Source organism: Mustelus asterias, chromosome 16 (assembly GCF_964213995.1).
Source record: "Mustelus asterias chromosome 16, sMusAst1.hap1.1, whole genome shotgun sequence".
NCBI classification, from domain to species: Eukaryota; Metazoa; Chordata; class Chondrichthyes; order Carcharhiniformes; family Triakidae; genus Mustelus; species Mustelus asterias.
The window spans coordinates 63680202-63752290 of record NC_135816.1 but is presented as its reverse complement, the minus strand read 5'-3'; the positions used below and the strand labels follow the sequence as shown (position 1 = coordinate 63752290).

The window sequence follows — 72089 nt, the reverse complement described above, 5'->3', positions numbered from 1 at the left end:
CTGATATGTGGTAATATGTCCTTATCAATGAGTACAGTTAGAAAGAACACTTTCCCTTAGAGTCATAGGCCGGAATTTTACTGCACCGCCTGCCACAGAATCGGAGTGGAAATGTCTGTTGACCTTGGGTGGGATTTTACGGTTTTGGGATGAGCAAAGCTGTAAAATCCCAATAGAGTCATAGAGTTTTGCAGCACAGAAAGAAGCCCTTTGGTCCATTACGTCTGCACCAGCCATCAAGAACCTATCTATTCTCATCCCATTTTCCAGCATTTGGTCTATAGCCTTGTATGCTATGGCATTTCAAGTGTTTATCTAAATGCTTCTTAAATGTTGTGAGGGTTCCTGCCTCTGCCACCCTTTTAGGCAGTGAGTTTCAGATTCTCACCATCTTCTGGGTGAAAATGTTTTTCCTCCAATCCCCTCTAAATGTCCTGCCCCTTACCTTAAATCTATGCCCCTGGTTATTGACTTCATTACTAAGGGGAAAAGTCTCTTTCCATCCACCCTATCTATATCCCTCATAATTTTGTACACCTTGAAATGGTCACCCTCGGCCTTCACTGCTCCAAGGAAACCAAACCCAGGCTAACCAGCCTCTCTTCATAGCTGAAATGCTCCAGCCCAGGCAACATCCTGGCTGAATCTTCTCTGCATCCTTTTTAGCGCAATCAATTCTTTCCTATAGTGTGGCTACCAGAACAGCACACAGTACTCCACCTGTGGCCTAATGAGCATTTTATACAGCTCCATCGTAACCTCCTTGCTGTTATATGCCTTGGCTAATAAAGGCAAGTATCCCATATGCTTTCTTTATCAGCTTATCTATCTGTCCTGCTGCCTTCAGGGGTCTTTGGACACATCAAGATCCCTCTGGTCCTCTGTACTTCCTAATGTTGTATTCCCTTGCCCTGTCAGTCCTCCCAAAATGCATCACCTGCCAATTTTCAGGGTTAAATTCCATTTCCCACTGTTCTGCCCATCTGACCAGCCCATCTATATCATCTTGTAATATAAGGCTTTCCTCCTCGCTATTTACCACATCACTAATTTTTGTGTCATCTGTGAACTTACTGATCATACCCATGACATCTGAATCATTAATATACACTATAAACAGCATGTGACCCAGTACTGATCCCTGTGGTACACCACAGGACACAGGCTTCCAGTCACAAAACTACAATTGACCATCATCACCCTCTGCCTCCTGCCACTAAGTCAATGTTAGATTCAATTTGCCAAATTGCCCTGGATCACATGGGCTCTCACCTTCTTGATTGGCCTCCCATGTGGGACCTTGTCAAAAGCCTTAGTGAAGTCCATGTAGACGACACCAATTGCACTGCCCTCATCCACACACCTTGTCACCTCTCCGAAAAATTCTAATTTATTAGACATGATTGCCCCTTGACAAAGCCAAGCTGACTATCCTGGATTAATCCTTGCCTCTCCAAATGGAGATTAATCCTGTCCCTCAGAAACTTTTCCAATCATTTCCCGACCACTGATGTTAGACTCACTGGCCTGTAGTTACCAGGTTTCTCCTTACTTCCCTTCTTGAATAATGATACCATGTTAACTGTCCTCCAGTCATCTGGCACCTCATCAGTGGCCAGAGAGGATTTGAAAATTAACGTCAGAGTCCCTGCAATCTCCTCTCTTGCCTCACACAGAAGCCTAGGATACATCTCATCTGGGCCTGGGGATTTATCCACTTTTAAGCCTGTTAAAACGGATTAAACCTCCTCCCAGTCAATACTAATTTGTTCAGTTATATCACAGTTCCCCAACCTGCTTTCCATACCTACATTGTTCTTCTCCGCATATGGGTCAACTGAGTCACTGTGGTCAGCTCAGTGTCTTCAGAGAGGACCAAGGTCTCCTGGTACAACCTCCATATTCTTTAGGCTGGTATGCAGCAGTAACTCTTTTCTGGTGTCAAGAAACATGTCAATGATTAGTTGCATTTCCTTATCACTGGATGGAGACTGCTTGTACTCCAAGATCTTTTGATGGATATCTTAGGTTCTCTGACACTGTCCGATTGTTGTTACTGGTTTAGCAGTTTTCCTTTCTGTAACTATTGCTTTCCTTTCTCACTTGAGTGACATACGTTGAGGTATGGTTCTGCAGGAAACCACCTGGTACCTTCTCCAAATGCCCATTCTCTGTCTGTAATCCCAGACAGGCGCAAGAAGGCTGATCCTGACCCAGGAACTTAGCCTTTTTATCAGGGATCACAGGGTAGTGATCAACACAGGGAATCCGGGCTGAAGGATGTTGCAAGGGGAGGTTTAGAAGTTTATTTATTAATGTCACAAGTAGGCTTACATTAACACCGCAATTAAGTTATTGTGAGAATCCCCTAGTTGCCACACTCCAGCGCCTGTTTGGGTACACTGAGGGAGTATTTAGCATGGCCATTGCACCTAACCAACATGTCTTTCGGCCTGTGGGAGGAAATTGGAGCACCCAGAGGAAACCCACGCAGACATGGGGAGAACGTGCAGACTCTGCACAGAGAGTGACCCAAGCCGGGAATTGAACCCGGGTCCCTGGCGCTGTGAGGCAGTAGTGATAACCACTGTGCCACCGTGCTGTCCACTAGTGAGCCAGATCGATTAGGAAAGTTCCAAGGTTTGACATCTAGTCTGTGTTGGGTTAGCTAATCTCAGCCAGACAACAGTGCCAGCTTTGGAATTAGCCTTACTTTCCCTGGGTCAGGGAATGGAAGAATCAACCATATTTCCAACTTCTGATCATAATCCGCTTGCGTCAACTGGACTAAGTTGGGTTCTTTGACTGGGCTTGTGTATATAGAATGACCAGTACAGCACAGCCCAAGAGAGCCACCAATGCCCACTGGAGCTGTGTCTTAGCCTTTCAAGAGAGGAGGTAAGAGAAGACAGACAAAGAACAAAAATGAATTGGAAAGCAGTTGAGCTATTTGAAATTGTGACATAAGTCACTAGTAGTTATGATAACCCCCAGCAGATGGCACTCTAGGTCTGTACCTCCGATTCAAAGTGTTTTTGGCCTTATACTGCAAGATGTTTGCTGAAGTTTTGGTATTTTTGTTTGTATTTACAGCAGTACATTTTCACTAGCTTTTTCTCTTTTTGCACCATTTTTTTCCACTGGTATATTTTGCAATTTTTTTAATGCTGCAGTAACATGGGAAGGAAACAAAAAAGAACACTAAAGACAAAATGGAACTAGAGCTGTCATTGGAATAATGCAGCCCCAACCTCCTACTGTACCTCATTCAATGACCATCCATCATCAGTGAGATAGATGATGAATGTTATTAGGTTTATTTGGCCAAAAGAAACATCACAGTTAAACCCGGTTTGTTTATTCAACTTTAGCTCAAGTCATTGGATATTAGCAAAGGCACTGAAGAGAGTGGAGTCACTATGGTTTGGTATCTGGTGGACTGAACTTGAGATTCCAGCAGACGTTTTAACACGAGCTATTTCATTCCTTCATGTTATTGGCACCGTAATTGAAGTGGAGGCAATACATTGGCTATTCTTCTCGCATTTAAACCCTCACAAGGTCTCACCCCTCCTTATCTCTGTCACCTCTAGAGCCGTACAATATTCTGAAATCTTTGTGTTCCTCCAACTCTGGCCTTTTGTACATCTCCACTTCCTTTGCCCACTATTGTCAGCTGGGCTTTCAACTGCCTCGCCAGAGTTCTGGGATTCCCTCCCCAATCTTCTTCACCTCTCTGCCTTTCAGTCCTTCTTAAGGTGCTACTTAAAAGCTACCTTGTTGACCAAGACATTAGTTATCTATCTTAACATCTCTGTCTTTGTCTTGTTGTCAATTTCTGTCTGCTTACATGCCTGTAAAAATGTTGTACTTAGGTAAAGGTGCTATATAAATGCAAGTTGCTGTTGATGTGTTTAGTGAAATGATGAATTTGGCTCAGTAATGCTTGACTGATGTGAACCTTTTTTGGAATCAACCATTTACCTTTAATTCAAAAGAAGCATAGAATCATAGAATTCCTACAGTGCAGAAAGAAGCCATTCGCCTCAGTGGGCCTGCATCGACCGCAATCCCACACGGGCCCTATTCCCATAATCCCATGTATTTACCCTTCTAATCCCCTTGAAATTAAGGGGCAATTTACCATGGCCAATCGACTTAACCCACACATCTTTGGAGTGTAGGAGGAACCCGGAGCACCTGGAGGAAACCCACGCAGGCACGAGGAGAATGTGCAACTCCACACAGACAATCACCCAAGGCTGGAATTGAACTTGGATCCCTGGCGCTGTGAGGCAGCAGCGCTAACCACTGTGCCACCGTGCCCCCCCCGTGCCACTGTGCCGAAAGTCTGTTTCCTTGTGAATGTTCTATGATGTGTTTTACCTCAGTTTTTTCCACTTTTTTTCTCTTCTTTCTTTGAAGGGACTGACTCTCTTTGCCGTGTCCTTCTATTAACCATTGCATACTTTCCATGGCCATTCTTCATGTGAGCCAAAATAGTGAGCGTTGACAGGTAATGTGACCTCAGGGACAGAGACTAAAAATTAGGACCAGACTGTTCAGGAGAGATGTTAGGAAGCACTTCTACATACAAAAGGCGATAGAGGTTTGGAACCCTTCCACAAACAGTCGTTGATGCCAGATGAGTTGCTAATTTAAAATCTAAGATAGGTAAATTTTTGTGAAGCAAAGGTATTAAGGGATATGGGCCAACGGCAGGTATATGGAGTTCGCCCACAGATCAACCATGATCTCATTAAATGGCGGAACAGGCTCGATGGGCTGAATGATCTATGTTCCTATGGAAGGCATCACAATTGAGCCCAATCCTGTCCCCTGCTGATCCCTGCATTGAAAACTCTTCCCACAAGTGATCGTTGGGTGCTGATCAGGAGTGGGAACCCTGGCTGACTTTTCCTGCTGCTTGCCCCAAAGGACACTGAGGTCAACGATACTGACCAGCTTCTGTTCAGGGTGAGACAGAATACTCAACAGGCCAGCTGATGAACCTGGGAATTTTTAAACCACCGTTTCCGACAAAGCCAGGGACATCTAGCACAATGTGTTGCACTGCTCGCCTTCAGAATTGTAGTTAGTGTAAATGCATCATTGGTTAAATCATGGATAGAATAGAATCATAGAACCCCTACAGTGCAGAAGGAGGCCGTCAAGCCTGCACTGACAACAATCCCACCCAGGCCCTATCCACGTGACCCCATGTATTGACCCTGATAATCCCCTTGACACTAAGGGGCAATTCAGCACGGCCAATTATCCTGACCCGCACACCTTTGGAGTGTGGGAGAAAACTGGAGCACCCGGGGGAAAGCCACACAGACACGGGGAGTTCTGGAGCTGAGGGCGAGGAGTGTTCCAGCCTTCGTCCTTGTTCTGTGCTCAATTACCTGATTGCAGTTATGATGGCAAATGGGGAGTTAAAATTAGTCTTGGGTAGGCTTGGGCAAGGGAGAGAAAAAGATCAGCCTGGGTTCCTGCCTCTGACTGACATCATGTGACTCCACCTGGAAAGTTTCACCACATGGATGTGGGGTGAGGCCAGGAAGAGACTTGGCACTTGTGGGCTATGTATTTGCACAAATATTTATGAAGCTCAGAAATGACGCAGGTCTACTGGAGGGTGACTGAGGGCTGGCGAGCTGGACCCCACCCTGTGTAAGTGCCTTTAGGGATATAGCGAGAAGATTGGAGAAAAACAGGTTGGTTTGCAGAGTGTGTCAAATCAATCTCATATTGAATGAGGAGCACTGGTTATTGGGAAATAAATCATTAAATAAGTCAGCATCAGGTTTACTCAATCCTGCCACAATTATGAGTGACTCAACTTAACATCATTAAGTGGTGTTGTCCAATAAATCAGCACTCCTTACTCAGGATGAATGACAAATTGGCAACTTAAACAAGAGGATTTTTTTTTAAGAGTCTGGTTACATAATAATTACTGGGCTACCAATCCAGTAGACTTGTACTAATGCGAGTTCATATCCCACCTTAGCCGTTTGAGAATTTATATTTGGTTTCTTTAAAACCTGAGGTTTATTTAAATAATGCTTCCGGTCTCTAATCCATGAAGCTGTCAGATTGTTAAAAACCCAACTGGTTTGCTTATGCCCTTTAGTGAAGGAAACTTGCCTCCTGCCCCAACTCCTAGCTCTCCTCCCTCTCCCTTCCCACCCTCCCTCCCCGAAATACCAGCCCTGACAGCGACACCCACATCACAAGAAAGGAATTTTCAACAGTCAGACCTCTTGACTATGATCAGGCCTCCAGTGTTCTAGGTGTGCTTGAGTGAACAGAAGTACGTTGTTGCTGGAAGGGGTTAATGCCAAAACCCATGGCAGTTGCCCTCATTTGTTTGCCAGTTACAGGCCCTGTAACTCCTGTAATCTCCTCCTTCATGGCTTCTTGCCACCAAGGGTCCCAGTAATAGCTGTCTAAGGTGTCCTCTTTGTACAGAGACTAAAAGACAGTTAGTTCTGTGAGGCTTTGCTCATACAAGGGGAAATAATTACTTTTAACTGAACCGCAGCCTCTGTTCGCCTTTACTTCCCTGCAAAGTCCAACCACTAAACCCTGCATAATGCTTTCTTTCAGCACACTACCAGTTCTTCGCTTATAATTAATTGCTGGAGGCAAAAGTAATGAATGTTAATTGATGATCGGGACAATGGCTGATATAAAGCCAGCATGTTAGGTATTAATTAAATACCTGGGAATTAAGGGGATGTGGACAGAGGGAGCCAGCTAGATTGTAATCCTACTTGGTCACCCGGACAATCCCTCTCCTGCCAGGTTCACATGGGATTGCTGAGCCGAAATAGTGAACAACAGCGGGGAGGCGCTTTTCAAGGGAATCATAGCATTTTGTTCATAAGAAGGGAGGGGTGGGGGGAGGTTGGGGGGGGGGGGGCGGGGAGAGGGGGGGAGAGAGAAAAAAAAACATTAAAGAAGCCAGATTTCAGAATGAGCCAAATTAAGGCTGGATCAACAGACACCAGTGTTTGCTGTGACTTGGAATAGTAAATTCTGGGATTGTAGCTAAGCTGCAGATTTCAGAGACTGTAGAAGTCAAATTTCAGCTGACTCTCTGAAACTGTTGATATCTTGTCTTGATCTGTGAGATTTGTAGATTTTGGACACATGCAAGTTCTGAAACTGTGTATCCTAGCCAGAAACTGGCATTTACACATACTTGATGGAAGAGGATTCTGGTGATTGTAACCATCTGATTCAAGGAGGCGCCTCCGGTTCATCTCCAGCTCATACGACAACTTAACCCAATGAAAAGTTGAGCCAGTCAGAATACTTTAGGAAGAGGTGGATTCTGCACCAACTCTTGATGTGGCAAATTGCTCTTGGTAAGGTGGGAGCGGGTGACCGTGATCTTGGACAACAATACCTGATCTGTGGACACTATCTCATCTCAAGGTGCTGCAACTGGACTCTGTATCACTGGATTAGAGAGGGAGATATTCAACTGCTGCTGATTTTACAGAGATCACGACTAGATGCCTCTGGACATTGAATAAGGCAAGCAGCAGGGTCCAGCTGCGAAGCCCCATGATGTCAAATAACCACATCAGCATTTGGCTATGAAATTTACTTGAGAATAATGCCCAGTTCAGCAATATATTAGAGCACTTTCGAAAGCAGAGAAGCTTTGCCCCACTATAGTGAACAAAGACCAAGAAGAACGAAAAGTACAGCACAGGAACAGGCCCTTCAGCCCTCCAAACCTGTGCTGATCATGATGCCCTAACTAAACTAAATAAACAAATCTTCTGCCTTTACTTGGTCCATATCCCTCTATTCCCTCCCGCACGTCTCCCTTAAAATTTCCCCCTCTCACCTTGAACCCGTGCCCCCTTGTAATTGACACTTCCACCCTGGGACAAAGCCTCTGACTATCCACCCTGTCTGTGCCTCTCATAATTTTGTAGCCCTCTATCAGGTCTCCCCTCAGCCTCCATCTTTCCAGTGAAAACAATTCTAGTTTATTCAACCTCTCCTCATAGCCAACACCCTCGAGACCAGGCAACATCCTGGTGAACCTTCTTTGCACTCTCTCCAAAGTTTCCATCTTGAAGGCAATGTCCTCAAGATAAGAACACACATAAGCATATATCACACACAAGGGAGTGGAGAAATACTGAGGGGTTTAACTGCTGAACCAAGAAGATTCCACTAATAGTCGATCATCAAATTGGAAGGTTCTGCTGATGTTTGGAACCGATGGATCCCAGCACGAGTTACTGGCTTCTGAGACCCCCAAGTTCTAACTATTGTTACCAGTTCCAACAGATTTTGGTGATTACTGATATCTGGCTCCACACTTCACCACCATGATTTTTTTCCTTTTCTGAGCTGATCTCCCCCCTCCCCGAACAGTTTTGCTGACAAATTAGCAATTTTAGGCGGCATGGTGGCACAGTGGTTAGCACTGCTGCATCACAGTGCCAGGGGCCTGGGTTCGATTCCCGGCTTGGGTCACTGTCTGTGCAGAGCCTGCACATTCTCCCCGTATCTGCGTGGGTTTTCTCCAGGTGCTCTGGTTTCCTCTCACAGTCCAAAGATGTGCGGGTTAGGTTCACTGGCAATACTTAATTGCCCCTTAGTGTCAGGGGGACTAGCTAGGTTTATGGGGATAGGACCTGGGTGGGATTGTGGTCAGTGCACACTTGATGGGCCGAATGGACTCATTCTGTACTGTAGGGTCCTATGACCTATGATCTATGATCTAATAACTGAACCCAGCAGATTCTGCTGATTATGGCCAGGTAGTGATTTATGGTCAACTTGGAATCTCGAAAGTCTGTAAGGTGTTGAGTTTGATCCCTGTAAAGGATTTGAAATGCATTTTTTTGGAACTTGGAGTGAGACACAGGGGGCACGCGATTTTCCCATCGCGACCCGCAAATTTTCTGGCGGGTTGGGTCGGGAGATGCGCGTGTTGGCCATTTCCAGGTCCCCTGCGAGCGTTCACGACCCATGCGCATCTCGCAACCAGAAAAAAATGGCGCCGTCAGGAACGCGCAGAAAACTGGCGGTCCGCTGATTTGCATTACTTTCCATATCTTAGCATGTCATTATCGGGATCGACACGGCAAGCTCCGCCCACGTCTGCGTCTCCCACCTCTTTGGCGTGACGTCACTTTGGCGCGAATCAGAGTAGGTTCATAAAGGTCTCAACCTGGCATGGCAGCCTTGAACTGGTGTGAGGAGGTAAGTGCAGCAAGCGGAGCGTGGGGGATGTCGCAGGCAGGCCCTGGAGATGCCTGGTGGGCTTCTTCCTGCTGTCTACATGTGCTGGCCCATGGACCAGTGATATCTGGGGTGGGGGGCTGGGGAGTTGGGGGGTGGGGAGGAGGAGGGCTTCTATTTTCACAACGCTCAGTGTGGGAGGCCCTATGAAGGAGTCCTGCTGACCTTTCCCCTCCAGGGCAGTGCTATAGCTCAGTGTGGGAGGCCCCATCAAGGAGTCCTGTTTACCTTTCCCCTCCAGGGCACTTTGCAGTGGCATTGTCTTGCCGCGGGGTGTGGTCAGGGACTCGGCTGAGTGCTGGTGTTCGGGGTGGGGGAGGCGTGTACCATGTGCTGACTGAGGCCTAACCAGATGAAGCAGCTGCTGCTCCAGGCCGGGGTGCAGAGGTTCAGACACGGACTGCGTGGAATCTGCTGTCACTGGGCACACATCTGGTGCTGATTTGCAGTCTGTCCCTGCCCTGTGACACGGACCAGCAACACATGTCTGTAACGGATGCTGTAGTTGCACACAGAGCAATGACTCAAGGGTGCGCATTGCCCACGGCTGCACACCGACCTGCATAACCTGTGCCAGCATTTGTCATGATGGGAATCTCACACAACCCTAATCGGGCCACGCATGGCACCATGGATTGTGTGGGGTTGCCAGCACCCACAAAGTGGGTTACTGGTCCAAGTGAGGGATTGGGGTGGTGCTGGGTCTATGCAGCCAATGATAATAATCCATCATTCTCTGCTCTTTCCAATGTGCAGATGGATCTCGGTTTGCTCGATCTGGAGCTGGCCATGATGGTGGCAGCAGGGTGGAGGAGGAGAAGGAAGTGGCTCAGGAGGTGGTGGGCGTGGAAAGACCACCGCAGGAGCAGCCACTACCAGACCCTCAGGAAGGAGAGCAGGGGCTGCTGCTGAGGGCCAGGAGGTGGGTGAGCAGCCTCCCATGAGGGTTCACAGAAGTGGAGGGTGCCGAAGCCAAGGAGGTACAGGCCCCGCAATTCATTTGAGGCCCTATCAGAGGAGATGTACCGTTGCCGGCTGTGCCTCTCCAACTCCACGGTGCGACACCTTCGTTAAGCTTCCTCTTAACGTGACGGTTACGGCTGCCCTGAAATGTTATGCCTCCGGCTCAATTCAGTCGCCCAGTGGCGAACTAGTTGGGATCTCTCAGGCCTCCGTGCACAAATGTGTGCGGCAGGTCACAGACTCCTGTATGCCCAGGCAGGGCACTACATAAATTTCAATGTAGGCCGTGCACAGCAGGAGGCCTGGGCTCTCAGCTTCGCCTCCATTGCCGGGATTCCCAATGTGCAGGGAGCAGTGGATGGGACACACATCGAACGCTGTGCCTCCTGGATTCCGGAAATACACTCGCCCGTGGCCCGTAGTGTCTCCAGGATGGCTGGACCCTGTCACCCATGAGGACAGATCCCTGAGCCAGACTTTCCATTGCGGTCGCCACCCTTGCAGTGTTGGCCTGGGTCTCACGCTGTGTCGGCACCACCTCCTGCAACAGCACTCTGTTTGACTCCCCTAAACAGCCTTGCAGTCGCAGCCTGGTTGCTGACAGCCCTTCCACAACTCCTCGGTTTTTTGATGCATCTCCACCAGCCTTGGGAGGAACAAACCCAGAGGCCCAGCAGCTGGCTTGGGGACAGCTGAATCCTGGCCTTCGGCAGACCTCCGTGCGCCCGAGCCCTCGGATGTGCCTCCACCCGATGTGCATTAGTGTCTGTGATGTGCCACCAGATCGTGATCCAGAAGCCTCAACACTAAAGGTAGCCACCGTGGTGATAATCTCTGTTCTGGTGAGTTGTGTGGTACATGCCGGTGCCGCTTCAGTGGTGCTGCCCTCGGAGGATTCCTCAGTGCCTCCCTCCGAGGTGTCATCCAGGGGCTCGTGGGCAGTTTGCTCCAGAGCAGCAGGGGCGGCGGCAACACCCGAAGGGCCGGGTTCCTCTGGGTCCAGAGCTGCAATAAAGAACACACATTAGGGAAAGGGAGGCAAAACATTCCATGCAGCATCGCACTTACTTAGAGGAGGACCTAGGTTGAGGGTGCGCTTCTGCTCATTTGCATGCTGGACGCTGACTTGGCTGTTGGTGACCAATCGGGAAGGCCCATCACCCCTGCCAGCTCCATGGTACACTCCTTGATGCTGGTCAGCTGCCCCAGGTCAGGCACAATACCAACAGTCTGCGTTGGAGGGCCGAAGGGCCTGTTCCTGTGCTGTATTGTTCTTTGTTCTTTGTTTCACGCACATTGTGAATGTTCTTTTCCTGTGGGAACATAAGGTGGATAGCAAGCATTAACATATTGCAGTGAATGGTGCGCAATGCATGCCCGTGTCTCGGGCGTTGTGCTGACAGTTTCAGGGAAAGCAGTCACCACTGAAGGGTGCTCGATGAGGGGTGAGAGGAAGGGGTTAGATTCTGTTCCTGGGGGAAGGGTCACTTGTTGCACGCCCCTCAGGTGTCTAAGCAGGGTTGGCGATCCATGTCAAGCATATACGGGGTTCCCAGTGGGAGGCTCACTCACCCTTGCTGCTCGCAGAAGGTCGTACATTTTTTGCGACACTGCTGGCCAGCGCGCGGTGTCAGGCTCCTGGCATTCACCGCTTCGGAAACCTCCTCCCACAATGCCGTGGCGGGTGCACCCCTTGGGTGAGGACCCTGGCCGGGGAAGATCCGCTCACGCCTCTCCTCCATGGCATCTAGCAGGTGCTCCTCGTCGGCCTCTGAAAATCTAGGAGCAGGTTTGCGCGCAGACATCTTTGTGGTGTGACTGGCTGTGTGTCCATTCCTGCAGCTTATACACAGCTCTGGCTTATTAGTGGGTGCCGGTGCAGTGAGTGCGGCCAGTCAAGGGCCCGTTGGCAACAAATACTCGTGAGAAAGTTTGAAGGCTGCATTCAGTTGAGTGTCATGCTGATTGGCTGCCATTCAATAGGCTGCTGTGTCCGGAGGGGTGGGGGTGGGGGTTGTGGCGGAGGGGGGGAGGGGTGCAATAATCAGGGCTCCCATTCTAGACAGGGAATGATCGCAAGCTGGGGTTGTGCATGTCAGCACAACACAAGATGAAGTATGTTCAAGGGATGGAGGGATTGGGCACCCACATCATCTGGAACCATGGGGGAATGGGGTGAGCGGGCAGCCATGCCTGTGTGTGGGTGGAGACGGGGATCAGCGATGTCTGTATGGGGAAGGAGTGGCAGCGATGTCTTTGGGGGGTTGTGGGGGCCAGCGATGAGGCCAGCGATGAGGCCAGCGATGAGGCCAGCGATGTCTGTGGGGTAGTTGTGGGAGCCAGCGATGAAACCAGCAATGAGGCCAGCAATGCCTGTGGGGTGGTTGTGAGAGCCAGCGCGATCCGTGGGTGGGTTGTGGGGGCCAGCGATAAGGCCAGCAATGTCTGTGGGGGGGTTGTGGGAGCCAACGATGAAGCCGATGAGGCCAGCGATGTCTGTGGGGGGGGGGGGGGGGGTTGTGGGGGCCAGTGATGAGGCCAATGATGTCTCTGTGAGGGGGTTGTGGGGGCCAGTGATGAGGGCAGCAATGTGTGTGGGGGCGTTGTGGGGGCCAGCGATGTCTCTGTGAGGGGGTTGTGGGGGCCAGCAATGAGGGCAGCGATGTCTGTGGGGATTGGATGGCAGTGATCTGGATTCTGGGAGATCTTTTCAGAAATCTCCCAGTGATGTGCGCATGCGTGGGTTCCTGCTCATCCTGCTGATTTCAGTCTCTTTGGCGTGAATAGGCCCCTCCCCGGGTTTTTAATGATATTCATGATTGCAACCGCTGCATTGCAGAGTGGGGAGATTCGGGTCTGAAATGGCACTGAACAAACAGTCAAGATCTAGAACAGTTTTCCCACCAATTCAGCACTTTTGGGAGAATCGCCCCCACAGTTTCTAAATGAGACAGGTTTAGATTCAATGAAAACTCAGTACACGGCTTGATCACAACCAGTCCACATAGCAACAGGTGCTACGCATGGGGCCCAGGACACCATTTCTTATTTGTTTTATGTTTATTATACCTAAGTGTCATAGTCTTAACAGTGTATTGACGCATTTAAATTATGGTCTAAATTTTTCGCATGGCGGCATTTCACTTCCCACTCAGAAACTCTGACTGCCCCATAGTCATTTCACACTCAAATGAGCATTAAGTGGCTGCCGACAGGACTTACACCTTTCACTCGGGAGGAAGTCCCATCTTTTTCAAAGCAAAAGGGTAGTATGGTGGCACAGTGGTTAGCATTGTTGCTTCACAGCGCCAGGGACCCAGGTTCATTCTGGCCTCGGGTGACTGTCTGTGTGGAGTTTGCACATTCACCCCGTGTCTGCGTGGGTTTCCTCCGGGTGCTCCGGTTTCCCCCCACAGTCCAAAGATGTACGGGTTACGTTGTTTGGCCATGGTAAATTGCCCCTCAGTGTCAGGGTGATGGGCAGGGTAAATACGTGGGGTTACAGGGATAGGGCCTGTGTGGGATTGCTGCCGGTGCAGGCTCGAAGGGCTGAATGGCCTCCTTCTGTATTGTAGGGATTCTATGATTCTTACAGAACTGCCACGACAATCCAGTCCCCGCAGTGACAGTAGCTTCAGTGGACAGAAGAGGAAGTGAAACAACATGCCTGAGCCTAAGCCCTGAAGCTGAAGGACAATGTAAGTTTAAGGGGTCACAGTGTGGGGAGGGTGGGGAAGGCCTTGGGGATGAGTAAAAGAGGTGACTAGGGTAAGGCCAGGGTGGGGAAGGTCCACTGGACATTAAATGGGACTTCCCGCAGTCAGAAAGGAGCCTCTGATGGAGGCATCACACCCCCATCCTGACCAAGATCAACGGGCATTGTTTTTTAGGGCGGCACAGTAGCACAGTTAGCACTGCTGCTTCACAGTGCCAGGGACTGGGTTCGATTTCCGGCTTGGGTCACTGTCTGTGTGGAGTTTGCACATTCTCCCCGTGTCTGCGTGGGTTTCCTCCAGGTGCTCCGGATTCCTCCCACAGTCTGAAAGTTGTGCTGGTTAGGTTCATTGACCCGAACAGGTGCCGGAACGTGGCGACTAGAGGAATTTCACAGGAACTTTATTGAAGTGTTAATGTAAGCCTTACTTGTGACTAATAAATAAACTTTACTTTTGGGCTTCCCCCATGCCAGGTAAATCCTCCTGCCAGCATAAAAATTGAGGCTGGGCAGGAAAGTGTCAATATTTGGCCACTTCCTATCTGAGATTTCACCCACCCCAGAGTAAAGATACTGTGTGGTTGGGATGGACAGGAACATGGAGGGAATCCCATCCCTTCAATTTCATACTCTCCTCCCTCCCCAACCCCACTTAAAATCCTGCCGCAGAAGAGTGTGAAATTCTGACCATGATGTCAGATTTACTTTGATAATTTTTAAAAATGTATTCCCCCTCCCCTACTAATTTCTTTCCTTGTTTCCCTCAGAACACCAACTCAAGCTTGGGTTTGATTCTACTGGTGCCAGCTGTTCTGAGTAATCTGTGCAAGTGGTCATCATTTTGCACATGAACTTCAATAATTCAGTGTTTATCACTGGGTTACCACAGCGGAATCTGTCCCAATGTTTACCCAAGTTCTACACTTTTGTATGTTCCAGTAGCATACATTGTGATTGTTGGGTGAGAACAGGATTGGTCTTGGCTTCAGGAGTGAAATAAAAGTGAAATGGATGGTAACAATGACCATTGCATCATTCAGCAGAGGGAGGGAGAAAGCTGAAGAAGATAAAATGTCTTAATGTGTATCTTTGTTTCAGAGTGTGTTAGTGTGTAGCTGTTTGCTTATATGTTTGTGCACTTATATGCAAATTCACTTATATGTCTTCCAGTATATGCAGGTTTGTGTGTGCAAATTATCTCTGCATAAGTTGAATTGTGTGCACAGGATGGCTTTGTGAATTTTGTGTTTATGATTTCTCTGAAAACATAGAAACTAGAAGCAGGAGTCGGCCATTCGGCCCTTTGAGCCTGCTCTGCCATTCATTTTGACCATGGCTGATTATCGAATTCAATATCCTGATTCCCCCAACTAACTAAGTTAGTTTCCTATTAATTAAAGCAAATAAATCAATGCAATTGGGAAAAAGAATGACTAAAAGTGGAGTGCAACAACAACAGTGACAGCGCCTTGGGTTTGTACAGCACTTTCAACATCCCAAGGAACTTCCCAGGAATGATATAAAACAATGGTGGCACGGTGGCACAGTGGTTAGCCCTCTGCCTCACAGCGCCAGGGACCTGGGTTCGATCCTGGCTTGGGTCGCTGTCTGTGTGGAGTTTGCACATTCTTTCCGTGTCTGCGTGGGTTTCCTCTGGGTGCTCCGGTTTCCTCCCACAGTCCAAAGATGTGCGGGTTGGGTGGATTGGCCATGCTAAGTTGCCCCTTGGAGTCAGGGGGACTAGCTAGGGTGAATGTATTGGGTTGTGGGGGTGGGGCCTGGGTGGGATTTTGGTCGGTGCAGACACAATGGGACAAATTGCCTCCTTCTGCACTGTGGGATTCTATGATTCTATAATGATAGAAAGTGGCATAAGGAGATATTAAGTTGAATAATTGAAAGTGTGTTCAAGGAGTTCGTCATTAAGGAACGTTTTCAAGGATAAAAGTGAGGTAAAGAGACAGAGAAGTGTAGTGAGGGTATTCCAGAGCTTAGGGCCGAGGCATGGTTAAGACATGGTTAAGTTACAGTTTATTTATTATTGTCACAAGTAGGCTTATGTTAACACTGCAATGAAGTTACTGTGAAAATCCCCGAGTCACCACACTCCGGCGCCTGTTCGAGTACACTGAGGGAGAATTTAGCATGGCCAATGCACCTAATCAACATGTCTTTCAGATTGTGGGAGGAAACCGGAACACCCGGAGGAAACCCATGCAGACACAGGGAGAATGTGCAAACTCCACACAGACAGTGACCCAAGCCGGGAATCGAATCTGTGTCCCTGGCACTCTGAGGCAGTAATGTTAACCACTGTGCCACCGTGCTGCCCCATGATTTGATATTGATTTGATTTATTATTGCCACATGTATTAGTATACAGTGAAAAGTTTGTTTCTTGCGCGTTATACAGACAAAGCATACTGTTCATAGAGAAGGAAACGAGAAAGTGCAGAATGTAGTGTTACAGTCATAGCTGGGGTGTAGAGAACGATCAACTTAATGTGAGATAAGTCCTTTCAAAAGTCTGATGGCAGCAGGGAAGAAGCTGTTCTTGAGTCAGTTGGTATGCGACCTTAGACCTTTGAATCTTTTTCTTGACGGAAGAAGGTGGAAGAGAGTATGTCCGGGGTGTGTGGGGTCCTTTATTATGCTGGCTGTTTTGCCGAGGCAGTGGGAAGTGTAGACAGAGTCAATGGATGGGAGGCTGGTTTATGTGATGGATTGGGCTATATTCATGACCTTTTGTGGTTTCTTGCAGTCTTGAAAACCAATAGTGAAGTGATTAAAATTGGTGATGCACAAGAAGTCAAATTAGAGAAGGGTAGATATTATCATGCAGGGTTGTGGGTCTGGAGAAGATTACAAATGGAGGGAGTGGTGAGGGATTTGAAAACGAGGATGAGAATTTTAAAATCTGGACATTGCTTGATTGGGGAGTCAGTCCATGTCAGCGAGCACAGGGTGTTAGGGGAATGGGACAAGTTCAGATATGGGCAGCAGAACTTTGGATGACCTTATGTTATTGGAGGGTAGAATGTGGGGGATCAGATGGCATAGTCTACCATCACGTTGACTATGTGATGGCATAGTCAAGTCTGGAGGAAATGGTGATATGAACAAGGGTTTCAACAGCAGATAACCTGACACAAGGAGGAAATTGAGCATTATTATGGAGATAGAAATAGATGGCCTTCGTTATAGAGATAATATGAAACTGATCTCAGGGAATAAATGTGACAACAAGATTGTGAACAGACTGCTTTAATCTCAGACTGTTACCATGGAGAAGGATGGAGCCAGTAGCTAGGGAACGAAGTTTGTGGCACGTCCAAAAACAATGGTTTCCATCTTTCCCATGTTTAATTGGAGGAAAGTTCTGATTGACACTAGATAAGCTGTCAGATAATTTAGAAACAGTACAGGAGTAGACAGAGAGATGGTAGTGAAGAAGAACTGGGTGTTGTCAGTATAAACGTGGAAACTAATGCTCAGCTTTTGGATGATGTCGCCAAGGGACAGTATGTAAATCAGAAATAACAGGTCGAGAAGATCGAGGCGGGAAAGATTATCCCGCTTTATGGATTGGCACAATGGCACAGTGGTTACCACTGCTGCCTCACTGCGCCAGGGACCCGGGTTCAATTCTAGCATCGGGTGACTGTGTGGAGTTTGCACATTCTCCCCGTGTCTGCGTGGATTTCCTTTGGATGCTCCAGTTTCCTCCCACAGTCCAAAGATGTGCAGGTTAGGATGATTGGTTATGCTAAATTGTCCCTTGGTGTCAGGGGTAAATATATGGGGTTACGGGGAAAAGACTTGGGTGGGATTGTCATCAGTGCAGGCTCAATGGATTGAGTGGCCTCCTTCTTCGCTGTAGGGATTCTGTGATCTGTCATCGGACTCACACAGTGACCCATTTGAGCCATTTGTGACTTTACTCTGGTAGGGACAGAAACCTGATTTGAGGGATTCAAACATAAAATTATGGGAACAGATTTTGGAGGCAACAAATTGTTCAAGGAGATTGGAGAAGACAGGAGGTTAAAGGTGGGACAGTAGTTTACAAGGGTGATGGGGGTTAAGCATTATCTTTTTAAGGAGAGGTGTGATGACAGCAGATTTGAAGGAGAGAGGGGCAACACCTGAAGGGAGGGACCCATATACAATATTGGCCAGCATGGGGGCCAGGAGGGGAAGTCACATTGTCAACAGTTCAGTGCGAATTGGATCATGAACAAGATGAACTTGGAGAGGGCAGAAGGGGAGATAGGAGGGAAGCAAAGATGTGAGTTCAGGGCTAGGGCAGTGGGGAGCAGGAAGAAGAAGTTTAGCCGGATGGGTTATTGGAAGGGCAGCATGTAGCAGACACAACTAATTGGATTGTCTCCGTCTTAGTGACAAAAAGCCCATGAGCTCCTTGCACTTATTATTGGACGACAGAGAAGGGTATTTCTGGCATAATCTGTGATACAAGCAATTTGAGAAAGAAGCAAACAAAATCCAAAATAGTAAATGAGAGCATGTTTAAAAAAAAAACAAGCAATCAAAATTAATTTCATCCATTAGAACCCGCCAGCCTTGTGGTCTGGTGTTACAGATAGCTCTATCCTTTATGATCCTGCATTTTGGGGGTGATTCTCCTGGTCTGCTGCGCTGTTTGAGTAGTGCAACGGGCCGGGAGACATCAGTGGGGACCTGTAAATGGACTTGCGACCGGCGTCTAGCTGATCGCAAGTCTCCCAGGCCTGTTTTTACGACATAATCAGCCTCATGCCAGAACTCAGCGTGAGGCTGATTATAACATTGAAATCTCCATTTCATTATTATTAGTGAGCCCCGGATGGCATTCTCCGCCTTTGCTAGTGTTCCCCCCCCGACCCCGCTGATCACCCCGCTGGTGGGGACAGGGGCCACTGAGACGCCCGCCGGGAGGTCGGGGCAGGGGGGTGTGCCTCTTGGGCAGTGCCTGCCTGGCACTGCCAGCCTGGCATCCTGCCACTGCACCAGGCAGTGCCAAGGGGGTGGGGTCAGAGGGGCAGGGCCAGAGGGGCGAGGGCCAATCGGTGATGGTGGGGGGGACCCACTGCGCACTCTGCAATGGAATCTTTGGGAGACGGAGGGTGATCGGGACTGCACTTTGGGCGGGGGGGGGGGAGATTGGGGCTGCACATGGCCGGTGGGGGGGTGGGGGCAGATCCGGGCTACACATGGTGGTGGGGCGAGCTCTGGGACTGCATATTGGGAGGGGGGGGGATCGGGACTGCACATGGGGGGCAGGGGTTGGGGCTGGCCAAAGGAGACTGGCGATTGGAATTGGCCCGGGGTGGTGGGAGTGGGGGGGAGTGTTGGGGAGGCCGGTGATCAGGATTGGGGAGGTGGTCAGGAGGCCAGCTATCAGCAGGGAGGCCTGGGATGCAATCAGAATGTTGGTGATTAGAAGGCCAGCAATGGTGGGGCCAGTGCGTGTGTGCAGATCTCCCCACTGACAGATTGGCACATGCGCAGTGGCCCGCTCAGTGTGCTGATTCAGGCCTCTACCCTCCACCCTCCCCAATTATTCTGTGGAGCGCAGAGTCCAAAGATTCGTGAAACTAAGTGTGCCCAAAGAAAAACGGGCTGGAATATCCCACCTGTTGGGCACTTTGTTTTTTTTTGGGAGAATTGCCCATTTTATCACCACTACAAAAACACAAATTAATCCTGAAGAAGGGGCTCAGAGCCTCGAAAGCTTGTGTGGCTTTTGCTACCAAATAAACCTGTTGGACTTTAACCTGGTGTTGTTAAACTTCTTACGGTATTAAATTCACAGCCATTGTCATTTGTGTGGGATACACGTGGGATGCAATTGCATAGCATATATTCAGGATACACTTGTATGGGACAGACTAGTATTGGGTATTGGTATGGGAATACCCTTAGTGTATCTCAATATGGAATGCGCTTGTAATCAGTACACTCAATCCAGTTAAAAATAAGGAAGATTCAAATTTAATTTTTAATCGCTGATTTGGGATTTATTTCATTCTTCATTTGCATTGGAAATTAGTGTCTGAAAAATCCCACAATTAATTCAGAAAAAGATATAAAGAATGTTTAGTTTTAAATATTAAAAATGCAGTATTAGCGTAGTGTAAATGTGCTCCAATGGAAAATAAATTTCCATGATATTAACTTTAGCAGAAAGGTATAATTAAAGTCTTGGTGAATGAATTGTATGCTGCAATGTGTTGACTGCTTAAAACACATGTTTCAAGTGGCACATAATCACCATAATATTGTGAAACACAAACTATTTTAAAGTCTAGCTGAAATCTGAAATATTTGATGTTAAAATTTGGATTCTGTGCACTGTTTCATGTTTTCAAATCATTGTATGCATTATAGTAATTTATTAATGAAATGGCTGTAGTCAATATCAAGACTGTACAGATATATTCCATTTTACTTCAGAATTAATTATTTCAGATTAAAAAAGCTATTTGTATTGTGATGCAGACTTTTATTCCTTTCTTATTCCATCTCCATTGCCACCCGTAATTGTTCATCCTTTCCTTAATTGAGTGTTTTACATGTTCAGTGGTGATTTACTTCAAACTAATGCTCAAATTGTCAGTTGCATTATATCACATAGCATAGATACCATTGAAAAAAGCCACACAACCCAATCAGTTCATATTATTGTTTATGCTTCACTTGATTCTCCTCTCATCTTTCCTTATTTAACTCCATCAACGCAATCTTCTACTCCATTTTCCATTCCATTCCACATTTGATGCTGAAAGTCCAATCCTTAGATGAAGCTGGCATGATGGTTAGCACTGCGGCCTCACAGCTCCATGGACCTGGGTTCAATTCTGGCCTTGGGTGACTGTCTGTGTGGAGTTTGCACATTCTCCCCGTGTCTGCGTGGTTTCCATCGGATGCTCCGGTTTCCTCCCGCAGTCCAAAGATGTGCAAGTTAGGTGGATTGGCCATGCTAAATTGCCCCGTAGTGTCAAAAGATGTTTAGATTAGAGGGATCAGCAGGGTAAATGTTTGAGGTTACAAGAATAGGGCGGGGATGGGCCTGGGTAAGATGCTTAGTTGGTGCAGACTTGATGGGCCGAATGACCTCTTTCTGTACTGTAGGAATTCTAAAAAGGAGAGTTGCCTTAGTGATGATGGTATGCATGTTACATACACATGGCATCAGAGGCGCATAGGAACATAGGAATTAGGAGCAGAAGAAGGCAAATTCAGCCCTTCAAGCCTGCTCCACCATTCAATCAGATCATGGCTGATATCTCCCTGGTCTGAAATCCACCTCCCCAACAGTTCCCCATATCCCTTTATCCCTTTTTAAAATTAGAAATATATATATCTCCTTCTTTCTCGTCCACCACGGGAATCGTAGCGGGCAGTGGGGTGGGTGGACCATGTAAATGTCCGTTGACTTCAGGCGGGATTTTCCGGTTTAGGGGCGAGCGCAGCCAGAAAATCCCGCCTTGTGTCTGGAGGCTTAAAAACCATCACCCTCATCAGGTCCTGTTTCTTACAGCTCTCAAAGGCCAATGTACTAGGTCAAAGAAAATGTTTCAAACACACTTTGAAGCTGTCCTTGAAGAACAGAAGCATTGACACTAATGATTGGGAGAAGATTGCTGCCAGTTATTCAGTATGGTGACAACTTGTCCATCATGCCTTAAGTCCCAAAGTCTTAATGATGAGGCAGAGTGACGGCAGAGAAGGAAAGAAACAGAAGAAATCCTGCACTCCAGATCACACTATGTCATTGGATGTGCAGATGTGTGGATTGAGATTTGGCCGGTTCAGTCACATGAAAAGCCACAGCAAAACCTAGTGGCCCTGAGTAGATGTCATTCTTGAATCAAGGGACAGCTGATGCTGAAGAAGTCAAGATACAGTAAATGAGGTGTGCTTGTATATAATACAGCTGAGATATGCCATATGAGTTATTTAAAAGGAATACACTTGGAATATAATTATTTTGGATACAACTGGGATAGACTTGCTTGAGTTAAAATGATACTCATCCATTGGTATGAGATACATTGCATGGAATATGTGTAAGTACAGATGCACATGATACTCTTGGTATACAGTGGTGTCGGATACATTTGGGAAGTAATTATATGGGATAGATTTTAATTATTTTGATATTGAATGCAACTCATATTTTTAATTTTATTTGATATACAGGTTGAGGCGGTAAAACTGTGTGCAATGGATCTCGATAAATGAAATAATAAAGATATGAACAGAAATTTAGAATATCAAGGAACAGAGAATGAAAGGAAACAAATTGTGGAGAAGGCAAGATGGCAAAATAAGAGAGAGAGAACACTCCAAACTCAAAGAGGGAAAAAAATAACGGCAGAGATGTAAATAGGACCGAGTGAAGTGAAAAATCTTTACTATAATAATTTTAAACTCAAGGTGTAAATTGCTTGTAAAGTTGTGTACTTTTATGAGATGCTCTGCTTTGATACCTGTTTAGTGGAATATTGTTGAATCTCTCATAATAAGTGACCTCATTAGTTAAAAGCTGAATTTCAGTACAGCATGTCCTCCTATCCACCAAGTGATTAAAGAAACTTCAAACAGCAGCCAGCTTTCACACCTTTAATCTGAGGCTTGAGAAATGTGATAATTTTGCTGTAATGAGAATGGATTGTATCTGAATGTGTCATTGACTCACACAGAGACACCACTGCAATGTTCCCAATTGTAGCACTGCTGTGATTTCACCTCCCGGTAACATTTAAAGCTAATCTGGAAAATGAAGCAACTCAGTTATGAATCTAAATGAAACGGCAGCTCAAGTACATATCACAGAGTGGACTGCCAGAAATTTGATGTTGCTGCTGTAATTGGGGGCTTAACAGTGAGTTGCTAGTTGTTCTGGAGAAATTCTTGTCTCCCCCATAACATCTAATACAGCTGTTCTTGAGAAGAATGTGGAAGCTGTGTGAGATTCAGTTATTGAAGTGTGGGCAAAATGACAAGAGAGAGTCTAATCATCTCTGACATTATCATTACTGAGTCCTCCCACCATTAACTTCCTGGGATTTAACATTGACCAGAACTTTAACCAGACCAGTCATATAAATGATTCATTTGCAACAGCAGGTCAGAGGCTGAGTACTCTGCAGCACTTTCTGATTCCCCAAATGCCTGTTCATCATCTACAAAGCGAAATTCAGGAATGTGATGGAGTGCTCTCCACTTGCCTGGATGAGGGCGGCATGGTGGCACAGTGGTTAGCACTTCTGCCTCACAGCACCAGGGACCCAGGTTCAATTCTAGCCTTGGGTTAGGATTAGGGTTAGGGTTAGTCTACACGTTCTCACTGTGTCAGCTTGCGTTTCCTCTGGGTGCTCCGGTTTCCTCCCACAGTCCAAAGATGTGCAGGTTAGGTGGATTGGCCATGCTAAATTGTCCCTTGGTGTCCCAAGATGTGTAGTTTAGGGGGATCAGTGGGGTAAATACATGGAGTTTCAGGGATAGAGTGGGGGGTGGGCCTGCTCTGTCGGAGAGTCAGCGAAGACTTGATGGGCTGAATGGCGTCTTTCTGCACTGTAGGAATTCTATGATTCTATGACTCAAGAAGCTCCACACTGTCCAGGACAAAGCAACCAATTTGAACAGCACCTCAGCTACCACCTTAAACATTCACTCCATCCACGTGGCAGCAGTGTGCACCACCTGCAAGATGCATTGCTGTAACTTTGACAGCACCTTCTAAACCTGTGACCTCTGCCACTTAGAGAGAGAGACAAGGGGAACAGCATGGGAACACCACCACCTGCAAGTTTCCCTCCAAGTCACACATCTTCCTAACTTGGAAATATGTCGCTTTCCCTTCGTTGTCACTGGCTCAAAATTCTAGAACTCCCTTTCTAACAGCACTTGACATACCTACATCGTATATATAGTCGCAGTGGTTCAGAAAGGCTGTTCCAAAACAAGGGCAATTAGGGTGGGTAATAATTACTGCTCTGACCAGCAACCCCATGAACAAATAGAAAATAATAATTTAACAGCTTGGACAAGGAGAAACCAGGCTAAGATTTAATATTGCTGTGAAATGTGGGGCGTTTCTGAGTGAGAGTTCTGTAGATCTTGTTCTTGAGTTCCTAAAGCAGGAAAGGAGGGTAGAAGAACTGTACCGCAATAGCATGGTCCTCCCAAAAAGTAACAGTCCAGTAAGCATGCCAGACAATAGCAACCACTGGAAAATGTGTGACTTTTACATCATGAAACTCCAGCCCATATCCTCGAGCACACTTGCCTTGGCTCTCTCAATTTGTGAGGAGATTTGCTGGACTTGGGGAAGTGGGACGTGTCCTTAACAGGAGGGTGAATGCGTGTTCTCATTGTTGAACAAATGGAAACCCATTGGGCAAGCTGTAGATTTCTCAATAACTGGATTTGGAAACTCAACCACGTCGCTGGGGGTTTCCTGTCTGCCAGCCACTTACTGACCAAAGGTAAATCTACAACCTGGATACGGGTCAAGAAGCAAAATTCTTGGACTGAAATAACAGTTTTCAATGTCAGGTGCCTGCCTGAAGAATTATACCATAAAACGGATTAACAGTGCTGCAATAAAAACAGAAAATTATAATGATTTAAATAGCATGTTTTTAAAAAAAGCTGGGGTAAGACCCTTCAGTCCATCAAGTCAATTCTACCCAAAAATTATGATGCCAAATACGTCACTGATTGAGTTGGATCCACAGTGAGGTTGCTCCTGGGTAGGTGGAATTGAAGTAATCCGCTGTTTATTTGTCATACCGGAAGGATAGAGCAAGTATACAGTTCACATGTCTATTTCTGATACAGTTTGTGTAAAGATGAGAGTGCTGCTATCCCCTAGGTGATTAATGATCACTTTGGTCCCATTGATCTAAACGATGTAACTTCTCCAATTCACAGCCCCGTGTTTATTAACCGTGCTGAATAGAATTTGTCCACGAGGCCTTACTGTTGTTGTGGTAATATATGTATGAGATTCCTATGGTCAACATTAGTCTGACACAATGAATGATGGAATGGTTAGTTTAAATCTTGCCACTTGCCTGTTTGTTGTTGGTACAGTTTGAAATGTTAAATTCTGGGATTTACTCCAGTTACAGCAGTTGTGTTGTCAGTGATGTAGTTAATTTCTTCACACTTCTGTCCTCTCTGTTTCTGTGCTAATCCCATATTATTTGCATTCCTCCTGTCTCTGTATTTTGTTATTTTCTGCTCTCCCATCTGGACCACTTTTCCTTTTTTTAAAATACTTTTTTCATGTCTTCACATCATATTTCACATTTCATTTCACACTTCATTTGTCACCTCTCTTTCTCGCTGCCTTAACTTTTCAGCCATTTGTTTCGGTATCTCTCTGCTATTCCTTTTCATTCATCTCCTCGCTTTGTGCAATTTTTAAAAATATTAATTTTCTCCATGCATGTTGTCTGCCTCCTTACTTTATATGTTGTTCTTGTAATCTGTCTCTTGCTGCTATCTTTTCTCTTTGGATGAGGAATTTTCTTCCCTATCTCGTTTTCTCACCAGTTTGCCCTTCTCTTCCTTCAAGAATCCTGGGTTAGGGTTACAGGATCAACCCGACAGGGTATTATTGATGTGTGGGTCTTGACTCAGAATGCCAGCAGACAAGGTGACCAATAGGTTCATCACAATTGAGTCTGGGTCTGGTGCAAAGTCATCATCGACCTGAAAAGTTAAATCTGTTTCTCTCCACAGATGCCTCCAGATTTGATGATTACTCCCAACCTTTTCTGTTTTACAGTGTCTCTGTTCCTGTCCCTGCCTGATATCCTAGTGTATGCAGATACACAAGTGCACATTTGGAAATATATCTCTGTTCTTTCACTGTCAAAATCACCACCACTTTCTCAAAGGCAATTAGGATGGGCAATAAATGCTGGCCTAATCATCAACGCCGACATCCATACAATGAGTAATAAACACAGGCCCAGTTCAAGTAGTCGAAGTCATTGGATTGCAGTGGGAAGTGGGAAAACTGGCGAATGTTCCTCTCTCTAACCCAGTTTTAAAATAAGCACTTAGATTTCTGGAACATTTCTCAGGTCTGGGGACTCCCGCAGTGTTTTCTAATCGATGATGCACTTCTGAAGTGTTACTTTTTTATTGTAGGAAAAGAGGTGGACAATTTGCTCACAACAAGACCACAAAATGCAATAACCAGCGTTAACTGTTCTGTTTTTCTTGGAAGCAGATCTTGTTACATTAACAGGAGCACCAGAACAGACAAGGAATGAGGGCAACATGATGACACAATGGTTAGCACTGCTGCCTCACAGCGCCAGGGACCTGGGTTCAATTCCCAGCTTGGGTCACTGTCTGTGCGGAGTCTGCATGTTCTCCCCGTGTCTGCATGGGTTTCCTCCAGGTACTCCGATTTCTTCCCACGGTCCGAAAGATGTGCTGGTCAGGTGCATTGGCCATGCTAAATTCTCCCTCAGTGTACCCGAATAGGTACTGAAGTGTGGCGACTAGGGGATTTTCACAGTAGCTTCATTGCTGTATTAATGTAAGCCTACTTGTGCCACTAATAAACTTTAAAACTTTAAACAAGGAATAGGAACAGAGGTAGACCACACAGCCCATCGAGCCCACTTTGCCATTCAATACAATAATGGCTCTTCATAGGTTTCCACCCCATTTTCCTGGCCACTCTCCATATTCCTTAACTCCCCATAGACCAAGAATCTGTCTATCCCAGTCTTAAATGTATTCAATAATGGAGCACCACAACCCTCTGGGGTAGAGAAGAAAACAGAAAATGCTGAATAAACTCAGCAGGTCTGGCAGCATCTGTGGAAAGAAACAGAGTTAACATTTTGGACCTAAGTGACCCTTCTACAGAATTTGTTGTGTTTTTCCAGCATTTTCTGTTTTTATTTCAGATTCCCAGCATCTGCAGTATTTTGCTTTTATCCAAAGATTTTCAGTCCTTTTAGCTAAGTAATTTCTCCTCATCTCAATAATAAATGTTTAGGCCTCTTATCCTTAGACTGTGCCCCAGTGTTTGAGATTCTCTGACCAATGGAAACAATCTCTCTCAGTGTCTACCCTATCAAACCGCTTCAGAATTTTGTAAGTTTCAGTGAGATCACCTCTCATTCTCCTAAACTCCAGAGAACATCAACCAATTTACTCAGTCTCTCATCATAGGACAAACTGCTGATTTAAGGGGCCAATCTAATGAACCTTTGCTGTACCATTTCCATTGCAAATATATCTTTAAATGTGGAGACTAAATCTGTGCACAGTATTCCAAATGTAATCTCACCAACAGCCTGTATAATTGTAGTAAGACTTCTTTATTCCTGTACAGCAATCCCCTTTGCAATAAAGGCTAACATCCCATTTGCCTTCCTAATTGCTTATTGCACCTGCATACTAATGTTCTGTGTTATTTGTACCAGCACACCCACCTAGGTCTATTTGATCATCAACATTTGCAAGTTTCTCACCTTTGAAAATATATTCTACTTTCCTGTTCCTATGACCAAAGTGAATAACTTCACACTTTCCCACATTATTCTCCACCTGCCATCTTGTTACATAGAAAGCATCCTTTCTGGTTGTATCACAGCTTGGTATGGCTCCTGCTCTGTCCAAGACTGCAAGAAACTTCAAAGGATTGAGAACGAAGCCCAATCCATCACTCAACCCAGCCTCCCATTCATTGACTCTGTCTACACTTCCCGCTGCCTTGGAAGAGCAGCCAGGATAATCAAGGACCCCTCGCACCCCAGACATACTCTCTTCCATCTTCGTCCATCGGGAAAAAGATACAAAAGTCTGAGGACACATACCAGCCGACTCAAGAACAGCTTCTTCGCTGGGGCCATCAGACTTTTGAATGGACTTTAAGTTAGATATTAAGTTGATCTTTCTCTACACCCTGGCTATGACTGTAACAATACATTCTACACCCTCTCCTTTCCTTCTCTATGAAGGATATGCTTTGTCTGTATAGCGCGACGTTTTTACTGTATACGGATCCATGTGACTATAATAAATTAAATCTTAACCTGTCTCTATCTGCAACCTCTCTGTGTCCTCCCCACATCTTACCTTTTAATCCAGCTTTCTATCATCAGCAGATTAGATACAATTCTCTCTGGCTCTTCATCTAAGTCATTAATATCGATTGTAAACCTATACGAATATTAAGCTGAGCGCTCAGCACTGAATGTCAGCCTTGAATTTTGTGCTCAAGTCCTGGAGTGGAACTTGAACCTGGAACCTGCTCAATTCATTGACTGAGTTTTGCTCTTGGTTTGGGTTGCATGGTTCAGTTATTGGCTGAGTAGATGGGTAACGTTGAGAGGAATTCTGTTTTTATGCTGCCTTTATTGTAATTACCCGTCTCTGAACAGTAGTTTCATTATTGATTCCATTTCGATTACCTGGATGGAACTCCATCTTTTCAGCAGAGAATCCTCCCAGTATTTCGAATGTAATTTTTGCGGTACTCGTCAATCTGTAAACGTTTCAATTAACCACGTACTTAAAAAAAAATACACCCAGGAGATCTAATGAAACCCTTGCGCACTTTTTCAGACCGTTTTGACATTAGAGTGGAACTCATGACGTGAAAAATGCCAGTTTGAACCAACTCTGAACTCCTGTGTAAATCTGAAACCGAAACCACTTTACAGCAATATTAAACGTAAGCAATCACTGCCACTGGAATGAGTGAGAATGAGCTTGCCCCTTATATGGCATAGATTCTACTGGTGCCTGTAACACTGAAATAGTATCTAAAATAGAAGCTGGAGCGAAAGAGTACCGCATTATATTGTTAAGAGGATTAACAATATTGAATCCCCAACAGGATTCTTTTAAAAGCCGGAGCCAGACTGGAAACTCCTTTGAGAGGGAAATCAGTTGCAGAGTTGCAAAAACGTTTTTACCTATTTAAATTAATTGCATTATTAAGTTTCGATCATGAGAAAATTGATTTCGTGCAATAAGCAGATATTGAATTATTCGTACCTTATAAGGAGAATCACAAAGTTACAGTGATCTAACCCTTTTAAGTTAACTTTACAGTACGTAAAAAGATTGCCTTTTATATATGGCTTCACCGGGTCTATCAGAAACGTTTCGAAGCTATTAATCGACAATGAGCCATTGTTATGTAGCCAAACAGGTCCAACTTTCTCAATTGCTAACCTATTCCATCACCGATATTCACACCGATTAGAAATGCAACTCGAATCGCAAGAATCTTTTAACTTAATCAGGTTTCAGTGTAACAATTGAATTTTAGGATTGACTTTCCTTCCGATTTGACTGGTTTTGTTTTCCCACCTTAACCGTTTCGATTTGTTTGACCTCAAATATGTGTCTTCAAAAAAATAATTTCAGATGGCCCCGCGTGTCGGGCCAGAGGATTACAAACTGCACAACTAAGATTGAGTGAGAGCTGCCGTTTGGAATGCGGTTAGCCACTCAGGTGGTGGGGGTCATGATATCAATCGGGCGTATCTGTGGAACAATATTAATAACTAAAATATGTAGTGAAAAAGTAACATTAGAATGCAATTTTAGTTTTGGATTGATAACGGCGGCAGTTATTGTAACTAAGACGTTCTATGCGACTGCAAAAATTCGTAAATGATATCGAAATTATAATATTTGCACATTATAATGAAACCTCGTTCTATTCTCTTGTCGGTTCAAAGGCTGTGGCCAAGCCATGGATTACAGAAGGCGCGGGCAATATGTGCATTGTGAAATTCCGCAAACAGGAAATCACTAAACTCCATCTTCCAGATGTTGGTTAGCTCATACTAATTTTTAATTTTTTTTGCTTTTCGTCAGTGATTTATAAAATTCACTTTCTGAAAGGATGTATTTATTTGTTTATTAATTTACGGCTTGTACAGCTGAATCATCGAGAGAGCTTCTAAATAAAAAGGTAATGTCGAGCAAAGCCAGATGAATTATTGGACATTGACTGTACGTGTGTTGGCCCATTAAAGTGACACCAAACCAGAAACATGGATCAGTACATAAACTAGCTACTGCCGGAAACTCAATTGATGTGCTGGCTTCAACAACTCCAGTGGTCTGGAGCCTGGAGTGGGCATTTCTGGCAGCCAAGAACGTACACCATTAGGAAGTATTAGCTTGTTAGGAGCACATCATTGTACAGTAATAGTGCTGGAGCTGACTGTTCCTCTTCTGTGTTCGACCATGATCTGCAAGTGATGTTTCAGCGACTCGGCCACTCGTTGAATTCCTATTCAGTCACCACTCGCAAAGTGCCCAGCTCCTGCTTCCAACACTGTACACACTGTAATGTGGATATACATTGAGAATATACTGTATAGGTGCACCCACTCCCGCTTGAATGCTTGCATTGCACTCCCTGGGTAAGACCTGATCTCCACTCGAGTTTTGTTCGTGCCTCATCAATAACTGAACTCCCGGGCGCATTTATTAAGTGGGTCCCGGATGCCTAATTTTCGTCTGCATTTATCCAGCGAACATTAACTCGCACGGTCGCTTTAATACCAAAAATTGCAGGCGTACCCGCTGTCAGAATTTAAACACAATTCCATCGTTGGATTAGATATTTTGTGCTGCAGTTACATTCTCAAAAAACCGTCCTATCAGTTTTTTTTCCCTCTCGAAACGGCTTCAGATCGTGACCTTGGGTAACTGTTGAGGGAAAGTGGCAGAGATAAAATGACACTTCAATCTGTGGAAACAAAACGGAACAGAGAAAGCCACCGACACGGGTTCCATGTCAGAGTTTTACTAACATTGCTACAGAATATTGTAGCAATACTGAGCAGGGTGTGCTCAGTGAAACGTATAGCAGTGAAACATGCAGCTTTTATGTTTGATCTGATATTCAACACTACAAAGAAAACACAAACACGGAGTACAATCGGTTTCCATTCGAATTGTCATTGACCTGACCTCTATGCAAGAACTTTCAGACCGGGTCCAAAAATGTACACATGGAACAATCTGCAACGTTGAGTGAATGTCATGCTTACCGCAAATTCGGATGTTAAATATTCCCTTAGCAATAGCCCATTCAGAGTTAACCCTGTGCAGAGGCGACGGTGAACATGGTCTATTGCTAATTACAATCGATTAATTTCTATTTCAACATTATTGTTTTAGGCAAACAATAAATAGGAAAGCGGCCATTTGAAGGGCGCTTACAGAGAAATAGTGAGTGAGTGTAATTTCAGTATTAGTGAGGCACAGAGTGTATGTAACCTGAGCTAAAATGGATTCACCAGAAAGGCAAGTGGGTTACCTGTGGGAATGTTTCCCTCGGGAGGAATTAGTTACTTGTAGCACCTGTGATTGATAAGGAAATGTAGTTACTTGTAGCAATAGTAGACCGATAAGAGCACTAACCTGCAGTAATGCTTCAAGGAGGGGTAATTGCATTTACCTGCAGTAACCTTCCATCAGAGAAAAATGCCGTTACATTTAACTGTGAGGGAAGTGTCATCACCTGTCACTGAGTCTCATGGAGGGGAATGGATCCCAGAGTTTAGGATTCAAATAAATGTCCACAACAGACTAGTCTGCCCCTACCCTTATTTATACCAGCCGGTTGCACTTTCGTGTGATTGCGGAATAATTAACAGCAATATTGGATATGTAAGGGGTTGCTTCATGTTAGTTCATATCTACATTCTCCAGTGGAGTTTTCTAGAGTGAAAATATCACGGACCCAATGTAGCGAGAAAGTGTTTTTATGCTCTCCGGTGAGGGAAACAGACAGGAATCTCTAATCGTGTCTCCGATAGTGCTTTACTTCTTAAAAATCCAAGGAAACAGGAAACTAGGTTGGGAATATTACAAACTGAACATCAAAAAGTTTACTAGGATTTGCAGGCGATGCCCAGGCTGCTGGGAGGAACTTGCACTCAAGCACAATCCTGTATGGATGTGAGGCCAGGATTAAAGAGCGAAGGAGTAATATTAATTATTACAACAATGGATAAGAATTATTAACAGGACCTCATCAAATCAAACATATTTTAAAAACGTATCTGATTAGATAAAGAGAAAAGCTGGACCACGGCAAACCGGATTGGTTCACCCAATACTGGTGGTAAATTGACATTTACAATATTTCAATTCAGGAGATTTTCTCAATTGTAATCACTCTTAATTTCCTTTGGAATCTGCCCAGTGAAATGTGCAGTCTTCCTCCAGCAGGAGGAGGCAAAGGGTTAATTTAAATATATTTGGTTTCAATGGTTTCGGAAGCACTTGGATCAGCGCTACTTCTTCACCTCTGGAACTGTTGTTTCCAGTTCAGCTCCGACTTTCTCGCTCTGATATTCCTGGGTCTGCCCATATCTCCCCCACTTAAATCTCATTTGGTCAGAGTGAAAGTTTCCAGTGGATTGAAGTTCACGGCTCCGGCACTGCCCGAGGCCTTGTAACCCCTGCCGCTGTTGTTGGTGGCCGATCTGACTCGGGGGGCGGGGGGGCACGACCCGCGGCTGGTCCGTCCAGGCGGCGGGAAGGAAGCGCTGGCGGTGTAACCTCATGGTTCTGGGGACTCGGGCACATAGAGGCAAGAGGCACACAGAGGCAAGGGTGGGACACAACATCCTGATTCACCTTAGAGAGAGATTGACCATAGCTGGAGAAAGCTTAATGAACAGATATATAGATAGGTAGGGATATAGGGAGTTCGACAGATTACTAGGTAAAGGTATATATATATATATTATTAAATGATTGATTAGTGTCTATCGTTCACGAGATAAATATGAATGAGCAAATTTGAATCCATATAGAAGTGAATAGATATAGATGAATAGATATAGAGAAGGCAAATCTTTCGCTGGATTCCTACAGAGAGTGAGAGATGCCGTATTTGCTGTATCTCACCCGGAGAAGTACTTTGAATTTATTTCGAAAGAGCAAATTTTTAGTTCTTTTAATGTCACAGCCTCTGAGAAGCTGGTGAATTTGGTTGTTGCTGCAGAATTTGGTCGCTTTCCCAGCGAGATTGCATCCTCCCCTGTGTAGGTTGCACACACACAGCCAGACCTGTGCTGTGCTGTGCTGTCTGTTTTTTTGGGTTTCTCGGTCAGCACTCACTGGGAAAAAGGTTGGACCCTTTCCTCTCGCACATTGTGCGCATGTCCACCACGCCTGTAACTGAGAGGAGCTGCAGGGCAGGTAATGGAGCCAATCGGTGAGAAACTGCTGGCAATCAATGGGCTGTTTAGTGTCAGCCCCCTTTTAATTAGATCATCCAGCTCCAAATCGTTAACACAAGTTTTTTTTAAACCGAATCACACATTGCCAGGTACGCATATGGATTGTTACATGGATTGGAGTCCACATTGGATCTAAGGAATTGTGCCTACTACTGAGGGACAACCAAAAACCTTTTTTTCGAACCTGTTTTTGGACTTTCTCAAAGCTGCCTGATCTTTGCCATCAGAGCCAACCCACATTCTGGCGAAAGGCATGTTCCAGCCCGCGACCAAGAAATGCTTCACCATCGAGGCTCTGGTAGGCAAAGACAGCCCCTCCACACTCGGGGATGAGCCCCTTCGACCCACCGCGCTCAGATACGCTGATTCGGTGCACGCCTCTCCCTTTGGCAGCGGCTTTCAGAACGCCGGCAGGACTCTCTACGGCAGCCCCGAGCTCCTGTTCCCTGAGCCGGTGGCACACGCGGCCAGCCCCGCTCTGTCTATGCACCCGGGGAATCCGCACCACCTCCCCGCACAGTCTTTCTTTGCACCGCAGCAGAGGGAAGCGCTAAGCTTTTACCCATGGGTGTTAAGGAACAGATACCTGGGTCACAGGTTTCAAGGTAATTTGATAGCATTTTAAGTGATAACAGTTTGTAAGTATCGTGTCCAATGCTATGCGGAGAGGGTTAAAATGTTAAATTGCATCTGAATAAAACTCACTCACCCAACTCTTATCGTTCATAATGATCAGGCGAACACCTAATCTCTTTTTTGCATACTGTGTCTAAGAGATTATGTTGTAAACACTCGAGGCGGCGTTTGTTCTTACTCTGGCGAGGATTGGTTTGAAAGCAAAAAATCGACCAATTTTACATCGTTAGATTACCCTTGTGCAGATACTTTTATTTGATTTTTTTGGTTCTTTAAACATAAACAAACCCGTAAGCATGTAAATCAGGATTATGAAGTGTACCATACCTGTTAAAAAGGACCAAAGCCACGGGTCCATTCAGCTTGAGTTCAAGAATAAATACTGCGGGAATGAGTCAAGGGTTCAACCTGAAGCAAGGTTGGGAGCTGATTTAAAAATGTAAATCAGAAGCCTGTAGGAATCAGAAGTTAGCAGGAATTCTACCTTCACTTCTCTTGGGGAGACTGCCTCACTGTAACCGCTTCTGATTGTCACTGCTTCCGGGGAGTTTCTGCACCTTGGGCCCGCGGGAGGAAGAGGGGATCTCAGCGCTGTCTGGGCTCAGTCACTCCCAGCTGCAGATTTCAATTTAAGTTTAGAAAGGGTGGTCTGGACGTTCTCATGCCCTTGTCCTTGTCCGAATCCAGTTGCAAAGTTGCAGGTTTGAACTAAAAATATTAAAACTCCAAACAACTTTTAACCTGGTATGAAAATACAGAAAGGGGTTCGAAATGTGCTTCTGTGAACGGGGCGCCTTTATTTTTGCAAACAACAGCTGAATTTATGAAGAGGATTGGATTTATTTTTAAAATCCCGTTTGCAGTGTAGTTTTTTTTAACGCAAATCGATTTATTTGTTGTAAACAGTCCACGGTGAAGCATTTAATCTGTAATATGCTTTCCTACTCCAGAGACAGGCCACCTTGTTTGTGGCTCACAGTCTCTGTAAACCCTGACACAAAGCATGCTGGAGGTACTCAGCAGGTCCGGCAGCATCTGTGGGGAGAGAAACAGTCAATGCTTCAGTCGATGACCTTCCATGTTTTCATTTCAGAGTGGCAGCATTGGTAGTATACTGCTTAAGTCTCTGTAAATCAATGCATACCAATCAGGAGGGGAAAGTCAGGTTAAATTTACAACACTGTTTGTTTTGTTTGAACAGGGTTATTAAACACCATCATTTTTTAAAAAATGAATCAGACCTGGGTTTAATTTTACATCCACCACCCTATTTAAAAAGAAACTTCATTAACCATTACGATGCAAGTGCTTGTTGCAAATGTACGTAGTCTTTTCTTCATCTAGTCACCGTCCAGAATTAAAACAAAATGACATGGCAGAAATCATAAAAAAATAGTGAATTGTGCAAATATTTCCCTCCTAGAATTTCCGACGATGTGCAGTGCAAAGGGAAAGCAGAATCTGTACGCAGTGTATAAATTAGCCTGCATTTTTTCCACAAGTATAATTCTATAAGTTTAAAATGGCAATTTGATGGATGTAACTAATTTACACCACTCGCATAATTGAGTTGCCTGATTTTAATGCTGAGGTTTAACACATTGAATTTAAATGCGCAGATATTTTAAAGTTGTTTTCTGAAATTTATACACCAGAATCATTTGATTGTGTGTTATATATAACATAATATGATCCAGATAATTTTCTGGAGTTGTTATAAAACACTGATAATCAATATAAAGATTACCACGACTCTTGGGACGTGGGAGGCGCTTTAGAACTTAAAGTTCTTGCTTAATGTAACTTGTGTCTAGATTATTTATTTCGAATATAAACACAATAATTGAAAAGGGAAATAGATTGGGTGCAAAATTCTATTGAATCATTGGATAAAAGCAAATTACTGCGGATACTGGAATCTGAAACCAAAAGAGAAAATGCTGGAAAATCTCAGCAGGTCTGGCAGCATCTAAGAGAAAAGAGCTAGCGTTTCGAGTCCAGATGACCCTTTGTCAAAGCTGAATCATTCTTGGACCTATACATCTCCAGCCAGGAGCGAGGGACGAAGTGATGCAAATTAGTTCTAAACTCTACCCATTCCTTGGGGACATTAAGTTGGGTCTCAGAGGAAGATGGCAGGACAGGATGACATTGGGCCCCGCGGCTCAGTTCGGAGTAGAGATGGGAGCTGGTGTTGAGCAGAAGGGTGGGAGGGAAAATGTAACCTCTTCGGAAAAGGCAAAAATTCTTTCACACATTGTTTCGAGGTAGCATCTGCTTTGAGAAACTTGGTTTGGAAATATTTTAAAGGACGATTTTTAATTTACAGTCCATAGGCTTAAGAAAATAAGAAATGCAACCAAACCAGAAATGAATACCTACATATGGTATCACTCCTCTGGAATATTTCAGCTGTACCCTCACATTAACTTTACCGCAAGCACCTCACGGAGTAAAATAATTACTTGTCGGGCCCGTACACACACAGCAGGCCATACAGCATGGGTACCGTGGTCGGCGCACGTTTATCTTGCACAGCATGTTACAGAGCGTATTATAGAGGATGCAGACCATGGAGGCATGGACTAGACTGTCCACTGCAGGTCCGCAATCTGTAGAGCATGTTTTATACTGTTCATGACACTATATACTGCACATAGTAGACAGTTCACGCAGAGTATATTTCATATTGTGCAGAGTATAGAATTCAGTACAATGCAGATTAAACAAGCACATTGAACGGCATGTTACTAGGTGAAAAGAATCCAGCACTTGGTATTTCGCGCACTGACAGCATGCTGGATTCAGGGGAAACTTCCTCCCAGCGCGCTGCGTGCTAAATCCATGTAAAGTACATTAAACTTCCGCAGAGAATGCGGCAAGTATGTAAATACTTCACCAATCTTAGGAGGGAGAGTATGCAGAGAGTGCCACAGAAATGCAAACATTTTAAAATTGATAACCCATTAAGAGTGGTTAGGGTTGAGGTGCCCGTGTGCTTGACATATTACATTCAAAAGTAAGTGCAATTTCCTGAACGTGTAAGATCATTTAAAGCGTAATGTAAGTAAATCGTTTCCGAAGTACCTAGTACATGCTTTAGTTCAATCTCATCAATATTTGCAAATTGCAAATGTTTAGATCCATGACTCACCTTTTCACTCGCACGCACATTAGGGACATTGCGATGACGCTATTGAAAATACCCTCCTTACATAGAAAAAAAAGCTGAATTTAAATATTGTTTAATTCGATAAGGGGAGGCACTAATGGTGCTTCAAAGTTGAAGGTTCTACGTAATGGAAATGGAAAACCTTTATCATTCTGATCTTTCTGACATGACCTGGACCCTTTGACTGAAGTGGTATCATGCTACTTAACCTCAACCAGATTGAGATTGGATATATGTTGATTTTCGTATGTGATGTCTGTACGGAGAAACAATTCTCCAATATCGAACTTTATTCTCAGAAACTACGCTTTATGTTGAATGTATATCATATGTGTTATTGATGGTTGCCATCTAACTGATGAACAAATTAATTAGACACAATTTGGAGGTCTTTCTGAGTAATCCTTTAATATGGGTGATGTAATCTTGCTTTCCACGATTAACCCCAACCAGTTATACAAATGTTTCACATTTGCAAGAAATGCACATTTCAGGCATTTTATTGAATGTCCTTAAATTACCAATGACCTCATTGTTGTTTTGCAGGGGAGCTGGTTACTCCAGACTGTTAGACAGTTCCTGTAACGTTAAAGTTGAACCATGTATGACAGTGCATTTTTCGTTTGCAAAAAATATACTTTATTCGTAAAATATCGTAAATTACAAGCATTTCAAAATGGGCCTCACATCAAGTGCAATAATATTCACGTTTTCTACATAGAGCATGTTATGTGACTTGTACAGGTTTTGTACCTCTGGACTGGTCAGCCTCATGGTCATAGTGACTGACCTCCTGTTACTGACAGGCCATGTGTGATCAAATATTGTAACTCTATGAGCTTTCTGTCACGAATACACTGCATATGTTAGTTAAAAAAACATGTTAGTATATTTGCAATGTATATACTATGCAAAGATGGTATAGTTTGTCATTTAAAAATACAATTATGAAATTATGCCCTAAGTAAGGTATTTTTTCCCACAATTTCATGAAATGTTTACTTCTGCAACTCTTTGATTAAATGATTCTAGTATAAGGTCTGAAAGCATATGTCTCTCTCCGAAAGATATTGCAATTGACACTAACATTCAGAGAATAGCTCTTTTTCTGAAGCACCAATGATGGCCATAGACGGTTAATTCCACTGTTGCTCCTATTTTGGTTTTCCTTATTAAACAGTTACAGTCTAAAGGTTGATGATTTAAAAAATATAACTTCTTAAAATAAAACTATAATGTGCTCATCCATTGAAGTCCTAACTGGATGAATCACATTAGATAGCTTTCCAATGTAATAAAAAAAAATGAAAACCACAAATCTAGTAGTATTTATATCAATTTAAACACATAACCACAACACATATTCACGTTTTTAGTTTTTCTAAATAAGGTCACAGAATACAAGAAAATGGAGTAATGATAAATGTGTAGAAGGCAATAGTTCGGGGATAGTTAGAGGATTGTATACATTTGTGTCACTTTATAGGAAGGACATAATACCAAAGAGAATGTCCATACTACACAGATTTACTGGGATAGTACCAGAGATTAGAAACTCAATCTATGTCCAGAGATTTAAGGTACTGTGACTACTTCCTTTGGAGTAAAGAAGCCTATGAGATTTATTAGGGACTTTTCAAATCATTAAGAATTTTGATTATTTTCTGCAGTTTAGGAGTCAGAGCTAAGGGGTTATCAAAATAGCAGTCAGAGAAGCTAGGGAAAATTTATCTACACAAATTTATTAGAACTTTTCCATGTAAATTCATTGAAGCATTACTGTTACATATCATAAAGGTAAAGTGGATAGACTTTAGAAGCAGAAGAAGCTCTAGAATTAAAGGGAGAGAGCAGGGCAGTGGGATTGTTCCAGTAAAGAGTCAGTATTGACAGAGAAGGTTGAATGGCCTCCATCTGAAGTGTACATTTCTATATTTCTGAGTAAACACAATGAGATACTTTCTGGTAGGATATGATTTGGCTGGGTTGTTTGAAGTTTCTACCTTGTAAATTTTCTTTTGGTTTTAATAGAAAAGTTGACAGAGGCACTGTCACCTGGATTTGGAATCTATGTAAGGAATCATAGAAACCCTACTGTGCTGAAGGAGGCCATTCAGCCCATCAAGTCTACACCAACTCTCTGACAGAGCATCTTACCCAAGCCCACCTACCCCTACCTTATTTCTGTAACTCCGCACATTTACCATAGCGAATCCACCTGACCTACACATCTTTAGGCACTTGCAATTTAGCATGGCCGGTCCACTTAACCTGCACATCTTTGGACTATAGGAGGAAACCGGAGCCACCGGAGGAAGCCCAGGCAGACACGGCAACAATGTACAAACTCCACACAGTCACACAAGGCCAGAATTGAACCTGATCCTGGAGTGGCCCAATTAAGGAATAAATACTGTGCTCTTGGGATTGATGGTTCAATTAAGGAATAATTAATCTTCCTGGGACTGCGTATTTATTTAAGAAGTAGCCACTTAGTGATTTTCCTGGGATTGTGGATACATTTAAGGAATAGGAGTATTATAAATCCTGAATTTAAAAAGGTACTGTCTCAATTGTGGGGGAATTTAAAATAACATTTTTGGAGAAAAAGTAATGGTGCACAGTTCTAGTTAACTCCTGCACAGTTATTCATTTTGTTTGTAAATAGGAATTCAGGTGTCAATATGGTACAACAAATTCAGATGACTACCTCCATTGAACAATCATCTGTTTAAACAACCATTTCCTCTGTAATCTAGTTAAGTAGAATACCTGCCTGAATAAAGCAGTAGCCACAATGTATAAAATTCATAGTAGTACTGCATCACAGTCGTGAATGCATCCAGCATCTGGATTCAATCCTAGCTTGTTCTGACCTGAACCAGCTGATTGTCATACAAATAATAAATCCAAAGGAGATCTGAAGCCTTCTGTTCAGACAATAATTTCCAATGAAATTGCTGTGAATGTGGACCATGAATATAATTGCCGACATATAACTTTAACACGGCAATCTTCAAACAATCCTCTTTTCCTATTCCTGTAGTTAATAGAGCAAAGTGAAGTATCACAGGACAAGAGATGGAGTGTCTCAAAAGTACTGAGGAAACACGGAAACTTGATTTAAATGGCCTCATCTCTTCTTCAACAGATTATATATTACTTGCACTATACTAAAACATACCAATTTCTACATCAAATCCAGAAGATCCCAGGTTTGGTCTGGTTGTCACCTGAGATTAACCAGGTGCTTGTAGAGACTGTTAGTAAGCCTTATGACCATTAGGTCAAGAAAAAATAAAGTAGCCGGAGTTTACATCCCTAAAGTTTCTGTGATTGGATATCAAGTGACAACAGAATTGGACTTGGCTGTGATGTCTTCTGAAGTTGAAGAACTTGCACATTCTTGTTGTCAAGGATCACACAGGAATAATGAAAACATGGGTGAAGGTACTGGAGGAAATTGTATCCTAACAAAGAGTTAACATCTTCAGGAGAGGATAGGAAAGAGCGTGCAAAATTGATGAGAAACAGAATAATGCACTGCAAATTATTTAGCTAACAGCCATAGCAAGAGGATTATTGGTTTGTGATTGGTGCTCCGATAGATATTTGGTTAAGTCACATTGTACAGAGTTTCATTATTAATAGCAACAGATATTTGTATCCAGTAGTAAATAAAAACAGCTTAATATTCTATCACTATCTCCCCATAGCTGGATGGGGCACTATAGGCCATATATTTCTTGTTGCGTTAACTTCAATGAAAAATAGTAATAGAGGAAAACAAGATGCAATGCAAATAAAAGTACTGTAGCTATCTGTCTCTTTAGTGTTGCTCTAATATTTCTATTCCTCCACAGTTGTTTTAACAAGCAGTAGAAGAAAATTGAGAAAAATGCAATTTTAAAAATGTGTTAGCACTTTGTAGTTCCATTAGTCTTGATTGCATGAAGGATTGTGCAGCTGCACAGTCAAATATAGAAGTGAATATTTCACTCCAGTCCAGCCTTGGAGTTACTGAGCTTACTGAATTGGGAAAATGTCAAATTATCATCAAGCAAGCGGAGAAGTGAAAGATAAACAAAATTTTCTTTTGTCCATCAGCAAAGCTGCATTTAAAGTTGGCAAATGGTCTTGCAATGTAGTGACATGTAGAAGAGGAGTATAATCAGGGTAAGAACTGTAGGATTACAAATTCACAGTGAGTACTGGTCTGGGAAGTGAGTGTACAGCAGTTAGCTCTGGAGCAGAGCATAGGACCACTGTGTAAAGACACTGAGACTCTGCTGAGGAACAAATCAGTTGTCTGCAATTTTTGACCAGTGCCTGTGAAGATCAGCAGTCTACTTAACAAACACCTTCAGGAGTTAACCACTTTGTCTTTCAGACATTTTCTTCATTCCAGAGTTTAAGAATTTGTAGGCTAGAAAAGAAATTAAACCTGAATGAATTTTATTCAATTATGCATGCAGGTTAAAACATAAAGGAATATGGTTTATATGTGCTTGTCTTTTATGCAGTGTGAACATTATCATGCTGGTGGTGACAATATCCTAATTTTATGTAGTTCAAGGGAAAGCACTTGTGTATGAAGGCACAGCCAATGATAAAATATAAAGGATACAGAATACCTCCTACCTGCCTCTCTGGGCAATTCTGAAACATCTGGATCACGGCTGGGGCTCTTTTGCTGGAGTTACTATGATTTCAGTATCTTTAGAGGTAGCATCTACACGTGCAGGATGTACGTGATGAATGTGAATATCTGCCAGTCACTTTAAACTGCTTCTCACCTACATCTCCTGAAGAGCTTCTTCTCTTGAGGTTCAATATTATGCCTTGTGAGAGGCTATGTATTGTCTTTTGAAATATTCATATTCCTCTCCTATTGTTAGTCTGGACCCATTCTGCAAAAACGATATAAGTTCAGCAAATTATCTTGGGACTTTGGACTTTCACATCTTCAAAGCAGTGATGAAATATACATGGGAGATGCTGTGATACTGTGCTGATGGTTTGTATAATTTAGGCCTTTGCAGATGTCACATGCTCAGTGGCAATCTGCAACTGTTCCATGTCATTACTCATGGGAAGTGGCATATTTGCATGTTGTACTCTCCCATATTCTCCAAAGCAACTTCCAATGCAGTACACACAGAGGTACATATCTTTCAATATGGCTGGTGCTGCTGCATCATATAATGTTGGAGGGAGCCTCACTGTTCCTCAGCAAAATAGGCTTCTGTTCCAGATCAGCTGATCAATTCTTTAGCCATCCCACTGCAATCCATTCCTCACCAATGCTTGTTGGCTTCTTCCTTGGTCATGTGCAGATAGTTATGTTGCAATGTGCAGATAGTTATGTTGCAATGTGCAGATAGTTATGTTGGTGCATACTTTATATAAGGTCATTATGTATGTTGTTGGCTACTACTGTTCAGGTGTGACTGGAGAACCACTGATTCCTCTTTCACCATTTTACCAGTATAGTATCAATAATTAGTGCTTAATCATTCTGTCGGGTGATGTTACTATTGCATAAATCTTTGAATTTTCAAATAATATAGTACATAAGATCACTTCTGAGTTCTAATATCTCCAGAGACCCAAGACTTTCCAAACGCTTCTTCTTGAACAAATGTTAAGGAATGAGTTAGTCTAACTGTCCACCACTTCTTCCCTGCTCCAGTTTCTGTTAATGTGCAGGTTAAAACATAAAGGAATAGACTGAATGATGTGGCCCATGGAAATTAATTCCTTCACTATACTCTATTTCTCCCACCATGGTATATATATGGTTATTTTCAAATTTCTGTTTTATTTCATTCATATATCATTCAGTGTCAGTGCAGCACTTTTCATAGATTTTAATGACCACGGTGGCACAGTGGTTAGCACTGCTGCCTCACAGTGCTAGGGACCCGGGTTCAATCCAGCCTTGGGTAACTGTGTGGAGTTTACATGTCCTCCCGTGTCTGCGTGGGTTTCCTCGGGTGTTCCGGTTTCCTCCCATGCTCCAAAGATGTACAGGTTAGGTGGATTGGCCATGTTAAATTGCCCCTTAGTGTCAGGGGGATTAACAGGGTAAATATGTGAGGTTATGGGGATAAGGCCTGGGTGGGATTGTTGTCGGTGCAGGCTCAAAGGGCTGAATGGCCTCCTTCTGCACTGTAGGAATTCTATTCTATGATTTTTTTTTTCAAGTCTACCTATGTCCAGTACTGTTACTCTGCATTACTGTCAACGTCTTGGTGTGCTTACTTCAATCACGTAGCTTCATTTCAACCTCCAGCAGTCACTCAGCTTTGTTGGCACACAATCTTCATTCTTTCACTCACACATTTTCATACTTGGGAGTCATCCCCTCTTCCCTGTCACCCCGAAAAAATACCAGGTCGCATTTCCGCACAGCGTGGTTACCTGGGTGCCAGCATCTGGTTGATAAACTGAGAATAATTCCTTGTAACTTTCTTCAAAAATTGTACTGCATTCCTGGATTAACGAATGACGTCCCCGATTAACTGACTGGAAAACTGATTGAGAAGCTTTAAAGACTCTTTTTACTGGTGGTCATCAATGACTGTTATCATATTTATGCCATTGGTCAAACGGTAGTCTGGGGAAAGATGAGGGGCAGGACTTTCCACTATTTCCTGAGCAGGTCATAAATGATTAAGAAATGTGGTGTGTCTGCTGTCCAACGTGTAGAAGACAATGTATTTTTGAAATGTGTATGGATTCCTGATGCTTTATGTTATGAACGATATCAGACCTGCAATTACCAGCAATTCCTCTTGCCTCTTTAAACAGAATGCTGCCCGGCCAAACAAATCTGAATGTCTAACATGATAGAGGTTTGCCAATGATGCATGCGTTGTGCTCTTATTTACATCACATCTGTGACTGTGATCAGGGATTTGAGAACTTTTTGGCGACCAACAAATGCCAATCACTGGATGTGAAATGTAATTTTGTAGTCTGCAGGCAGAGATTAGTGTACAGGTTAAATAGGTATACAGCATCGACCTATTATGGATACAAAAAGAACAGAGACTATGGTATAAACTAACCCATCATGAACCCTTAAAACAGCCTCAACTCTAACGCTTAAAACAACCCAATCCTAACCATTAAACCAACCCCAACTCTAACCCTGAAACCAACCCCAACACTAACCCTTAAACCAATCCCAACCCTCACACTTACACCAACCCCAGCCCTAATCCTTAAACCAGCGCTGACCCTAACATTACACCAAAACTAACCCTAACTCTTAAATCAGCCCCAATTCTAACCCTTAAACCAACCCCAATTCTAACCCTTAAACAACCCTAACCATTAAACCAACCCAGACCCAAAACCTGAAACCAAGCTGAACCCTAACCTTTAATCCAACCCCAACTCGAACCCTTAAATCAGCCCCGACCCTTACTCTAAACCGCCCTGACCCTAACCCTTAAACCAACTCAAACCCTAACCCTTAAACCAACCCTAACCCAAACCTTAAACCAACCCTGACCCTAACCCTCAAACCAGCCCCAATCCTTAAACCAGCGCTGACCCTAACCCTTAAACCAGCCCCGACCCTGAACCTTGAACCAGCCCCGACCCTGACCCTTGAACCAGCCCCGACCCTGACCCTTGAAACAGCCCCGACCCTGACCCTTGAACTGGCCCCGACCCTGACCCTTGAACCGGCCCCGACCCTGACCCTTGAACCGGCCCCGACCCTGACCCTTGAACCGGCCCCGACCCTGACCCTTGAACCGGCCCCGACCCTGACCCTTGAACCGGCCCCGACCCTGACCCTTGAACCAGCCCTGACCCTTGAACCAGCCCTGACCCTTGAACCAGCCCCGACCCTGACCCTTGAACCAGCCCCGACCCTGACCCTTGAACCAGCCCCGACCCTGACCCTTGAACCAGCCCCGACCCTGACCCTTGAACCGGCCCCGACCTGAACCCTTAAACCACGACACAAAAATGGCTGGACTTGCAGATAGTGAGGAGCATTGTCAGAGGCTACAGAAGGATATAGATAGGCTGGAAATTTGGGCAAAGAAATGGCAGATGGAGTTCAATACAGATAAATGCGAAGTGATGCATTTTGGTAGAACTAACGTAAGGGGGAGCTATATGATAAATGGCAGAACCCTAAAGGGTGTAGATACGCAGAGGGACCTGGGTGTGCAAGTCCACAGATCCTTGAAGGTGACGTCACAGGTGGAGAAGGTAGTGAATAAGGCATATGGCATGCTTGCCTTTATAGGACGGGGCATAGAGTATAAAAGTTGGGGCCTGATGTTGTGGTTGTATAGAACGTTGGTTCGGCCACATTTGGAATACTGCGCCCAGTTCTGGTCGCCACACTACCGGAAGGACGTGGAGGCTTTAGAGAGAGTGCAGAGGAGGTTTACCAGGATGTTGCCTGGTATGGAAGGGCTTAGTTATGAGGAGAGATTGGGTAAACTGGGGTTGTTCTCACTGGAAAGATGGAGGATGAGGGGTGACCTAATAGAGGTGTATAAAATTATGAAAGGCATAGATAGGGTGAACGGTGGGAAGCTTTTTCCCAGGTCGGTAGTGACGTTCACGAGGGGTCATAGGTTCAAGGTGAGGGGGGGGAGGTTTATCATGGATATCAGAAGGACGTATTTTACACAGAGGGTGGTGGGGGCCTGGAATGTGTTGCTGGGCAAGGCGGTGGAGGCGGACACACTGGGAACGTTTAAGACTTATCTAGATAGCCACATGAACGGAGTGGGAATGGAGGGATACAAAAGAATGGTCTCGTTTGGACCAGGGAGCGGCGCGGGCTTGGAGGGCCGAAGGGCCTGTTCCTGTGCTGTATTGTTCTTTGTACCAGCCCCGGCCCGAACCCTTAAACCAGCCCCGGCCCGAACCCTTAAACCAGCCCCGGCCCGAACCCTTAAACCAGCCCCGGCCCGAACCCTTAAACCGGCCCCAGCCTGAACCCTTAAACCGGCCCCGGCCCGAACCCTTAAACCGGCCCCGGCCCGATCCCTTAAACCAGCCCCGGCCCGAACCCTTAAACCAGCCCCGGCCCGAACCCTTAAACCAGACCCGACCCGAACCCTTAAACCAGACCCGACCCGAACCCTTAAACCAGCCCCGGCCCGAACCCTTAAACCGGCCCCGGCCCGAACCCTTAAACCGGCCCCGGCCCGAACCCTTAAACCGGCCCCGAACACTAATCCTTAAACCAGCCCCGAACACTAACCCTTAAACCAGCCCCGAACACTAACCCTTAAACCGGCCCCGGCCCGAACCCTTAAACCGGCCCCGACCCGAACCCTTAAACCAGCCCCGAACACTAACCCTTAAACCAGACCCGAACACTAACCCTTAAACCAGCCCCGAACACTAACCCTTAAACCAGCCCCGAACACTAATCCTTAAACCAGCCCCGAACACTAACCCTTAAACCAGACCCGAACACTAACCCTTAAACCAGCCCCGAGCACTAACCCTTAAACCAGCCCCGAACACTAACCCTTAAACCAGACCCGAACACTAACCCTTAAACCAGCCCCGAACACTAACCCTTAAACCAGCCCCGAACACTAACCCTTAAACCAGCCCCGAACACTAACCCTTAAACCAGCCCCGAACACTAACCCTTAAACCAGCCCCGAACACTAACCCTTAAACCAGCCCCGAACACTAACCCTTAAACCAGCCCCGAACACTAACCCTTAAACCAGCCCCAAACACTAACCCTTAAACCAGCCCCAAACACTAACCCTTAAACCAGCCCCGAACACTAATCCTTAAACCAGCCCCGAACACTAACCCTTAAACCAGACCCGAACACTAACCCTTAAACCAGCCCCGAACACTAACCCTTAAACCAGCCCCGAACACTAACCCTTAAACCAGCCCCGAACACTAACCCTTAAACCAGCCCCGAACACTAACCCTTAAACCAGCCCCGAACACTAACCCTTAAACCAGCCCCGAACACTAACCCTTAAACCAGCCCCGAACACTCACCCTTAAACCAGCCCCGAACACTCACCCTTAAACCAGCCCCGAACACTAACCCTTAAACCAGCCCCGAACACTCACCCTTAAACCAGACCCGACCACTTGCCCTTAAACCTTTAAGGGTTAGAGTCCGGGTTGGTTTAAAGGTTTGAGGGTTAGGGTCGGAGCTGGTTTAAGGATTATGGTTGGGGCTGGTTTGAGGGTTTGGGTTGGGGCTGGTTTGAGGGTTTGCGTTGGGGCTGGTTTGAGGGTTTGGCTTGGGGCTGGTTTGAGGGTTTGGGTCGGAGCTGTTTTAAGGATTATGGTTGGGGCTGGTTTGAGGGTTTGGGTTGGGGCTGGTTTGAGGGTTAGGGTCGGAGCTGGTTTAAGGATTATGGTTGGGGCTGGTTTGAGGGTTTGGGTTGGAGCTGGTTTGAGGGTTTGGGTTGGGGCTGGTTTGAGGGTTTGGGTTGAGGCTGGTTTGAGGGTTTGGGTTGGGGCTGGTTTGAGGGTTTGGGTCAGAGCTGTTTTAAGGATTATGGTTGGGGCTGGTTTGAGGGTTTGGGTTGGGGCTGGTTTGAGGGTTAGGGTCGGAGCTGGTTTAAGGATTATGGTTGGGGCTGGTTTGAGGGTTTGGGTTGGAGCTGGTTTGAGGGTTTGGGTTGGGGCTGGTTTGAGGGTTTGGGTTGGGGCTGGTTTGAGGGTTTGGGTTGGGGCTGGTTTGAGGATTATGGTTGGGGCTGGTTTGAGGGTTTGGGTTGGAGCTGGTTTGAGGGTTTGGGTTGGGGCTGGTTTGAGGGTTTGGGTTGGGGCTGGTTTGAGGGTTCGGGTTGGGGCTGGTTTGAGGGTTAGGATCGGAGCTGGTTTAAGGGTTACAGTTGGGGTTGGTTTAAGAGTTTTATAGTTACGGTTGGGGCTAGTTTAACGGTTAGAGTTTGCGTTGGTTTAAACTAGCCCCAATTCTAACCCTAACCCTTAAACCAACCCTAACCCTGACATTTAAATCAGCCCCGACTCTAACCCTTAAACCGATCCCGGCCCTAATCCTTAAACCAGCCACGACCCTAACCCTTAAATCAGCCCAACCCTAACCGTTAAACCAGCCCCGACCCTAACCCATAAACCAGCCCCGACCCTAACCCATAAACCAGCCCGACCCTAACCCATAAACCAGCCCGACCCTAACCCATAAACCAGCCCCAACCCTAACCCTTAAACCAACTCCGATCCTAACCCTTAAACCAACCCCAACCATAACCCTTTAACCAGCCCCAACCCTAATCCTTAAACCAACCCTAACCCTAACCTCAACACTAACCCTTAAACTAGCCCGAACCGTAACCCTTAAACCAGCCTATCCCTAACCCTTAAACCAACCCCAACCCTTAAACTAACCCCAACCCGAACCCTTCAACCAACCCCAACACTAACCCTTAAACCAACCACAACCCTAACTCATAAAGCAGCCCCTACCGTAACCCTTATACCAACCCCAATTCTAACCCTTAAACCAACCACAACCCTAACTCATAAAGCAGCCCCTACCGTAACCCATAAACCAGCCCTAACCCTAACCGTTATACCAACCCCAACTCTAACCATTAAACCAGTTCCAGCCCTAACCTTTAATCATTTTGTAACGCCAACTCTTAAATCAAGCATTAACTCCAACCCCAACCCTTAAACCGAATCCAACCCCTGTCTCAAGCTATTCTCTAATCCCCACACTATAGTTTCCGCTAACCCTAAATTTAGAGCTAACGAACTCCAAACCAAGATATGTGCCCCGCTATTCTTTACATTAATCCCAATGCAATCCTCTACTCCCTGATTTTCACCGAGACAACTCTGAACTCTCAAACTGAGACATAATTTATAAGCATCCAAAACCGAGTCCTAACTACATTCACTAAACAAACGGTTGCGGATTTAATTAAGTTTAGGTCCAAAGTAAGATTACAGTTTCTGCTGATCTTAAATCTGGTAGTGATGTTGTTGATTAAATGGGAACTGTGCCAATACCAGTGTTCTTTTTCTTTTCCTTTTAAGGTGTGAATTTTGTTGGCATATTGCAGTGTAATAGTGTTTAATTACACTGCGCATATCTAATATATAACACTTTTATAATGGTACAGCAACGGCCCAGATATTAATAACCGTACAATTAATAACCATTCGTATTTAATGCTAATTGCTTTGTTGCAAAAAATATATTGGTTGGACCCGTTTCATTTGTCTCCTTGACAGGACAGCTTAATACAGAACTACGTAAATAAGCTTAGCGGTTTAGAATTCATAGATACATTTTAATATCAGGTCGGTGGTGAGTTAATTATATCAGTGTCGCCACTCGAGATTTGAGTGAAGCGCAGCGCGTGAAAAATCGGGACCAAATCCACTTAGCCCCCGGGAAAGACTCAGCGATGTAATTGTCGATATTGTCCCTCCAAAGGTGGCTGATACCTGGAAAGAGCATTTTGAACCGTACAACACTAGAGCGATGTATTGCTGTTAACAGGTCGGTCGTTAATGATGCTTGTGGAACAATTTGAGGTGATAAATTAAAAGTAGCACGCGGATTGGCACAGAAATAAAGCATATTGGCTGAAGTGCGATTCCTGCTAGTGTATGGCTCCCAATATGTTAAAGTGTAGTGACAGCAGTCTGTGTGCAATTACAATCACTTATGAGTACAGAACACACAATAAATATCCAGTCATTATTCTTCATCATATTTTCCAAGCAGAAGAAAAATCTCACGCCGGAGTAATCGGAAACGAATTCTTCCTAATACATTTATCCTTGTTTTTTTGTTGTTGTTTTGTTTGTAGGTAGTGATGGGGGAGCCGAGGGCTTGCTCCTTCACGGCCCCTTCACCAGAAAACCTAAGCGGATTCGAACGGCCTTCTCCCCGTCCCAGCTCCTGAGATTAGAGCGAGCCTTCGAGAAAAATCACTATGTGGTGGGAGCCGAGAGAAAACAATTAGCAAACAGCTTGTGTCTGACAGAGACCCAGGTAAGAACGTTGAACTAGACAGCAAGAGAGAGAGAGAGGGGCGGATTGATACTTGGGTTTGGCAGGAAGAAACGTGGTTGGAGGGAGGGTGTACTGAGAATGTTTATTTCAGGCAGCGATTTGTGGCTATAGAGTGCACTCGGTGACGGGGTGGTGCCAGCACACTCAACAACAACTTGCATAAGGGAATGGATGTTTAGTTGAAAATGAGACATTGGCAGGGCGATGGGAGAAGTGCACTGGACTGTGACTAATTGGAGAATTCTTTCTAAGAGCTAACGCGGGCGATGGGCCGAATACCCCCTTCTAAGCTGTATGATTCCACACAAAAACACCCCCACCCAGGAGGGTTTGTATAATGTGAAGCAGTTGCCTGTTGAGTAAATGTTCCACTACTCCTTCCCCAGCTGTATGCAGACAGCTTAATATAGGTATTGGTTAACTAATCAAATAGTCATTCTTTATACAGAACATAAAACAAATCCAAATAATTCAATGAAAATACCCGGGGAGTTCCCGTTAAATTAAGGGAACATTCCACAAATATCCGAGCATTGCCGTTCGGTGGCATGATTAGATTTAATGGGAGGGGCAACACAGAACTAACCCAATATGCACAGACCCTGACAGCAATGTGTCAAGTGTCAGGCAACGAGTTTATCGTTGCACCTGTTTATAACCCGGATACCTGCGGTCTTTCAGATTGTTGCACTTAACGATAAAAAAAAGCCTTTCATGAGGACAGTTCGATTTAAGCTGAGAGGGAGGTGTATCATGTTTAATGGTGGACGCTGTGTGTATCATGTTTAATGGTGAACACTGTTATAAACCAGGAAGACGAATTACATACCAGTGGTAATAAATGGAACATTCTGTCGACATGTGCGAGTGTTGCTGTAGCATGGGTTTCTTGTGATCATTGTGCCATCTCCATACTCAGCCCGATGTAAAATGGAAACTCTCACATTTTACTAATGTAACAGGTCACATGTTCCAAAATAAAAGCACTAACGACCAAAATGAACAAGCAGGAATGATTCGCCCCTTACTAAGGACCAAGTGTCAGAATAGGAAAACCGGTGGAACATTCGGATACAGTTAAATCCGCATCCCTAGAATTGTACAGTGCTGACAAAAGCAATGTCAGTATTTATCAGTTGGCTTGGCGTTTGGACAGACTGCATATGAACAAATACATGTGTTAGAATGTACTCCTCAGTCTGTTTAAACAGCGATTCTGCAACAAGGTCTGAATCAAAACTGTAGTGTGATAAAATGATCCAAAAAGAGGATAAGTTGCAGAAGGCGCTAATGTGTAAATTTATTGGATACAGCATTGCAGTACTCGAGTGAAAGGGATGGGGGAGGATTTAGAATATTCAGTGTGTTGAATACTGTAAACATGAATAATCAGGAGGTTTGTTTGTATCCAGACTGTGCGTTAAAATGCTTAGCATTCTCGCTACAATGAGGATGGATAGGAAATAACTCGTTTTATTGGAATTTAATACAACAATTGATTTTGCCCTGGTATTCTGCATGATGCCATGTGGCATGGGTGGCCCGTTGGGATTTTGTTTAAAGAAAGCTGCCGTGATAGTTGCCGAGATCACGGTTGCCTGTGTTTGGAGTGAGCTGCATTGATAATTAATATAAACTGGTGACATTTGTGCGCCCGTATAAAAACATTGGCTGAAATATTTATACGACCAAATTACTCGAATAAGGTGTCACTTAAATCTTGCACTAAACTGAGGGACATATCGATAGCAGTTCTCTGCATGATGAACACTGCTATAGTCCCAAGTCAGCTAGTGCAACGAAGATCAACTAGGATAAGAAATCTGATCGAGTGGTTGATTCTGACTATAATTGTAAAGGGGACCTTCCATACACAATAGTCACAGCGCCAACGACATGGAAACCATGATATATTAATACCGGGGGCACTTCAGCATTTAGGAATGTGAAATAAACAAGTTATCTACACTCTATTTATCAATAAAGGATAATGGATAAATAGAACAATATATTAACACAGCGAATTACTTCCATCCTCTAACCGTGCGGATCACTAACAATGATTTCAAATAATCTAACCCAAAGAGGGTTGAAATTTGTAAATGATTTTCAGTCATTTTAGGAATGGGTCAGCACTATTCTGAATAGAGGCAGTTGCAGGGCTTCTCCGATGGAACATTTCCGATACACATATTCAGCTGCGGCTATCAAGGATAGAATGGGCCAGGCGAGGAGACAGTGTAGCGGTGGTGAGGGTGGGGATGGTCCCATGTCTGTCTGTGATCTATTTAAATTGCCGCCCAGCCCTTTTGTGACGGCGTGGACGCGAGTTCGGCTATAACGGCTTTCAGATGAAAGCTTGAAAGGCCAGCCGCCTTCTGAAGGAGATGTGAGCTGCTTTTAACCTCCCCTTGTAGGCGATCCAGAATCTGGAAGAGAAAAGAGAACATAGGACAAAGTTATATGCTAATATTAACCAACTCCCAACCTGTCTCACAAAGAAATTAAAATCCATTCCAGAATTCTGGTTTGATTGTAGTTCCAAGGAATCTAATTGGGGAAAAAAGGCCAAAATGTTGCAAGTGTGTCGATTGGGAGGGCTGTACTTTGTAGAAGGAGCTTAGAAGTTAATTTAACGCCGCCCAAATGGATATTGCCAGCCTGAAGGGGTTTTCGAAAAGACTTTCTCTGACAAAGACAAAACCATTCAGAGTCAGAGGTGCACACACAACCGCTGAAATATACAGACTCAAACGTACAGATCCACACACACGCACACTTGCAAAAAACATATGTAAATATATATTGACATACACAAGCAGGTCCATACACACACACTAAATACCGATGTAAATTTTTATTGACATACATGCCGGTCCATAGAAGTCAACAGACACGCACAAATACCGATGTCAATATATATTGACATGCACAAACAGACCCATATACACACATGTTCACACACAAATACCGATTTAAATATATATTGACATGCACAAACAGACCCATATACACACATGTTCACACACAAATACCGATTTAAATATATATTGACATGCACAAGCAGGCCCAGAGAAACACACACATAAGAGGCCCATATATACACAGAAATACTGATATAAATATGCATTGGCATACATGCATATATCCTAGGCACAGAGAGAAATAAACTGGCATATACGGATCCATTGAGACAAACATCGGTAGAGGAATATACTGGCACAGATGGAAATCCATACAAAAATACGAACACACGGAAATGCATCGTACATACAGATCCTTAAACACAGACAGAGACACAGGTACAGACACTGACTTTCATATACATCCACGGTAACACACACTGAGACACGGGCACAGTCATACACTGACTTCCAAATACAAATCCTTAGACATAACACGCAAACACAGGGACAGGAATAAACGGACACAGATGTATAGACACACGGACTTATAAATAGAAATCCAGAAACACAAAACACACATGTACCCAGGCACAGTGGCGGAAATAAACTGACTTACACATACAGATCCATAGTCACAGACACAGGAACAGAATTATATTTCATTTCATTCACATTTCGCCCCTAATCTTCAAAGCGAATTGAAAAATTCAGTTGCGGAGAATCCTATTGTGCAATGCACATGTTTAAAATAAATGGCTTTCATTTTAATACACAAAGCGATCAGTTTGCAGATATGTTGTGGGCTTTTAGCTCTAACAGCAGAAGTCAGATTATTAAAGTTTGACAGGGAATCCCAGGATCAAATCACCGTCCATGGCTACTCACTCCCTTATTTATAGGCTTCAATTACATCATATTTATTCTGGGTAGATTTTTAAAAACTTGTATTATACGAACTGGATCCAAAATCACTTCAAACTCAAGGGCTGGAAAAATGAGGAAATGACTTTCGGTTCATGAGGAATTCTAACTCAGGTGCTCAGACCCATTTCGGTGTCAGGCCCAAGTCTATTTTCTGGTGTTTCGTGCGGGTCAAACAAACACGTGTCAATCAAGGCTCAATTGCATCTAAATATTGTAAATCTAACCACTGGTCCACCAATACTTTCTTGTAATTTATTTTTGTTTTTGGTTCATTAATATTTCAGTATTTATTTTGTAAACCATCTGTATTTAATTTTGTCTAGAACCAGTTGTCAGGGAAAACGAACGAATGACAAATAAGTTATTTGCATCAGGAGTGACAGAAAACCCCATCTGACAGAGATCTCACAACAACTTGTCCAGCTGTAAGGGGTTGGTTATATGGTTATTGTACCCAGTACTAATGATCAAAGTAAAAGGAGATCTCGGCGCCATGTACAGCAATAAAGAAAGGACACCTTTGTCTCATTGCTGTTTATGTGGTGCGGCCAAATATCGACCAAGGAATATTATTGACTGCCCCTGTAGTTGTAGCAGAATTGGGTACACATACACGAGTCGGCCCAATCACTCAATATAAATATTACCCCAAAATAAAATCACGTTTGGAATACAGACCCGCGAGGATCACTCTGAATGTTTGCTTTAAAGAGCCGACGTTATTGGAAGTCAAACAACAGCATGTTCAAACATGCATTGGTGGTAATAAACATTGAACTTTTCCAATGTCATGGACTCAAAAGACAAACAGGAAGCTGCTGACACCAGATAGCTGGTGAAGGACCATTGGGCGGCACTGCTGCCTCACAGCGCCAGGGACCCGTGTTCAATTCCGGCCTCGACTGTGTAGAGTTTGCACATTCTCCCCGTGTCTGCGTGGGTTTCTTCCCACAATCCAAAGATGGTAAATTGCCCCTTAGCGTCAGGGGGATTAGCAGGATAAATATGTGAGGTTACGGGGACAGGGCCTGGGTGGGATTGTTGTCGGTACAGGTTCGATGCACCGAATGGCCTCCGTCTGTACTGTAGGGATTCTGTGGTTCCTTTCATGCGAGGGCAAATTTGACCCACTTTCTGCCCCTGGTTAGTTGAAAATATACAATATCTGAAAGTCTTTTTGAAGAACGAATCACGCCCCCCCCCCCCCCCCCCCCGCCCAGTGCTTAATCTTGTCGGGCGTATCCGTTTACAGGTCTGTTCTGGCCTAGTATTTACGGAATAGACCTTCTAGTTCTCTTTAAAGGGACAGTTGCTATGTGCAGCCGCAATGCCAACTCGGCTACTACTCATCTCTAGTTGAAAAATATGTACAATGCAAAATAAAACCAATCAACGCAGGCGTTCTGCCCTCAGGCCAGCAATGTACTGGTTTCTCATCCAGCACTCTGACACCAGTTTATTAGCTTGCCACCGGTTAAGCAAATGGGCTAATGCTATAAAACCTTCGAACGAAAGTAACCCAAATCGGCTTTCAAAACTTTCCATGTGTGCGCGTTCCGTCTCAATGTGCCTATACTACTCCCTCAATAAGGCTTTTCGGCATCAGTTCCAGGCTGTACTGTCTATAACACTACCAGAGACACATATTTTGACATATCGTACAGATATATCGTACAGATATATCACACTCGCCCAGGAACATGCCATGCCGCACGGGACATAGACATGTTTTGGGATATTGGATCAGGGGCGTTCGGGTCGGGTCCTTAGAAGAGCAAGTTTCCTGAGAGGGATGAGCTTTCTTGCCTTTACTTGGTTTATGCTTTAATCCGCTTTTCTGGGACAAGTTTAAAAATAAATAAAACGATCAACTGAAATGCCGCTAGAAGATGAACGGAAACAACTGGAAAAAAACTTTCACTGGGTTATTAATTTACCCTCACTCTAGGCCGAATGCCTCGGGGGAATACCAGTGTCCACTCGATTGGGGCAAAAGACCTTGCAGCCTGTATCGAGGGCACCGCTAAGCAGCCCACAGACCGGAGCTCTGCTTACCCTCCTGACTGCTAACCGCATTCATTTTACAGCCTATTTCAGGTCTGCCGAAACAAACTAAAGGTGGCTCCGATTCGGTTAATTCTGGGAGAGGGAGGCCGATCGAGTTTTAGCCCCTGAACAGAACAAAAAAAAAAGTGATCGAGTTGTGCATGAGTACTGGGGATTGAAAGAAGTGCTCGGCGCAGTGTGTGAAATAAAGATCCCTTCTGTAATGAAAGTAAGAGGGGGGATAAGGCTAATCCCTTCACCATTCACTCGGTGCAATGGTTATGTGCCCTTCTTCAAATAAAACGCCGGGGTTCCCTGCAGTTCAATTTCTTTACAACACGGACACTGCGGAGGGGGTGGGAAGACCCTGTGAATGAATAGAAGAAAGTAGAGTTAAAAGGCATAGAGGTGGGAGAATGTATTTTTGGCTGGCTTTGACAGAAAAATAATATGCAAGAAATTCCGTGTGTCATAAAAAGGTATTGGCTGGGGGAGAAGGTTGAAAGTAACTCGGATAAAGTTGGAGGCTCCTTGGGGAATCACCTGCCGCTTCCAGAGGGCTCATTCTCAGTATACTGTGTGTCTCCCTCCCTTCAATAATATCGCTCGCTGTTATTTCAGTTGTGGGCTTCCACCAAACAGCGTCTCAATATTACTGGATATTTCACTGGCCCAGTTGGCCTGGTCTTTCCCAGAACCTGTGAAAGGACAGAAAAATACCCTTTAGGGAAGCGATGGTTGCACAAAAACACTCTGTAAGGAGAATTCGCCACCACTCAACATAGCCGATTAAAATGCCCATCTCTGTTCAACGGTGGAACAATCCTCCTAAACTAACAACCAATAACTGTGCGCAGACACACTCGAATTTTAATATCTGGGAAAAATATCATTTACAGGAAAAGGCTTTAGGGATGTGCGCGTTTATCAAACACTTCGAACGCCCCCCGCGAAATTTCAAAGCCCTTTAAATACAATACGAAACGTGTCATTCGATCTACACAAACAGCATCCGTAAATGTGTAATTATATATTTATCAATGGGTTCAATATTTAAATGTTTATGTGTAATAAAAACTCATCCACGCAAGTCCATTGTAAATTGTTCAGGCACACAACGCGTTCTGCAGTTTTTTTGTGTGGTTCTCCACATGTTCCTTGTATTCCGCGATACATTTGAGAAAATAGCTCAGAGCCCTCTCACTGAGCGCGGGTAGCTGCAGCAGTTCCGTTCTGATTCCGTTTTCATCTCTCCAGGTAGACATTTACAGGATGAATCAGGCTCTGATTGAATTGGGAAAGGCAATCAGGCTATTTATTCCCTGCCATGAGCGTGATGTCTGCGTGCATTGCCTTCACTAACTGATCAGCAAATTGCCTAAACTCAGATTGTTCACTCCAGCTGTAAAACTCTCGAATTCAAGCACACGGAATTCAAACGACTGGAGCGTCTGTTTGGTACAATTCTTAATTCACATTCCCCTCATTCTCAACTGCTCCTGTCGGGGCAGGCAGAGGAGCCGCTATCTCCTTCTGAAGCTGCCTGCACCACACGGCATTCGCACAGCATTCTGCGGGGATTATTTCGTTGCGGTGCGGAGTTTTGTTTGACTCCACGGTTTGGGCTTGTTCGGCAGGACGTTCTCCATAGAAATCCCGATTAAACAGTGCCCCAGATCTGCATTTATATATACGCACACTTGGGTAATATATGGATTGGACTTGATATATATATTTTTTGATGAATAGATGCCCCGAGTCACCAACGGGTAGATATATATGATGCTAAGTACCAGAGTATTTTATATACAATATGCACTAAACATAAACGGTGCATTCAAATCGGTCAGTTAGCAGGACTTTCTAGGCTATGTCAGATAATGGGGCAAATGGACGCACAGAGGCAGAATACCAGAATTGGATTGTCTATTTGAGAAAATAAATAAACTGGCCCATGTTGGTACGATTTGTCATGCTGAATAATCCTCGATGCGGTATTTTTTAAAATGATTATCATAAGTTGAGTGTTGACGCCCTGGGTTCTATGTGCAAATGAAACTGAAAACATGTCGGCTTGCTATTAATTAAAATGTACTTGCGGGGCCCTGAGTGAGATGTTTGTACAGAAGATAAATGGTATTTCTGCTTCAGAACTCTCGGGAGTTTAGCAAAACTCCGTTTACTGCGGTTCTAATGAACCCTCTCAGATTCCGGGGGAAAAGGCAGGACCAAGAATTCCAGCAAAGTGAAATCAGAAGGTGATATCAGACACAAAGAAGGATTGGTCAATTCTCAGATGATCGCAAGTGACACTTGGATCTTTTTGTTTGAAAGTGACGTCCAAGAGGAATGTATTGTGAAGTGAACGCATTAGCAGCAATGAGACTATTCACACCAGATACCGAAGGTCGGGAGGGGTCGATTTGGGGGAGTGAATCTTTTAGTTTCCATTTACTTAATATTGGATCGATCATGAAGCTTTCTAAGACTGGTTAACAATGAAGGGATGCCCCCCCCCCCTTACTCCTCCATCTTAAACTCCTTCCTGAACCATGTGCATTTTCACATTCGATGGCCAGCTCTCCATAATACAAACCTGACCTGTGGAAACGGCACGTTAAAAACCCTCAGAGTCAGGCCATAAGGCATAGGAGCAGATGTAGGCCACTCAGCCCATCGAGTCTGCTAAGGCCAATCGTAAACATTCGTTCTGTATCTTACTCTAGGCGGTTCCTTATAAGAAAGGCACCGCGGACAAACAATTTGTTATATATGTCAGCAATTTCCGCCGGGGCTCCCTCAATTTACGACGTTTCTCTAGGGTTTTTGCCTAAGTTACGTTGGGAGCCGCGGATCAATTAGTTCCAGCGTGCTGGGTACTGGAAAAGGAAATTGTATGAACATTTGAGTATCCACTCTGATCTCATCTGGGTCGAATTGAATCGAAGTGGATGAGGAATGATTTGATGTGTTTGGATTTGGTCCAGGACAACGAATTAGATTGGAGGAGGTACATTGCGACCTTTACAACGAGCACATAAGTGAATGAAAACTTGGTGGAAAATTAGGATTACAAGATTCTTTATTAGGTTAGGATTGCGAGTTTAATTTTATTCTTCTTGGTATATGGTCGTTACTGGTTAGGCCAGCATTTATTGTCCATCCCTAATTGCCCTTTGAGTAGGTGGCAGGTGAGCAGCCTGGAACAGAATGGTTTGCCTTTCCAGCCTCCGGTTTATTGCTGTAGATTGGAGACACCGATAGGTTAGACCCTATTAGGACGGCAGATTCTATTATTTCTCCCCTGAAGGCTATTAGTGAACCAGATTTTTTTTTGGCAATCCAGTAGTTTATTATTATTAACGAGGCCAATATTTCATTCCAGTTTTAGAAAGTAATTGCATTTCAATTCCTCCAGAGTCTATGGTAGGATCTGAACTCGGTAGTAGCCCAGTAACATTCCCACTATGCTATCGCAATCCCCGCCCGCCCGCCCGCCCGTTACGGCAAACAATGCTCAGTTTTAGTTTCATTTCCCGTGCTTGACTAAACCCACGAAATAAAAAAATATATAATTTAGCTCCGTGAGGGAAAGGAACAATTTAGGATCAATAACAACATTGATATTCCAGAACAGATTGAGGTGTGTGTTGCAATTCACCTTAATATCGAGTCAATGACTGGATGCTTGATTAAAAAGGAAACAAATGAAGGATGACCCATTTCACCCCCAACCCCCTCCCTCCCGGTTCCCGGAAACGCAAGGATCTACAAACAGAAACATTAGCACGAAAAAACAGTGACTGGTTAGCTATGGGGGTCTGGAGAAACGATAATATGTTTAAAATAAAACGAGCAGGGAGAATCTGGATTGCTCTAGATTGATTAGTTTCACATTAGTAGTAAATTTTAGGAAACCTTAGAATGAATGATCAAGGCAGAAGAGTCATTAGGGAGACGGAAGTCGATTGATAAGAATTGACATGGATTTATGAAAATAAAACTCCATTGCAGATGAGGACGATAAACGTCTTGATAATTAAAGATAAAATTGAGGGTAAATAAGTGCATCGGAGAAAGATGGATTTTTAGACAAGATGTTTTATGGTCTCTGAGAAAAGGAGTTCAGTAGACAGGTCATTGACAGCAGTGTGATGAGGTGGATTGATATAAGAAACAGGGTGTGCGAAAGGAAAACATCCCGGATGTAGGGTATGACAAAAGGAATCCCTAAAAACAGAAAATGCTGGAAAATCTCAGCGGGTCTGACAGCATCTATGGAGGGAGAACAGAGCCAACGGTTCGACCCTGGATGACCCTTCGTCAGAGCTCTGTCAGATGCTGAGATTTTCCATCAGTTTCTGTTTTTGTTTCAGATTCCAGCATCCGCAATATTTTACTTTCATTGCCGAAACATGTTTGTTTAAACCAAATAGTCCTTAAGGGAAGGCAATGGCATAGCGGTATAGTCATTGGACTTGCGATCCAGCGTAATGCTCTGCAGGATTTAGGTACAAATCCCACCATGGCAGATGGTGAAATTCGAATTTAGTCAATAGAAGTTTACTGATGACCATGAAACCATTGTGGCTTGTTGTAAAAACCCATCTGGTTCACTAATGCCCGTTCGTGAAGGAAATCTGCCATCCTTACGTGGTCTGGCCTACTACAAGTTAGTCCAGATCCACAGCAGTATAGTTGAATCTTAAATGCCCTACCCTATGAACAAAAAAAGATTCAGAAAAAAAATATAGCTTTGCAAGCTTGAGCTGCATCTGTAGAGAGACGGGATGAGTTGACTTTTTGGGTGCAGGGATTGGGATCGGAATTGAAACATAAGGGGAAAATTCCAGAAGAGACTGGTAACTGGAATGATATAATACATAATCTCAGTCAACTAAAGGATAGGAAGAAAAATAACAATGTTTTTCACCTGGCTAAGGAGAAGGCGGTCTGCAGAATTGTGAGATGGAAACAGGGTTGATTATGAGGATATCACAAAGGGCTCAGATAAGTTCTTATCCAGAGAGTACCCAAGACAAAGATGAGGGTGTTCTTCAAATGCGCTGAACACAACATTTATTTCTCAGCCAGCATCGCTAAAGACAGATGACCCTGCTGATTTAGCTCATGTCTGTGTGGGATCTTGCTGCGTACAGATTGGTTACCACGTTTTCTACTTTACAACAGTGACCTCCAAAGTCCTTCCATTTACTGTAAATTCCACCGGGACACTCTGCAGTTGCAAAAGAATCATATAATCCCTACAGTACAGAAGGAGAACATTCGGCCCATCAAGTCTGTACCAACCACAATCCCACCCAGGCCCTATTCCCGTTACCCTGCTAATCCCCTTGACATTAGGGTCAATTTAGCATGGCTAATCAACCTAACCTGCACATCTTTGTACTGTGGGAGGAAACCGGAGCACCAAGGGGATGCCCACGCAGACACGGGGCGAACGTGCAAACTTCGCACAGTGAGCCAAGCCGGGAATTTAACCTGGGTTGTTGCGCTGTGAGGCAGCAGTGCTAGCCACTGTGCCACCGTGCCACCTTACATTACGAATACAAATCATTTCCTTTCCCTATCGCTCGGGCCGATGTTTGCAGACAGAATAGAGGAGCCCGGCAGAATCGAGACCCTTGGTCTGTGAAAATATCAGGGCTGCTTGTTATGGTGACAGATAAAGGGAAGCAGCAGGGGATTCAGACTTTGTGGAGAGCTGTGTGGATAATTCCATGTAGAATAGCAAAGCCCTGCTCTTAGGATGGATGCACGATTATTGGGGGAATATAATAAACGGAGGGATGTGAAAGCGAGACCAGATCGGTTGGACTGGTTTGCTTTACAGACTCGGACTCGGTGGACCGAATGGCCTCCTCCTGTGCCGTACATGACCATGGGTCCATCAGCACACCAAGTCAATATTTGGTTGCTGCCAAAACAAAGAGTGAATGGACTGTTAGGCTATCTAAAAGATAGAGAGCAGCCCGATGGAGCATTCTGTTATGAAGTATTGATCAGGTCACACTGGGAGTATTGTGTGCAGTTCGAGAATCTAGGCTACAGCGAGAATGCCATTGAACTAGAGAAGAAAAACCTTAAATGGTAAAGAATGAGCAGAACAGGAGAGATATGAAGAACTCGAGTCTTCATTGATGAGAAGGTAGGGAGAGGAAAGATACGATTGAGGTTGCCAGATGAGTATGACTCGAGGTTGTGAGACTCAAGCCTATTCGAACTGACATGTGAGTGTAGGAGACTTGAGTATAAGTGGGAAACAGAAGTAGGTTTACTTTTAAAGCACTTCTCCTTTGCTACCAGGACAGCGATTACTGGACTCGCTCATCACGGAGAATCAATGAGAGCGAGTGGGATCTCTTCAGAAGTAACATTAAAGATGTAGCGTGAAATGAAGCGCGTGTGAGTGGCTACAACTGGGGGGAGGTGAAATTGGTGGCCCCAGGGTTTATCCCCTTCTGGAATCAAGATGCTGAGTTTGATGATCAACCATGATCAAAATGAATGGCAGAGCAGGTTTGCAGAGCCGAGTGGCTTACTCCTGCTTTTCATAGAAACCCTACAGTGCAGAAGGAGGCCATTCGGCCCATCGAGTCTGCACCGACCACAATCCCACCCAGGCCCTACCCCCACATATTTACCCGCTAATCCACACAGGACTCGAAGGGGCAATTTTTAACCTGGCCAATCAACCTAACCCGCACATCTTTGGACTTTTGTTTTTCTATTTTGTCCTCCCGTTAAAGTGAATGGCGGAAAGTGACGGGGGCAGCTGAGGTCAAAATGGGCCCAAAGCCAGCCAGCTTTAGATAAAGTTAACACGCGTGGCTGCACTGCGGCATCACAGAGATGATGTGGAGATGCCGGCGTTGGACTGGGGTAAACACAGTAAGGAGTCTAACAACACCAGGTTAAAGTCCAACAGGTTTATTTGGTAGCAAACGCCACTAGCTTTCGGAGCGCTGCTCCTTCGTCAGGTGCGAAGGAGCAGCGCTCCGAAAGCTAGTGGCGTTTGCTACCAAATAAACCTGTTGGACTTTAACCTGGTGTTGTTAGACTCCTTACTGCATCACAGAGAGTACAGTGGAGTGTGGCGGGAGGGGTTACAAATAATCTTTAGATGTGACCTCCTGACTTTGCGATGCACAGTAAAGGGAAGTGGAAAGCTTCACACATTTTCCTGTTTCTCTCGCCAGGTGAAAGTCTGGTTTCAGAACAGACGGACTAAATACAAGCGGCAGAAACTGGAAGAGGAGAGCCCGGACACGCAGCAGAAACGGAAAGGGACACAGCACGTTAACAGGTGGAGGATGGCCACCAGACAGACCAGCCCAGAGGACATTGATGTCATCTCAGAAGACTAGAGGGCGTTTGGATTTAAAAAAAACAAACAACAAAGAACAAGCCAGACAAACTTCTCAGTATAATTCGTGCAATGGTCACGCCATGCAGCCGGACACATGGACAGAGATCATTACACAGATATATAAATATATATATATATATATTCCAACACTTTTTATTATACTGGCCCAGTGTGGAGTTATCGAGTCCACTTCTAATCAAGTCTTAGGACAAAAGACGGACTACAAAACAAAACTTCAAACGTGTGATTATACTTTAATTAAAAAGATTTTTTATATTAAAAAAATTGCAGCAATTTGAAGACGAGTCGCCCCCTCTTGAAATGACCTTGGGACCAGGAGGCGGGCGATGAGAGGAGTCCGCCTCGCCACTCGCTACACATTGAGCATTTAATTCTTTTTTTAAAAGACGGATTTGATTAAAGTTGACAAGTAGTATCCAGCATTCAGATAGAGCCACGGGGTCGGTGTGTTTTTTATTTCGCATTTTAGGTCGGAGGATTTTTTCTTAAAGGACTGAAAGTGGCCTCATGCTAAACACACGTGAAAGTGTGAGTGAGAAAAGGCTGATTTAAACGTTTCTACGGGTTTTTAAACAGAGGAAAAAGGACGGTCTGTAGGAGTTTAGCGCCGAGGACCTCGTGTATATGACTGACACTATGCGGTTCCTGTTTCTTGATGTACCTGTTGATGTCTGATCTCGCCCCTCCCATAGATCTGTTTTATAATGGTCTTCATTGTCAGTTGTAAATATATGTGTGTCACGAATGGCGTGTCTGTACTACAGAATAATAAGGAAATATTTTTTCCACAATAAAATATATTAAAAAAACATGGTTTCTAGTGGTTAGGAATTGGAAACAAATCTTGTCCGTGTCCAAAATACAAAATACTGCAAATGCAGCAAATCTGAAATTTAAGAAAACCCAAAATGCTGGAAAATACTCAGAAGACCAGTTGTTGCCTGACCTGTTCAGTGACAGCTTGCCTTCAATGTACACACAGAGACTTATAGGTCAGTTTTGACAGGTGGGAACAGAACAGACTCATTCAAATGTAACATTAGGCCATTCCTCTTCATGCAGGGAAATTTCGACAGGTTTGTGGTGATTGCATTGATCAAAAAAATGCTGCGATCTTCCTCCATGCAAGATGAGACCCACAGCACACACAGACACAAACACAATCTCACACAAAATATACTCACAAACACAATTTCACACAAAACATACCACAAAATATTCACACGAAACACACACAAAACATTTACGCAAAATGCATACAATTCCGCACAAAGCACGATAACTCAAAACATATACAGAAAACCCAAACTCACTCAAAAACATACACAAAACCCAATTTCACAGGAAACACACACAAAATACAATCTCACCCAAAACACACACAAACAGAATCCCATCTAAAATAGACACCCAAACACAACCTCACCCAAGACATGTACACACAATCTCATGCAGAAAACACATACAATTTCACTCAATACACACACACAACCACAATTTCATCCAAAATACACAGACACATCACAATCTCACTCAACACACACACAAATGCAATCTCACTCCAAATAACACACACACAACTTCACACACAATACGCACACAGAAACACAACACAATCTGATTAAAACTCACACATAAACAAGCACAGCCTTATCCTGAAAATACACATGCAAAAAGTCTCACCCATTAAACACAAACACAATCTGATGGTATACACACACACACCCACATACATGCACAATTTTTCTCTAAACACACATACAATCTCACAGAAAAGGCACACATACGCAAACTCACTGAAACAAATAAAATCTCACCCAAAACATCCACACACAAAAATAATCTCATCCAAAACACACACATGATCATCTCATCCAAACAGACACACACAAACATAATCTTACCCAAATCACACAGACACATGGGACGGGATTTTCCTGCTTCGCTTGTCCCGAAACCGTAAACTCCCACCCGAGGTCAATGGACCTTCCCATGCTCCGCCTCTCACCCGCTCTGATTCCTGTGGTGGGCAAGCTGGTAAAATTCCAGCCATACACGCACAAATTTACCCAGAAAACAGACATACAAACAATCTCAGCTAAAACATACACACACATAAACACACTCTCAGCAGAAACTCACACAATTGCACAAAACACATGCATGCAAACAGAATTTCATCCAAAATACAAACACAACACTTCCCAACACATGTATGCAATCTCAGCCAGAAAACAGACCCGCTAGCAATCTCAGCCAAAATAGACATACACACATAAACACTATCACATTAGAAACATACAAACAGAAACTCACCCAAAACACACACACACACACACACAGTAACCCACCCAAACACATAAAGAATCTCACCCAAAACACACACACACGGAATCTCAACCAAATACACACAGAATCTCACCCAAAACACACATAGACACACACACAAACTCACGCAAACACACACAGAATCTCACCCAAAACACACACATACACACACAGAAACAGAATTTCAGCCAAAACAGACACATGACACTTTTCCTAACACACAGTCTTACCTAGAACACATGCACAAGTACAATCACACCCAAAACACATACACAAACAATATTTTGCCAAAATTACACACACAGACATTATCAATCCCCCAAAACACAAACACAATCTCACCCAAAGTGAACACACACACACTCCCACAGTCTTACTCAAAACACACACACACAAACACAATCTCACCCAAAACATGCAGAAATAAACATACACAATCTCACCAAAACAGACATATAAATATAATCAAGACACACACAATTTCACCCAAAATGCACAAATACAATTGAACCCAAAACACTCATACGCACAAACACAATCAAACCCAAATCACACACAATCTCACCCAACATACAAAATATACACACACTCTCTCTTTTTCTCTCTCTCTCACCATTAACATACACAGAAAACACAATCTCACCCAAAGCACAATCTCACATGGAACACACATAAAACCACAAAAGACATTTATACACAAAATCTCACAAAAACCCACACAAATACAGTTTCATAAAAAACTTATACACAAAATACTCACACAAAACAGTCTCACTCAAAACACATACACATAGTTTCACACAAAACATGAGGAGTCTCAAACAAAACATAGACACAGAAATAGTCTCATACAACACCCACACAAACGATCTCACATAAAACACACACACAAACACAGTCTCACAAAGTAAGCCCATACAGAAACACAGACTCACACACAAAACATATACATGCAAACACAGTCTCATACAAAAGACACACAAACAGTCTCGCAAAGAAAGCACACACACAAACACAGTCTCACAGAGAAAGCACACACACAAACACAGTCTCACAGAAAACAGATAGATACAAACACAGTCTCACACAAAGCACACAAACACAGTCTCACAAAACATTCACACATAAACAGTCTCACACAAGACACACACTCAAACACAGTCTCACACAAACATATACAAACACAGTTTCACACAAAACACACACACAAACAGTCTCACACAAAACACACACACAAACAGTCTCACACAAAACACACACAAACAGTCTCACACAAAACACACAAACTTAATCTCACTCAAAACATAAATAGGATTATGAAAAATGATAAACCTTGTGACCATTTGGAGAATCTCCAACATCTACAGCAGTCATCTTGCATGAATTCAAATCAGACTGAAAGTTATCTCTGGAATCAGTGGGATTTCCAACTCTGGTCTACTGACAGAAAGGGAGAATAATCTACTAAATCACGTGCTGTGTATTTTAATCAACTCACACACAAAACACAGGAGTATTATTGCAAATGACTAACTAGTTACAGCAAAGCAACACCATTCCTGCTACTTAATTAATGAATTCATTCAGAATTCCCCCTCCCCCATTGCAGCTTTGAATTCCTTCTGAGATGATTACAGAGTCTAGGCCTCCAACAACATCTTGTCTTTATATATATAGCACAATCATTGGCACAGACCCCAAAATGGAACCATTAGGATGGGTGACCAAAAGCTTGGTCAGAGAGGTAGATTTGAACCAGCTTCTTGGTAGAGAGCTATACGGAAAGTCAAAGGCGTTAAGGTAAGAATTCCAGAGTTGAAGGCCTGCACAGCTGAAGAAATACAGAGTTCTGGCAGGTTTGTAGGGTTGGAGGAGATTACAGGGATAGAATGCTGGGTGACAAGTGCTGGGTTTATACGGAATCAATTCCATTCATAATGCCTATTTGCCTTTTACTTGTTTAAATTTATGACAATTTATGATAATATTGTAATTTAAAGTAACATTTTAGATTTACTTTTCCGGTACCATTGACTAACTCATCCCACTTGGATATAACCGAAGGTCGCAAAGCCCAAGTATTTTCAATCATTTATGATTCAGACCTCTAACACTAGATTAGTCTTGTGGTTCTTCTTTGCACCATCTCCAAGGTTTTGCCTGTTGTGTTTCAATGACCAAAACTGTACAAGGTGCTCAAATTGGGGGCTGACAAGTGCACTGTGCAGTTTGATTGTGTCATCCTTTGACAAGTTTACTATTCCACAGTATTTGATTTGTTGATTGCTGTATTCAGTGTTAAAATACAAGAACCTTTCCTCCTACACATATGTGCACACGCAAAATGCACGCATTACATTCATACACACAAATATGCATAGAAACATGCAGATAGAGTTACGCAAGTAACTCAGTAATGTGGCCAAATGCAGTCATATGTTGCAGCCAGTGCCAAACCAAAATTACTGTAGCCAGTGTAAAACCACAATGCTGCTATTGGAATGTCATTTGATGACCACTAAGTAAAACACTCTGGGTATAAAGTGATTAAAATGAAACAGCAGCATTAGTAGTGAGTGAACCCATAATCATCTAGAGAACCCTTAATCATGTAGGTGTGAGTTTGATTTCAGAAGGTAGTCTCACAACAACTGTTTAAATCTAGTATGGAATATAAAAAAATAGAGGCAGTAGACTCTCCAACACCCAATTTTCAAGAATATTAGCAATGAAGTGCACAATGCTGCAAATGCTGCAAATATACATGTGGACACTGTCTTTGTCACTGAGCTTGGTGCCCCCTGCACCTGCACTTTGTGTATCTGTCTGTTGCATATCACACTCTACATAAAGGCAAGTATCTCTAGCCTGGCAGCATCAGCACTGCCTCCAGATGTGGTCACATGCATTCTATTCCTCCGATTCCACATCTACATTACACTAAACAGTTTCAGCCAATGTAAATTTGTTGGAACGAGCTATTTATTATAACCGACTTGCAAGGAGTAAGACAGATACAAACAGATAGGGAAAGGGAAGGTAGTTTTATCTATTATGTTATTTTGAGTCTTTTCTATGGAACATTTTCCACTTTCTTATTGCACTTTTTCAGCTACCTTTTAATAGTTGTTTTAAAATCTATCTATTCAGTAGAGAGGAGTGATAGCTACAATGTAACGCCTGGTTGTGTGACTAACTTTCTGATTCACAAAGTAATTAATAAAATGTGGTAGCACATTGATAGTTTGATTGCATAAAACTATTTTTAAAATCAAATAATTGTTGAGAAATATTTTCAATTACCATGTAACCTCTTGATTTATTCCATACAAATTGTTGGCAGTAGGAAGACAATAAAAATATTTCTCCTTCAAACATTTCAATCTCAGTGCTCTGTGATTCCTATTTTCCCTAACTTTACAGACTTTTCATAAGAAATAGTTTAAATGTTCCTGTTATTTTTTAAAAATTCCTAGCTAGATATTCATTTCCCCATCTCTCTATGCCAGGCTCAAATGCACTGGTTTATACTGACTACCTTTCCTATATCAGGCACTGATGGTTCTAATAATAGGGAATGCACACTATAGCTGTGTAACATTTTTTTTCAGCTATTTCAAAGCACGTGTTCACTTAATTAATTCAAATGTGTTATTGCCTCTGCTAAAATATTGGACAACAAATTATCATTGAATGCACCGAGCTTTCATCCACTAATATTGGGCATAAAATAATTTCTAGCCTATAATCATTTCATTTTTGTGTCTACATAAATTTTAGTTCCTCTTTAACTCTTCAGCACATCCTTCTGTGCCTACAGAGGTGGTGTCTGAGGATCTTGGGTGAAGTTCAAATGTGCATTATCTACAAGTGCATCTTGTAGATAATGCACACTGCTGCTACTAAGCATTGGTGGTGGAGGGAGTGGATGTTTGTGAATATGGTGCCAATCAAGCAGGTTGCTTTGTCTTGGATGATGTCAAGCTTCTTGAGTGTTGGTGGAGATGCACCCATCCAAGCAAGTGGGGAGTATTCCATCACATTCCTGACTTGTGACTTGTAGATGGTCGACAGGCTTTGGGGAGTCAGGAGGTGAGTTACTCCCCACAGTATTCCTAGCCTATGGCCTGCTCTTGTAGCCACTGTGTTTATGTGGTAAGTCCAGTTGAGTTTCTGGTCAATGGTAACCCCAAGGATGTTATGCTCTCCTCATTATATGTCTTTCTTTTTATAACTCCTTCCAAGTCTGCACAGTGCTTCAGGCTCAGGTCTTAACTTTTTGCATTCTTCCTTTCATCAATCTGTTCTTCCATCCCCATTGATTGCAGTCAACCTGCTTATTCTTTGTTGTATCAGCCATGGTTCAATTGTTAGCACTTTCACCTGTACAGGACTTCAGCACAAAATTTTAGGTTGATGCCGCACTGTAGTACTGTGGGAATACTGCACTGTCAGAGGTGCTTCTTTGGGTGAGGCTTTAAACCAAGGCCCTCTGTCTGTCCTCTCTGGTGATGAAAAGAATCACATACACTATTTTTTAGAGAGCGGGGGAGTTATCCCTGGAGTCCTGACCAATATTTATTACTCAATGAATACTACAAAAGCAGACTATCTGGTCATGATCGCATTGCTGTTTGTGAGAGCTTGCTGTGTGCATATTGGCTGTCATGTTTCCTATGTTACAGCAGTGACTACATTTCAAAAGTGCTTTATTAGCTGTAAAACACTTTGGAGGCATCCTGTCATTGTGAAAAGTGCGAGATAAATGCAAGCTTTCCTTTTCATTGAAAGTGCTCCTCCCACCCTCCTTGATAAGGTCTTACATTGAAGTGTTGCTCCTGAAGCATACCCAAATGATCACTTCAGTTCTGGAGGAGATAGCAATGGAGTCCTAATAGCCAGTCATGCTTCAGCTGCTGTTGGATCCCAAAATTAGCCAAGTATGGTACAACTATTGGAAATCCAGGGGAATTACATATGCAAATGAACAAACTCAATTAGAATTGATGATAAATGATAACTGTGGGTCCAAACCCATTAATCATTGCCTGTAATATACATTCTCACTTTACTGGGAATTGTTTCTCATTAGCCTGATGCCATTATTTATACAAAATATACCTATTCTTAATTTCCATTTCAACAACACTTAATTATAACATTCAAACACTGTGCATACTGAAGTTAGAGATTATTTCCTGTATACTCTGCTCTTTGTATGGTTTCCAGCCAGATCTGTAGATCATTAAACATTTTTGTTCACATTCCAAGAGACTCCTCTGCTATTAGTGAAAGCATGTAGTTCTTGTTAATCTGCAGCTCAAAGTAAAACAGCTTCACAAGGAAATCTGGTTCAGAAGAGCAAAGCTTTTCAATTATTTCATTGCAAAGTTTCACATGCCAGTTTGATAAATTGAAAGAAATATGCGATTGGAAGGAAGTCGTGCAATTTGTGAATCTACATAACCAGGGTCTTGGTTTTTCTGAATACTGCTCCTCAGAACCTCATTAAGTATTGTGAGCCTGACATTATGAAGCAGCCAGAGATGTGTCATAAAAGAAAAAAGACTTGCATTTATATAATACTTTTCATGACCTCAATTTACCTCAAATCTTTATAACTGATAAAGTGCTTTACAAGTCTGCCAACTGTTGTAATAGAACCATAGAATAGTTATGGTGCAGAAAGAGGCCATTCAGCCCATCAAGTAAGGAAGATGCCAGCCAATTTGCACACAGCAACATCCCACAAACAATAACTGGAATACATTCCCAGATCTCCTGAGTTAGGTGTTGATTGAGGGATAAAGATTGATGAGCACAATGGGAGAACTCGCCGCCTCTTCTACAAAACAGTCCCATGAAATCTTTGCCATCCACCTAAAAGGACGAAGGGTAGATGGGATCCATGTTTAATGTTTAGTGTGTACTTAAGTCTTAGAGCGGCATTTGTAACATTTGTAAAAGAATAAAGACTTGCATTTATATAATACTTTTCATGACCTCAAATCTTTATAAGTGATAAAGTGCTTTACAAGTCTGCCAACTGTTGTAATAGAACCATAGAATAGTTATGGTGCAGAAAGAGGCCATTCAGCCCATCAAGCAAGGAAGATGCCAGCCAATTTGCACACTTTCATGACTTTCATACTTTAATTTGATTTGATTTGATTTATTATTGTCACATGTATTAGTGATAAGTATTGTTTCTTGTGTGCTATACAGATGAAACATACCATTCATTGGGAAGGAAAGGAGAGAGTGCAGAATATAACGTTACAGTCATAGCTAGGGTGAAGGGAAAGATCAGCTTAATATAAGGTAAGTCCATTCAAAAGTCTGATGGCAGCAGGGAAGAAGTTGTTCTTGAGTTGGTTGGTACCTGACCTCAGACTTTTGTATCTTTTTCCT

At 43.8% G+C, this 72089-nt stretch overlaps 1 protein-coding gene across 1 annotated transcript; it reads left to right on the top strand.

The window, feature by feature from the left end:
• Positions 1–33279: 33279 nt before the first annotated feature.
• On the top strand, positions 33280–64152 carry emx3 (empty spiracles homeobox 3). Its single transcript, XM_078231632.1, has 3 exons — positions 33280–33833; positions 49858–50042; positions 63160–64152. The coding sequence occupies exons 1-3, from the start codon at positions 33482–33484 to the stop codon at positions 63325–63327; spliced, it is 705 nt and encodes a 234-aa protein (XP_078087758.1). The 5' UTR covers positions 33280–33481; the 3' UTR covers positions 63328–64152.
• The last annotated feature ends 7937 nt before the right edge of the window (positions 64153–72089 follow it).

Excerpts from the sequence above, each read along its gene's own strand:
- emx3 (XM_078231632.1), top strand. The coding sequence starts at position 33,482 with ATGTTCCAGCCCGCGACCAAGAAATGCTTCACCATCGAGGCTCTGGTA. Across the intron at positions 33,834-49,857 it reads CCTGGGTCACAGGTTTCAAG|GTAGTGATGGGGGAGCCGAG; the intron begins GTAATTTGATAG and ends TTTTGTTTGTAG. Across the intron at positions 50,043-63,159 it reads TGTGTCTGACAGAGACCCAG|GTGAAAGTCTGGTTTCAGAA; the intron begins GTAAGAACGTTG and ends TTCTCTCGCCAG.